The following is a 72,089-nucleotide window of genomic DNA, read 5'->3' on the forward strand; positions in this document are numbered from 1 at the left end:
GCATGGGATTTTTTAGTTACTAGAGTTTGACACATACCATTTATCATTAATACTGTTGGTTTAAAAGATTATAAGGAAAAAGGGAAAGAAAAAAAGAAATAAATTATCCAAGCTTTGATGTTACATTATACTAAAAATGTAACAAAATTATAACCTTTAGACCCCCACTGTCTGTTTTAACAGCCTATAATGCTTATTTGTATCTCATTCTCATTGAATGGTTTTTGTTCATTTCTTGATGTGAGGGGATGCTGCATCTTATTCACACTGGGAATTTGAGAGAAGGGATTCATTGATTTTTATGTTAATTTGTGCTAATTCTAGTAGAGGTGTGTCAACCTTAATAAAACTTGGCATCATCTAAGAGTCCACATTAAAAATTAAACTATGCAGTAAGCATTTAAGTAATAAAAATTAAAGGTCGTTTATTTTATGTAAGGATTTACTCCAAACACTAAAAGAGAGAACTGATACTGATTCACTATATATGCCTTGTCAGAAAAATGCAAAAACATCTATATTCTAATTTTAAGTGATGGCTTTCATAAGTCTTATCCAAACCATATAGACATTAATGAAAAATGAATTGTTTGTAGAGGAAAGTAGAAGATCTATTGGAAAACAACTTTTAAAGATCTTTAATCTTTCCTGGCATTTAAAAATATTAGTTATTTTGTATTGCTGTTTTCTCTGCTGTCTTCCACACATAATGATACCTGTTGACTAGAACTTTTAACCTTTCTATACAAGTAAATTTTTCAACGTTTGTTTCAAAGAGAGCAAATATGTTTTGGATCCATGCTTGATTATGCCTTTGATATAGACACATCTTTTTACATTTAATTTTAATGAAATTTATCTACTCTTCCCTTCTTGCTAAGCAGAGTATAAAAAGACACACATCTTCCCTGGAAGAAAATAATTTGTAGTTTTCAGTAGAGGAAATATAATTTCCTCACCCCCTCCTAAACACTTTAGGGCTTCTTGTTCAGCCTCTTACTTTTTTCTAGCCCCTAAATAAGAATTGTGAAGATCTCTTTCCTTTTATTGAGCGTGTTCTTCATTTTTTTTTTTTTTTACCCATTTCAATTCTATCCAATTATTCTAGGTTGAGATTAAATTTTTGCTTCTCCTTGAGCCTTTATCTGTGCCAGTTCTCTTTTACCTCCCTACGCAGGATCCCAAAGTCATTTGTAGTTTTTGCCATCTACCCTTTTTTTACACATAGTTATGCATTTAAAATATTATTTAACTTTGTAAGCTCATGAAGGCAGTTACCAAGACATCATGCTGACCATTTTCTCTGATAATGCCGTATTTGTTTTATATAAAAGTGTTATTGCTATATGAAATCTTAGAAAATTGCAAGCATTCTTTCAAGAATCCACAGTCCCTAGAAGTTGTGTCCTATATATTCCTCAAAATGCCTTTAGAATGTTTAATGAGAATAAGATATCATGTTTTTTTTAACATGTGATTGTTTATACTCTTCTAAAAGAGATATAGTTGCTGTTTACAAGAGTTCCAGGTAGTAAATAAGGGGAGAAATGTAGTTTTAATCACTGTAAATGGCTAACAATGTTGGGTCTCAGCTTAATTCTTGGGGTAGATTTCAGGTAATACAAATTTTTAAAATTCACATCTAAAACTATTTAATTCTTCATATCATTTACATTTTTTTGTTCATATTATCTGATGCAAGCTTAGTTGTAGACTGTTAGGTTCTACTCCTCCAGGAATCTACGAACACAGTGAACCTGCAAATGTGAAGCTCAAATAACTAAACTCCTTGAAACAGATTTATATGTTGCCTTTCTCAGTGACAACTCCACTAACCATGGTGGTTAACGTCACTAAGCATGGATCTAGCCAGGAACATAATCCCAATACCCATACCAACTAGGATGGAGCTAGTTTTAACATGTTCCTTCAAGGCAAAGAAATTAAATTTTTTTCTGTAAGCTACAGACCTCTGTAGTACATGTTCAAGTGGTCCATGAATGGAATGTTTTTATTTGCTTGAGTCCAGTGCTCTTCTGGGGGCTTATTTTTGACCTAATATAACCTTAACATGACCAATTTTCCCAAATTTGTTTAGATTTTTTTCATTGGAATTCATAGACATATAGTGTTAATATATTACTGAGTAAAATATTCTGAGCTCCATGGAAGATAAAAAGGTTATTAAGGGCATGAGCAGTTGTTTTCCCACAAAATGTAATTGGCTGAATGGCTTTAGAAAACATTAGTAACTAAACAGGCCCTTCATATATTGAGTTTCTAACCAAGTCTCAAAAAATGAATGTTTTTGTTATTCAGTGCAACTTCATGGCTTGAAATGATGTGCTAATCTAATAAATAGAATATAAAATTAAATTATCACCCCATTCCTTATAAGACATAGTAAAAGATTATGGGTTATTAAGCTTCTTATAAGAGCGACTTAGTTTAGTTAATTTCTTATGCCTTAATTATAAAAAATTAATTGTACTTCCTACCAGTTCAAATATTCTCAGCATATATGTGTATGAGACCAATAATTGCAAAGATCTCTTGGAGAGAATGCTTCCATGCTTCTCTCTTTCCCCTTAATAATGTAAGATGTGGTAAACAAGATGGGGGAAATGCCAGCAGAGGAAGGGCACCGATCTAGTGCAACTCACCTTCAGAAGGATAGGAAAGGGGAAGAGATGATTATCATTTCTATTATTTTTACTAATCTCTGTAATCCAATAATTCTTTTCTAACTACTATTTTTCTTGTAACTAGTATCTATCTTTTCCATATATATGCCTTCTATGTATTTTTCCTACAGGATACTTCTAAAAGATGTGTCTACCTTATAGGATGTTCAGGAACTTAAGTAGAATTTAATAGATGTAGACAAGGTGTGGGCTTGCCCCATTTCACTTCTATTAAATATGTAAGCAGGGTTGAAGGACTGTGGGAGTGTGGAAACAGGAGTTCGTAATTGTGTTTCATCAGACATATAACATATCAGACTCCTTAAGATGTTTCAGTAGAACCTGTTGTCCCCTGAAGCAAAAGAACCAGATTCTAGATGGGAAGATGTAATTTTGTGAAGCACTCTGGAGCAAACTGACATATTATGCAATGCATTGAAAGGACACAATGAGTAGATTCAGATCCAAGTTGTAGTGAAAGATTTAATTACTGAGTTAGATTGGAGTTACTTGTGTGAATGAGCAAAACTTCACATAGAAGATAATTAATCAATAATCAACTTATTTTAAATATTTTCTTTTTTTTTTTTTTTTTTTTTTTTTATTATACTTTAAGTTCTAGGGTAATTGCCACCGTGCAGGGTTGTTAAATATGATACTTATGCCATGTTGGTGTGACCGCACCCATCAACTGTCCAGCACCCACCAATTCTCATTATATCTTGTATAACTCCCCAATGGCAAAAACCCTCACTCCTCACCCCTCCCCTCCATGAAGGCCAGTGGTGATGTTCCCTTCCCGAGTCAAGTGATCTCATGTCAGTTCCCACATATGAGTGAGAACATGCGGTGTTTGGTTTTCTGTTCTTGTGATAGTTTGCTAAGAATGATGGTTTCCAGCTGCATCCATGTCCCTACAAAGGACGCAAACTCATCCTTTTTTATGGCTGCATAGTATTCCATGGTGTATATGTGCCACATTTTCTTAATCCAGTCTGTCACAGATGGACATTTGGGTTGATTCCAAGTCTTTGCTATTGTGAATAGTGCCGCAATAAACATACGTGTACATGTGTCTTTGTAGTAGAATAATTTATAATCCTTTGGGTATATACCCAGTAGTGGGATGGCTGGGTCATAAGGTACATCTAGTTCTAGATCCTTGAGGAATTGCCATACTGTTTTCCATAATGGTTGAACTAGTTTACAATCCCACCAACAGTGTAAAAGTGTTCCTATTTCTCCACATCCTCTCCAACACCTGTTGTTTCCTGACTTCTTAATGATTGCCATTCTAACTGGTGTGAGATGGTATCTCATTGTGGTTTTGATTTGCATTTCTCTGATGGCGAGTGATGATGAGCATTTTTTCATGTGTCTGTTGGCTGTATGAATATCTTCTTTTGAGAAATGTCTGTTCATATCCTTTCCCCACTTTTTGATGGGGTTGTTTGTTTTTTTCTCGTATATTTGTTTGAGTTCTTTGTAGATTCTGGATATTAGCCCTTTGTCAGATGAGTAGGTTGCAAAAATTTTCTCCCATTCTGTAGGTTGCCTGTTCACTCTGATGGTAGTTTCTTTTGCTGTGCAAAAGCTCTTTAGTTTAATGAGATCCCATTTGTCAATGTTTGCTTTTGCTGCCGTTGCTTTTGGTGTTTTAGACATGAAGTCCTTGCCCATGCCTATGTCCTGAATGGTACTACCTAGATTTTCTTCTAGGGTTTTTATGGTATTAGGTCTAACATTTAAGTCTCTAATCCATCTTGAATTAATCTTCGTATAAGGGGTAAGGAAAGGATCCAGTTTCAGCTTTCTACTTATGGCTAGCCAATTTTCCCAGCACCATTTATTAAATAGGGAATCCTTTCCCCATTTCTTGTTTCTCTCAGGTTTGTCAAAGATCAGATGGCTGCAGATGTGTGGTATTATTTCTGAGGACTCTGTTCTGTTCCATTGATCTATATCTCTGTTTTGGTACCAGTACCATGCTGTTTTGGTGACTGTAGCCTTGTAGTATAGTTTGAAGTCAGGTAGCGTGACGCCTCCAGCTTTGTCCTTTTGACTTAGGATTGTCTTGGCAATGCGGGCCCTTTTTTGGTTCCATATGAACTTTAAAGCAGTTTTTTCCAATTCTGTGAAGAAACTCATTGGTAGCTTGATGGGGATGGCATTGAATCTATAAATAACCTTGGGGAGTATGGCCATTTTCACGATATTGATTCTTCCTATCCATGAGCATGGTATGTTCTTCCATTTGTTTGTGTCCTCTTTTATTTCACTGAGCAGTGGTTTGTAGTTCTCCTTGAAGAGGTCCTTTACATCCCTTGTAAGCTGGATTCCTAGGTATTTGATTCTCTTTGAAGCAATTGTGAATGGAAGTTCATTCCTGATTGGCTCTCTGCTTGTCTGTTACTGGTGTATAAGAATGCTTGTGATTTTGCACATTAATTTTGTATCCTGAGACTTTGCTGAAGTTGCTTATCAGCTTAAGGAGATTTTGGGCTGAGACGATGGGGTTTTCTAAATATACAATCATGTCATCTGCAAACAGGGACAATTTGACTTCTTCCTTTCCTAACTGAATACCCTTGATTTCTTTCTCTTGCCTGATTGCCCTAGCCAGAACTTCCAACACTATGTTGAATAGGAGTGGTGAGAGAGGGCATCCCTGTCTTGTGCCAGTTTTCAAAGGGAATTTTTCCAGTTTTTGCCCATTCAGTATGATATTAGCTGTGGGTTTGTCATAAATAGCTCTATTTTAAATATTTTCAAAGTAAAATGTAACTATCCTCACTTCCTATTAAAATAGTAGGGTTTTCTTTTGTGTGATAATGTCACCTAGAAAGACAATTTTACTTAATGATAAACTGAAAGATACATTTAGTCTTATTGTTAGCAAACACATTTGGTAGCATGGATAGGAAATCAAAACCTCTCTAGCCAGAAAAAAAAGCTTACCTTGTAATAATGAAAAAGAATTCTATTTCCTTGGTAATCACTTACATAGTATTACTTTAACCACTTGGCATTTAGCCTTTGTGTGATAGCACCTGCTACTTATGGTCACCATGAGTTGGCCTTCACCATCATTTTACATTTCTGATGTTACAATTTTCATCTAATTTACTTTAACTTTTGCTAGGAATGTTGCCACTTCTTAATTTCAACACCTTTGATTTTGGGTGTTTGGTAGTTGTGATCAAAAAGCTGAAATAATAAGAGTTTAATTATAAAAACAAAATCAGATATAAACACCTATAATTTATAAGATGAATTACAGTTTCTAATAAATGAATTCATCTCTTAAACATATTGACTGAGAACATAATACGTACGAGGAAGTATTCTAAATGCTACCAATGAGAAATGGGAGAATCAAAAAACGCCATCAAAAGAGATACCAAAACAGCTATGCAAAGAAGTAGTGGATGCAAGATAGAACATGTGGTAGGTATAAATACCTGGGAACATACACTCAGGTGTGCAAGAATAATCACATCCTTGTTTTAAATCATCTTTATTTTGATTTTGCAATTGCATCCAGCCTGCCTGGCATCAGATTTCATCTCAGTCATTATTAGGGCTCCTTTTTTCTACCAAAGCCTTCAGAACTGGGGGTACCATTTAGTGTCCAGAACTGGCAGACTGTTATCAGACTGCTAATATACCCAGGTCCAACCCTGGGTAGTCTCGTGAAATCCAAAAATTCTCTGCTTTGATGTCACTTGAGCTTTAGGAAGATCTTTGCCAGGTTTAGTCACCCTTTCCACAGCCTGCTAACTCAGCTGTCTGATAGAGTGAGAGTGAGGTTCAGTTCTTTAGTAATCCTGAGACCAGCTGCCTTTCTCACTCTTTCTACACCAGGGATCTACCAATGTACTCTCTCTCTCTCTTTGTCTTCTCCTTTCCCTGCTCCTTTCCTCTCCCCTGTGCTCTCATGTCTTCCTCCATGGCACCTGATTTCATCTTCTCAATGCACTTAGAGTTTACAGAAAACAGGAAGAGCTCCTGGTTCAGAATTATTTTTCCTTTTTCTGTTTTCTAAACTCAGTAGTAAAATTGAAGAGTAAACATACAGAATAATATTTCAATGAATTATTCGGACACTAGAGATATGTAGTAATGTAGAAGAGAAGTCAGTATTTACCTCGTTATATTCTTAAGACAGAGAATTCTAAACTTTGATGAGTGGATTTGGGAAAAATTTAGCATTTCTATTTTTTATTTTGCATAATAAAACCTTCAAAATATCCTTTAGACTTATAATTTTTGTATATTTATATGTGTACATCATATTAATATAATATAGTAAGCATATGTATAAGTAAAATTTATACATAAATAAATGTGTTGAGAATAGAAGCTTGAAATTTTCAGTCACTGAGAGTATATGATTAAAAGTGTAAAGACAACCAGTCTAGGAAATTATAATACAGTTCAATTTAATAATTAAATGAATACCAGCATTTATAAAGCAATGTGCTAAGTATTTCAGGGGACACAAATTTTAAGGCAGGCAGATATGTAGTTAACTATTTAAAGGGCAATTTTAAAATGAAATTCACATTTGTATCATAGACCAGTCCTGTAGAAAAGGATGTTACTTTAGGTATATCTCCTAATGCTATCCCTAATGTAAATGACAAGTTAATGGGTGCAGCACACCAACATGGCACATGTATACATATGTAACAAACCTGAACGTTGTGCACATGTACCCTAGAACTTAAAGTATATATATATATTATATATATATATATATAATATATATATATATATTATAAAGGATGTTACTTAAAGAATCTTATTATAAGTTTTCAAAAGACAGAAAGTCACATCCTGCTGTGAGTGTTTGTGTAGTAGAAAGGTTGGGTGGGACATGGATCAGGAAAACTTCATGGAAGTGCACTTTTGGACTTGGGTCTTGAAAGTGGGGTGGGTATAACCTGTAAAAATAAATTTAGTAAGAAAAGTAATCCAGGTCAGAAGTCTTTGGGTACCCGTGATGGTACATAAAGCACTTATAGGAGGTACTGAATCATGGATACCATTAAAGAAACAAAATTTTCAGATTCTCAACTTCCATATGTATGATTTCGGAATTCATGCTTTTTTTTCCCCTCCTCTTCACAATACTGCCCTCTGTGGGTGGGGGAGGAATCATTGAATATGTATTAGAGACCCTGCGACTCCAGACTGGCAAGTTATAATACTCAAAAGAAAGAAGGTTCAAATGGTGATCAGGAGAATACAAGATACATCACAACACCATGTAAAACACAGAATAATAATTAATGTTGTCCAATAAGTCAGTGGCATAATAGTAATAACTTCAACAACTAAAATATTTATAGTGCTCCTCTAAAGTTTGCATATAGGTAAAATAGCTTGTTTGGCTTTTTTTTTTTTTTTTTTTTTTTTTTTTTTTTTTTTTTTTTTGAGACGGAGTCTTGCTTTGTCTTCCAGGCTGGACTGCAGTGGCCAGACCTCAGCTCACTGCAAGCTCCGCCTCCTGGGTTTACGCCATTCTCCTGCCTCAGCCTCCCGAGTAGCTGGGACTACAGGCGCCTGCCACCTCGCCCGGCTAGTTTTTTTGTATTTTTTAGTAGAGACGGGGTTTCACAGTGTTAGCCAGGATGGTCTCGATCTCCTGACCTCGTGATCTGCCCGTCTCGGCCTCCCAAAGTGCTGGGATTACAGGCTTGAGCCATCGCGCCCGGCCTTGTTTGGCATTTATAATATTACTTCCACCAGTGAATGGTTCATTTCACTTGCTACAATATTATAAATTCTCCTTTTTATCCATAAAAATCCACAGACAAAAAATTAGTTTCCCATTAGCTCTCCTTTATGTAAGGAAAAATAGTTTATTATGTTTAAAGTCAGTAATCCCTAATTTTAAAATGTTTACCTAATTTAACTGCACAATATTCCAACCCAAAGATCACAAATTAGATATAAACTATAGGCAGATCAGCTGACTATTACATATTCGGTTGTTCCAGCATTTGTAAATGATTTATATGGAGGTTGCAAATCATATTTTGAGCTTCATGTTATCTCCTTGCTAGAAGCAGAACATGGGCAAATTCAAAAGGTAACTACAAAGAGGTGGCCTTACAGTTTGTTTCCCTACATCTTGATGTACTTTTTTATTTATTTTTTATTTATTTTTATTTTTTTATTTTTTTGAGACAGAGTCTCGCTCTGTCGCCCAGGCTGGAGTGCAGTGGCTGGATCTCAGCTCACTGCAAGCTCCGCCTCTCGGGTTTACGCCATTCTCCTGCCTCAGCCTCCCAAGTAGCTGGGACTACAGGCGCCCGCCAACTCGCCCTGCTAGTATTTTGTATTTTTTAGTAGAGACGGGGTTTCGCCATGTTAGCTAGGTTGGTCTCGATGTACTTTTTTATGCTTCCAATCCTCATCACTTTTTTGCATCAAGTTTTAATAGAGAAGTAAGTATAAGATTGGTGGTGGTTTGTTTAAACTCATTGCACATTTGTAAATTTCAAGTGACAAGTATGTTCTGCCATTAGCAGAGGTTTGGAGACACTCATACGTGCCAGAACATGCAAAAGCCACACATTCTTTGTTAAACTAAACAGTCCTAAGCATTGTGTGGACTCCTGGCATAGCATGGCTAAATATTCAGACACATGCCTATATAGTACTCTGTGTTCTGCCAAATGGAGGGAAAACAAAAGAAAGAAAATTATATAAATATACTGGTAAACATTGACTTTGTAAGATACAGCATAAGCTGCTTTGGAAAAAGATTGTAGAGCATGATTCAAATAATGCATTTAAATTCTTTTCCTTAGGAAAATGCATCTAATTTGTTTTTCATGAAAACATGTATTTAGCGATGGGGAGTTTTTCATTGGCTAAGATATTTTGGCATATTTATGGTAAAAAGGTGATTGGAATAATGTTTGCATTCATTTTGCACTGAAAATTGAAATAAGTATAAGATATGCACTTTGTAACATAAAATCATTGCCAGTCAGGATATACTCCCTTTAAGAAAGCATAATTCAGTATATGAAAATTCAAAGTGACTAAACTACAAATATGGAAGAATTATTCATGTTACCAAAGGATCCTTCCTTTATCAAACATTTATCACAGGAAATCTCTAAATAAATAGTTCCCTTTTAGGACATTTAAAAGTACTGGATTTAAATGGTTGATGCTGAAGAAATATCTAAGAAGCACATCTATTATATAAGGCATAAATCTTAATAGACGACTTTTGAGTTTCTTAATGATCTTGATTTTTGTTAAAATGATTAATTATTACCAGTCACAGAAGAAACTGAAAATCTAGTGCCCAAGCCAAGGTGATGTTTCCTCAAATAAGTTCTCTACTCATGAAAGAATATATAAGCGTTTCATGTTTTTCACTCATATGATGACTTTCTAAAATGATATTCTATTATGACTACAATTATTTATTCCAGAACACTACCAACATTTCTGGGACTATTTGAAAGTCATCTTACTATCTATGAAAAGTAGCCTTTTGTTGTGCTTTCCCTCCAAATGCTTCCTGCAGGATTGCACGATCAAATCTCTGTCTTCTGACCAGACTAACCAGACTTCCTCTAGGTCCTCTCATACCATATAAGCCATGCCATATACCAGCAGATACAGTGAAAGAAATGGTTCACACTAATACAGTAGCTCTCATTGGCTGTTGCAAGCTCATCTTGCCTTTCTCATTGGAAAACTAGCAGCAATGTCCAGCTATTAGGTTTTCATTTATTATTATACTCTTTGTACAAACCATCATCTAAGCCATGACAGTTTTCATTTACTCATTATACATCATAGAATGTAGTGGTTCTCTAAACTCTAGGCCTTTCTTTATATTGTCACCAGTGTTTATCTTTTAAGAAACAAATCTGGTCATACTACTCCCTTTTTGTCTGTTTAAAAGCCTCCCATGTTTTCCCGTTTATTATGGAATTTCTCATCTGTAGAGAAATGACCCAGGGACTGGACCAAACTAAGTGAATGGATCAGGAAGTCTTAGAATAAAATCTTTGGAGTCTATTAAAAGTTTTATAACATTCCCCCCAAACAATGAAGTAAAACATTGCCAATAGCTTTTTTTTTTTTTTTTTTTTTTTTTTTTTTTTTTTTTAGATGGAGTCTTGCTCTGTAGCCCAGGCTGGAGTGCAGTGGCATAATCTTGGCTTACCACAAGCTCCGCCTCCCAGATTCAAGCGACTCTCCTGCCTCAGCCTCCCGAGTAACTGGAATTACAGGCATGTGCCCCCATGCCCGGCTACTTTTGTATTTTTAGTAGGGACTGGGTTTCTCCATGTTGGTCAGGCTGGTCTTGAACTCCCGACCTCAGGTGATCTGCCTGCCTCGGCCTCCCAGAGTGCTGGGATTACAGGTGTGAGCCACCGCGCCCGGCCGCAATAGCTTTTTTATTTAGGCACAAGTACAGAAGAAAAATGGTTGTTGATGTTCTTAGTTCTTAAATACCTGCTATTGTGTCCATCCTGTTTTGTGCATCGCTTAATGGTCTCAACTTAGTTCATCCAATGTATCCCAGGTTATAATGTTTCTTCCTTTATCTGAATTTTCTCTATAATTTTATCTTTTCGTAGACATAGGATTTGTTTTCTTTTCTCACACCATTTCCAGGATTTGCTTCCCATTCCATTCTAATTAAGGTACCCACAGTCCCTCTGCTCAAGAAAGTATGTTCTATCAATTTTCTTTGTCAAATCAACTGGTAGTTTTCCAGAGCATGTATTTGTTACAATTCCAAGTGAGGTTGTAAGGCAGGATAGAGCCAGCCATATATAGAATCACCTTAAAAATGTGGATTTAGGAATTCATAATGCTGCTGTTTGAGAATAAATTCACATTCACTTGTAATTATGCTGGCTTCAGCTTATTTCCCATCATGTATTCTATTCTATGCCTGGTCGGAAGAGCTTGTCCCTTCTTGATTACATTAGACCGTTTTAGGACCTCCTGCTTTTGCATATGCTATTCCTTAAATTTGAAGTTCTTTTCCTGTTTTTCTTTTTTCCACCAGGAAAATTCCTGTGCATATTTCAGAGCTCAAATGTCATCTTTTTAGTGAAGTTTTCAGTCTCTCTTAGGCAGAATTATGCTGTCTCCTCTGTGCCATGGTATTTAGTTTATATTTTTGTCGCAGCCCTTTTTATGTATCCCTGGAGCCTAACCCCATTCCTGGCATATAGTAAGAGCTCAATAAATGTTTTTGGAATAAAAAATTAAGAACACTGGAGGGACATTATGTCCCTAGTGTTCCCTCTAGGGTTAAGCCATTTGTACTTGATGTGCACAAAAGTCTAATGAAATCACATAAAAAATTGGCAAAATACCTGACCTCCTAAAATATGACAAAATACCTCTTTTCAGAGACCTACAAAATTAGGTCATATCTTCCTAGGTTTAATTTTTAAGTTCACATTGATATCCATAGAAAAGGGTTACAGGAAAACCTAGGGCTCCGGCTGTATTAGAATCAGCATAAAATTAAAGAATGAGGAAAGCATTTTGAACATTTTGTTCACCACTTGCTTTCTGCCTACAGTAAGATTATCCATAGAACAAAGAGTTCTCTCACCTTAGAAGAAAGACCAGGAAGCACGCAATGACATCAGGTCTGTAATTTAGAGAACTTTATCGCTAAAATTATTTTAGTTGTCCAGCTATCAAGAAAAATCCAGAAAAAAAAGATGTAATGTATTGCAGCAAGTGAACTAGCTCATATTCTTACTTGCTCTGACAGGCTACAAACTTCAAACATCACCTCTAACATTTCAACCAATATATTAGATGTTCCTGAGCCAATTCTCTGCCTAGGCAACTCTTTCATTGAGTTACACGCAGGTTGGGAACTTGTCTCATTAATATTTCACACAGGTGTACTATATGAAGTTCAGTTCTCTGGTCTTAAGCTCTCTGGTCTTTAGTATTTGCAGACATATAAAAATGCACCATTTCAAGGAATGAGGCATACACTTTTCCTTAATCTACCTCCAGGCTTCACCTTTTAACTTATTTTGGAGGAGAATTTCATTATCTCTAGAAGAAGCATTAAGAAATTTTCAAAAGGAACCAATGACTTTCAAAATAAAAATGATTTGTCCTTTGAAATTCTATATTGGAATTTATATCTAATAAAATGAATTAGAACCCCCTTGAATTAGAATGTAAGAGAATCTTTTCCTGTTTAGGAGATTTAAAAAAAAATCTTCAGGACTATTTGACTATCTGTACCATAAAGTGTTCATAATGGGCCAAGTCCATTGCACCTGATTTGCCTAGGCTATAGCAAAGAAAGCAGATTCTATATTATGTAGGCACTCAAGTGAGTTTCAATTTGTACTTACAGGTCTAATTGCTATTTCTTAGTTGTTAAATATTAAAATAGATTTCACAAAGTATTATTTTTCAATAGGCAGCCCTCAGTCTATATTTTCAGGAACAGCCTGTAAGAAATATATTATTTAATTAATATTTTTATAACAAATATTTTTTTTTCAGGTGGTCTGTGCAATTCTTTTGCTCTTGTGTCAGGTGCCAAAATATTTCAAAAGGAAGCTTATTTCTGCCATGTGTGATTTCTGATGTGTGATTTCTTTGGATGTCATTTTGCATTGCATGTGAGACAGCTATTTTTTATTTCTTGATGTCTGTTGCACCCAAAGGAAATCTGTATTTTGCTTTCTGGAAGAAAAGAGCAACTGGGTGGCATTGGAAAAACTTCCACCCACTAACATGGAAAATTATTCAATCTGTCCCATTACATTGAAGTGGGAGACTTTAAAGGGCAGCATACCCAGTTAAGGAAGATATATTTCCATCTGTGATCAATAGCATGTGAAGAACAGCTCCTCTCTGAGCTCTATCCAGAGCAAAATTACCTTGGTAGTTCCTCGACCATGGAGACTCTACAAGTTTCTAAGGTTGAGCAGCCATGGGGAGCCACACCTGATTCCAAGGGGGAAACCGTTCTCTCTGTGAGGCCCATGGAATACGACTTTTCACTATTCCCCAGAGCTGTAGGACAGCTTTTAGAGACTGCACCTTTTATATAGACTACATAATAAGCAAGAGATAAATAGGTCCCAGAAAGCATCAGAATGAGGCTAGCAGGACAAATGTTTTCTCATTCCTTTCTGCTCTTCCATTCCTCTTTACAAAGAAATAATTTGGCTTCCTGCGTGGTATGGGGGAGTTGAATATATTTTCCCTAAAAGAACCAGAGGATCTAGTTCTATTTAGTCAGGGGAATCTGTTTTATCCTGGACCAGGTACTCATAACATATCCTGCTATCTGAATATTTTGTATTCTTTCACACATTTAAGGACATACAAAAATCAAAATGTAGTGAAAACCTAATAATGGGGATCATAAAGGCTATATATAACCCCCACTTTTTAATAATAAAATCACCATGAATTCTGAGATCTCTTCAGTATAAACTATCAGCCTTTCTCCCTTCCTTCTGTTGTTTCCTTCGTTCCTTCCTCCTCCCCCACCTTCTCCCCCTCTCTCTTTCTTTACCCCCTCTCCCACCTATGAGAGGAGCAGAGTTAGCCATAGAAGGTGTTTAGCTCATTTGAACATGGTCTTTTCCTATAGTACATAAATTAGTCAGGTCGAATCTTAGTTGGTGCACATCATTTCATCTGAATTTCTTCACTTTGTCTAGGAAAATGAAAAACAAACCCCAAAAAGTATAAGAATGAAGAAAATTCTTTTTGGTATTTTTGATTCTCTCAATTTTTTTGAGTTAACTTTGAGTTTTCAAGGACAAAGTTTTCCTTTCTGGGGTTGCTGACCTTGGGGACCAATGACTGTGTTGTCTCCCCTAAAGAACTGGACTGATTGGTCTTAAAGGGCATTATAATTGTTTCCTCAAGAAAAAAGAAATTAGAGTTGGTTACTGGTATTCTTTTTAGAACAACCTTAAACTGATTCTCTTGAAGGTTACCTTTAGGAGACGGGCATTGTGAAGCTGTATTGTCGACAACAACAAGTTGGGAAAACGTAGAGAACCAGTGTAGAAGGTAGAACAAGAAGCTATGGACAAGTTGAGGACAATATTTGATCCAGGGAGTACTCAGAAAACAGGCTCGAAACAGGGCAGTGTTGAAGACAAACAATGTAGTACAGTTGAAAGAACATTAAACAAAGAACAAAGGGCAAGTTCTCAACCTGGCCCTGCCACTAATTACTTGTGACCTTAGACAAGGAGGAGCACTTAAGTCAAAGAAAACATTCCTTTCAGTAAAGCATAGGATGTACTAGTGCTTGAGGAAGATTGAAATTCTCTGTCCAGGGGGGTAAACTATATTATTAGTAAATACCACAAATTTATCAGTCCATACAATTTCTAATTAGCGTTTCTGTTCTTTAGGGAGGCATGGGTAGAACAAATATATTACATTAACTTATTTTTTAGACTACAGACATGCTTTAATTAAAAAAAATCATAAAGTAATTATTTAATCCTAAAATGACATTTACAAACAAAAACCACTAACTACATGATGTCTTGAGATAGGAATCTCATAGAGTATATTTTTAAAAATATCTGATTTGTGCATATTTCACAGAACATATTTATTGGGAAAAATGTGGGACCCACCTGTATTTACTAAGCAAAATAGCTACTTTTTCTGGTAAAGTTGCCAATTGTGAGGCTGAAAATGCAAGTGTTATTCTGTTAGGAGACAGAAGGATGGGCTACATGACCCCCAATCTACCCTTTCCAAATTTCTTTATTTTTTTGAATATATGAAAACATACATTATTCGTTATTTTCATCAACTTTACAAGGTCCAATTTATTTCTATTTATGTTACCACCAGAAGATGGCCGAGAGAACTTTAGACTATTTCTCCCCTTCATACCTGAAATAGACTCCCTGAACATTTTTACTTGATAATTACAGGAAAGGTGTTTTACCCCCTGCCCCCCACTCCTTTGCCTTGTGAGAATGTCAATAGCCTATCTAGTCAGAGCGATGTTAATATTTGGGGACATTTTCCATGTTCCTTTATGAATCAAGGATTAGTCAGATGAGATTAATTAGTGTGCTGATTATTCAGGCCCCTTAACCGCTCTTCTTTTTTCTTTTTCTCCTCACCTCTTGGTTATTTCACTACTCATTAACAGGCTTATCAAAGGATGGGCAGGGAGAGGAGGTGGAACTTAGCATTTTCTACCTTTTTCCAGAACTGGTTAAAAGTTTTAAGTGTGGGAGTGAGGAGGGTTGGGAAGAGAGGAAAAGGAAATTATTAACTGAAATAAGATTTTTAAAATTGTTATTCAGGGATCTTCATCTCAAGTGCAAAGGAAAGATGAATATACTGTTGCCTTTACTTTTAAAAACAATGCTTTTACAAGAACAGCATACATTAGTTTATTTACCAAAGCTGAATCACTTAATATTGTATAGAAGTCAGGACACAAAGCATAGAAACTTCTAAGTGTGCATAACTGAAAATAACCTTTTGTTCGCTTAGTAACTCTCATATGAGTAATAATGGAAACTTGATTCCAAAACTCCCACTCTCCTTAGATGTCCTTTCCTTCCAGAATATTTGGAAGACTAGCGTTGTTTTAAATTAGATCCTCCATTTTCCCTTAGTTTTATATATTTATTTATTTTAAGTTTTCCTCCATTAGTCTCCAATAATGTTCTGTCTTTGCCTGATTTTATGCCTGATTTTACTCTGGTAACCACACAATCAGATCTCTAGCTTGCTTTGCTGCCCACTCAAAAATTGATCTCCCTTGGAAAGATGTTGTTGTCAATATTTAATCTTAAGTAGAAGAATACAGTGCTGTCCTCCATACTACTCTGTCCTAAGCATGGACATGCTCCTAATTCCTCAAAGCACAGATTAGATTGTAACATTTAATAAATGGTTCTTTAAGACTTGAGGATAACAGAATATTATCCTCATGGGTACCCAATACAGGGAAACTTCAAGCTAGATTTCGTTGCTAGGTAAGGTTCCTTAAATTCTATGTCCATCATAAATGCCAGCATTCTTTCCCACCATTCTGGGAAGACTTCAGGAAATCTGTACATTGAGAATTGTCAGCCTTCTGCACAGATCTAAAGTCAGAGAACTCTTTCTTATCCCCAGTCTAAGATCAGTCTTCAGTTTCCATTCCCAAATCATTTCCATTTTAGGATTATCCATTCACTACCCATGCCCTCTCCATAGTAAGTCATCTTTGTCTTTAGTCTCCAACAGTGCACTCACATTAGGGTGCATAGACTGACATAGTTTATTGCCCAAGATCTGAGTTATCCTGTTTGGCATACAAATTCATTAGACCACAGACACAAACTTAAGGTTAACTTAAGCATTATTAAGTTCAGATCTACTGTTTATAGGTTGTGCTCTTGCTTGAGGAGAATATGAGATCTTGTAATCTTCAGGGTCTCAATTCCAATCTCCAGATGTTAGTTGCTTCTACAAGAACACACACACACACACACACACACACACACACACACACAGACACACAGACACGCACACACACCCTCAATAAACAATAATCTCCAGAGGCATTGCCATGTAAATCATTATTTCAAATATTTCTTGAAAGGATACATGGACCTAGAAATGCACTATTTACCACAAAAGAGTCACTATCTCATATGACCATAGAAAGCATAGTAAACTTCTTAATCTCAGAAGAGGAACTTGCTTTGCATGTTCATCATTAGAAAAACTCACTACAATGGTTTTAAATTTCAAAGAAAGTTAGTACCCCAAAGGTGAATTCAAGCCTTTCACTCTTTTAAAGCTAAAGTAATTGTGAGCCATCAAAAGTGAAGTTATTTCTAGCTTTCCATATCTCTTTAAAATTCAAAGACTTTTGAGTCAAATTTTCTTAAAACTTAAGAAATTCGTATTTTTTCTGCTCAGTCTTCTCCATAACATAATTTCTCCCAAGCACCTATACCATAAATAAGAGCTTAGCCTTGAGAGGGTGGTAGACAACCTACTTTCCCCTTCCCATATGTAATGCCCATGCTCCTCTTGATTTAATCAAAATAGAAACACAAGTTAGAAACACTTTGTTATAGCAACTTTGCTTTTGAGGTGTATATTTGAGGTTATTCCTATTTGTCTTTAAGCTAAATATCTGTGTTAACATTTGATCTCTTTCCTACTTTCTAGACTGTCTTAAGCAATAATATCTTGGTCTGCTTCTTTCTTGGATTACAGTGCACCAATTTCAGTTTGTTTCTGTCCTATTTTCCTCCTCCCCTCCTTCAATACAGTGTCTCCCCTTCCTGTAATTGCTTATAGAAAATCACCCCTTTCTGATTCTACTGTGCCTTTTATAGTGATGGCATATAATACTAGTCTGTCTTATTTGATTCTAATTAATATGCCTCCCAAATGTCTCTGGGTGACCTGACTTTTTAAGGAACCGGACTAATTGGAAGAGCCATCATAAATTATATACATTTATATCATTCAATACCATATATAAGTTTGAAACATAACTAATATCTTCACAAATCACTTAGTACCTAGGCTTGCAAATGAAGGAAATAATTGATTACATTTGAATTTTCTCCCTTTTCTCTTCTAAATGCTCTAGAAAAAAATAGACACTTGCAGATTTTCTGTTTTAGTAAAATAAAGATTATGTTCAAAGAGGCATCCAGATTTTGCAGCAACCTTTAAAAGATTAAATTATCCTAATGAGCACCTTGGCCTGTGTTGTGGATTGAATTGCATCTTCACAAATTATTGCGCTGAAGTCCTAACCACTAGTACCTCAGAAAGTGATCTTATTTAGAAATAGGGTCATTGCAGATACAATTAGATGAGATGAGGTCATACTGGAGTAAGATGGGCCCCAATCCAACATCACTGGTATACTTGTAGAAAGGAAAAGTTTGGACACAGAAACACAGGGAGAATGTCATGTGAAGGTAAAGGCAGAGATTAGGTGATGCTTCTACAGGTCACGAAACACTAAAATCCCCAGTGAATTACCAGAGGCATGGAACTGATGGTTTCACAGCCCTCAGAAGGAACCAACCCTGATGAGATCTTAATCCCAGATTTCTAGCTTTTAGAACTGTGGAACAATAAATATCTGCTGTTTAAGTGACTCAGTATTGGGTACTTCATTATGGCAGCCTGAAAATATGGTTGTCTTTGGCTGCCCATAGAAGAGATGATATGCATGACTAATAGACTCATTTATGTTAAAGAGAGGAATTACCTCATGCTTCTCAGCAATGCCCCTAAGCCTTATAAACTGCTTTAATTCTTTCTACTCTTTGCTAACAATATGAGCTTTGCAAACATAGGCATTTGATTTATAGGAATAAAGCTTGATTAAAAGGCTGTGTCTTATAAATAATCACATGCACCTTGGGTCAATATATAAGAAGTTCATTGTTAATTTGGATAACTCTGACTTGGCTTCTTCAGGAAAACACAGCACATGGCATGTACTGAAATAGAGGGAATTAGTACTGGGAGTTAGTTACAAGAGTTGGGAGAGCTAAAAAGCAAAAAACAAATTGGTGAGGAAGTGAAGACCTTTGTTACAAGAGAAAACACCACCATATATGGGGCTGGAGAACCAAAGGAGTATGTGGTGTTACCAGAGCCCCAGAGTTAGGCCTGCTTGATTGCAAGTAGATAAATGGCAGAGGATCTCCAGGGAAGCTGGGCCCAGGGAGCGAAAACCTGTCCAGTGCGGATGCTGCTGCTAGAAGAGGCTGCCTGAGGAAGAGAGAGAAGATGAGCTATACTCTGGCCTCTCCCTCCCTTCCTTCCGCCTTCCTATCTATTGTCAATGCCTCCTGATGGCTGGACTTATCTGTCAGCCAGCTGACACTGTGGCCTGGGAAATGTAGCTTGCCGTGGAAATGTAAGAAATATGTTTTTTGTTTTTTGTTTTTTGTTTTTTGTCCAAAAAGCAAGTAACTGGCATGACCAGCATTGAGAGATTTTCAGACATGGTGACAGTAATTGTCAATGTTTCGAAAATGATAGTCAAATTTTGTTAAAAAGTGAATTAGCATTTATCGAGTGCTTACTACATGCCAGACACAGTTTGATGTTTTAATATTTGCATATGTTATCTCATTTGTTCTATACAACAAATCTATGATGCAAGTATTGTTAAGCATATTGAATAGAAAAGGATACTAAAGTGCAGAATATCTAAGTAGTTTATATATTATTATATTTCTAGTGGCAAAGTAGAACTAGGATGTGAAACGTGTTTTGTCTGACTCTAAATCAAAGCCCATACAAACTCTCTCCACCACTACATATCGTAGTTCATTAAGCTATGTACCAGGTTCGGAAGAGAAGGGTAGAACATGGTAATAGATGGAAGAGGTAAGCAAGTGCTCATGAAAAGTGATAGCCTGCATAGGGAACACAAAAATGGGTCAGACAGTTGAAAGACAAATCTGCGGAAGTGCAAGAAATGCCAGGTAGCAGACTGAGATGGAGACTTAGTACGAATGGGCAAGCATTCTTTAAAAATTAATAAACTAGGCCAGGCACAGTGGCTCATGCCTATAATCTCAGCACTTTGGGAGGCTGAGGCGGGCAGATCACTTGAGGTCAGAAGTTTGAAACCAGCCTGGCCAACATGGTGAAATCCCGTCTCTACTAAAAAAAAAAAAAAAAAAAAAAAAAAAAAAAAAAAAATTAGGGGATGGTGGTGGACACCTGTAATCTCAGCTACTGGAGAGGCTGAGGCAGGAGAATTTATTGAACCCGGGAGGCAGAGGTTGCAGTGAGCCAAGATTACGCCACTGCACTCCAGGCTGGACAGCAAAGAAAGACTCCATCTCAAAATAATAATAACAATAATATAATAGTAATAAACAACTTTATTTCTAGAGCAGTTTTAGGTTCATAGTAAATTTGAGTAGAAAATACAGAGTTCCCACATACTCCTTGTTGCCATACATGTACAACCTACCCCACTATCAGCATTCCTCAATAGGGTGGCATACACAATTAATTAACATATTGACACATCATTATTACCCGAAGTCTGTAGTTTATATTAGGGTTTATTCTTGGTGTTGTTCATTCAGGGAATTTGGCAAATGTATAATGACATGTATTCATCATTGTAATATCATGTAGAAGAGTTTTGCTGTCATAAAAATCCTCTGTGCTCAGCCTATTTATCTCTTTCTCCCTAATCTTTTTACTGTTACTAATCACTAATATTTGTATACTGTTTTCATACTTTTGTCTTTCCCAGAATGTGATATAGTTGGAACATATGAAATGTAGCCTTTTCAGGATTGCTTTCTTTCACTTAGTAACATGCATTTAAGTTTCCTCTATGTTTTTCATGGCTTGATAATGCATTTATTTTTTAGTACTGAATAATATTCCTGTCTGGATAAATCTCAGTTTATTTATCTACTCAACTACTGAAGGACATCTTGGTGACTTCCAGGTTTTGACAAGTACATTTAAAGTTTCTATAAACATTGTGGGTGGGTTTTCATGTAGGCATAAGTTTTCAACTCCTTTGGGTAATAACAAGGAATGAGATTGCTGGATTGTGTGATAAGGATATGTTTAGATTTGCAGGAAACTGCCAAAACTGTCTTTGTTTAGCATGGCTGTACCATTTTGCATATATACTAGTAAAGAATGGGAATTCCTGTTCTCTGTGTCCTACCCAGCATTTAGCGTTGCCAGTGTTCTGAAGTTTCACCATTCTAGTAGTTGTGTAGTGGTATCTCATTGTTCTAATTTGCAAATCCCTAACGACATACGATGTTGAACATCTTTTCATAAGCTTAATTGGCATCTGTGTATCTTCTTTGGTGAGAAGTCTGTTAAGGTCTTTGGCCCATTTTATAATTGGATTGTTCATTTTCTTATTGTTGAGTTTTAAGAGTTCTTTGTATGTCTTGAATAATATTCTGTTATTAGATGTTTCTTTTGCAAATGTTTTTTCCTACTCTGTGGCTTGTTTTCTCATTCTGTTAACATTGTCTTTCACAGAGTAGGAGTTTTAATTTTAGTGAAATCTAGTTTACCAATTCTTTCTTTCATGGATCATGCCTTTGGTGTTGTATCTAAAAAGTAATTTGCCTATGTTTGTAATGTCAGGTTCATTAAAAATATAAAAAAATTACACAAGGTAATTTAGGACTTATAAATATTGTCTTCTATGGTTTTATATTTTTTGCATTTTATATTTAGGTCTATGAGTCTATGTTCACTTACAATTATTTTTTGTAAAGGGTCCAAGGTCTGTGTGTAGATTCTTTTTCTTTTTCTTTTTTGCATGTGGATGTGGGTTTTTCCACACTATTGCTGAAAAACTGTCTTTGCTCCGTTTTACTGCCTTTGTTCCTTTGTCAAAGATCAGTTGACTTTGTTTATATATAGGTCTATTTCTGGGTTCTGTATTCTGTTCTGTTGATTGATTTCTCTATTCTTTCACCCATACCACACTGTCTTAATTGCTCTATTTTTAAAGTAAGTCTTGAGGTTGGGTAATGTCAGTCCTCTGACTTCGCTATTCTCCCTCAATATTGAATTGGCTATTCTGAGTCTTTTGTTGGACCATATAAACACTATAACCAATTTGTTGATACCCACAAAGTAACTTTGTGGGATTTTAGGAATTGCAATGAATCTATATAGTGAGTTGTGCAGAAATGACATGTTGATAATATTAAGCCTTCCTATTCATGAATATGGAATATCTCTCCATTTACTGAGTTCTTTGATACCTTTGTAAAAGTTTTATAGTTTTCCTCATATAGATATTAGACATGTTTTGTTAATTTATATTTAAGTATTTCATTTTGAGGTGCAGTAATGTAAATGGTAGTAGGTTTTTCATTTCAAATTCCACTTGCTCATTGCTTATATATAGGAAAGTGATTAATTCTTGCTTATTAACCTTTCATCCTGCAACCTTGGTATAGCAGCCCTGCTATAACCGCTTATTAGTTCCAAAAGGTTTTTTGTTTATTCTTTCAGATTTTCTATATAGATGGACATGTTCTCTGCGAACAAAGACACTTTGATTTCTTCCTTCCCAATCTGTATGCCTTTTACTTCCTTTTCTTGTCTTATTGTATTTAACAGGAATTCTAGTATGATATTCAAAAGCCATCATAAGAGGGGACGTTCTTGCTTTGTTCTTGATGTTAGTGGAAAAGCTTCTAGTTTCAAACCATTAAGCATGATGTTAGCTGTAGGTTTTCTTAGAAATTCCCTACTAACTTGAGGAAGTACCCCTCTATCTTAGTTTAATATATATTTTTTAATCACGAAAAGGTGTTGAATTTTGCCAAATGCTTTTTTGTATCTATTTATATGATCACGTGTTTTTTTTTCCTTAGTTTGTTGTGGTGGTAGATTACATTAATTGATTTTTGAATGTTGAACTAGCCTTGCATACCTCGCATGAATCCTATCTGGTCATGGTACATAACTCTTCTATTAGATTGGTGCAAAAGTCATTGCAATTTTTGCCATTTTACAATAATGGCAGGCTGGGCGCAGCTGGTTCATGCTAGTAATCCCAGCACTTTGGGATGTTGAGGTGGGTGAATCGCCTGCGGTCAGGAGTTTGAGATCAGCCTGGCCAATATGGTGAAATCCCTTCTCTACTGAAAATACAAAAATTAGCCAGGCATGGTGGTGGGCACCTGCAATCTCAGCTACTTGGGAGGCTGAGGCAGGAGAAATGCTGGAACCCGGGAGGTGGAGGTTGCAGTGAACCGAGATCACGCCATTGCACTCCAGCTTGGGCGACAACAGCAAGACTCCATCTCAAAAACAAACAAACAAACAAACAAACAATAATGGTGAAAATCGCAATTACCTTTGCACCAACCTAATAGTTCACTATTAAATTTAGTTTCCTAATATTTTGTAAAGGATTATCGCATTTACGTTCATGAGAAACTTTGATCTGTAGTTTTCTTTTCTTGTGATGCTTTTGTCTAGTTTGAGCATTAGAGTAAGTAATATTTGCATCATACAATGAGTTAGGAAGTACTTCCTCTACTTTTATCTTCTAAAAGAAATTACAGATAATTGGTGTAATATAAAAAAATAAATATTAGGTAGAGTTCACCAGTAAACCCATCTGGTATTTTTTTGTTTTAGAAGGTTATTAATCATTGATTAAATTTCCTTAATACATATAGTCCTAGTCAGATTGTCTGGTTCTTCTTATGTGAGTTTTAGAAGATTGTGTCTTTCAAGGAATTGAACCATTTCATCTAGGTTATCAAATCATTGTCATAGAGTCAACTATAAAGTTAAATTCATAACATTTCATTATTATCCTTTTAATGTTCATGGGAAATGTACTGATATTCCATCTTTCATTTATGATATTAGTTTATTTGTTGTGTCTTCTTTCTTACATAGCCTGGCTAGAAACTTATGAATTTTATTGACTTTTTCAAAAAGGATAGCTTTTGGTTTTGTTGATTTTCTCTATTGATTTTCTGTTTTTAAATAATTTCAACGTTTTAGATTCAGAGGGTACATATGCAGGTTTGTTACCTGGCTATATTTGAGATATTGAGATTCAGAGTACAATTGATTCCATCACTCAGATACTGAGCATAGTACCCAATAGTTAGCTTTTCAACACTAGCCCTCCTTTCTCCCTCCCCTTTATGGCAGTCTCCAGTGTCTATTGTGGCCATCTCTATGTCCATGAGTACCCAATGTTTGGCTTTTGCTTATAAATGAGAACATGTGATATTTGGTTTTCTGTTCCTGTATTAATTTGTTTGTGGTAACGGCCTCCACCTACATCAGTGTTACTGCAAAGAACATGATTGTTATTCTCTTTAATGACATCATAGTATTCCATGGTATATAAACAAATGGCCACATTTTCTTTATCCATTTTTTTCTTTTTGTTATGTTATTTTATTTTTACTTTAGGTTCTGGGATACATGTGCAGAATGTGCAGGTTTACTACATAGGTCTATGTGTGCCATGGTGGTTTGCTGCACCTATGAACCCTTCACGTAGGTTTTAAGCCCCACATGCATTAGCTGTTTGTCCTGATGCTCTCCCTGCCCTCCCCTACTGACAGGTTCTGGTGTTTATTGTTCCCCTCCCTGCGTCCATATATTCTCATTGTTCAACTACCACTTATGAGTGAGAACATGTGGTGTTTGCTTCTCTGTTCCTGTGTTAGTTTGTTGAGGATAATGGTTTCCAGCTCCATCCATGTCCCTGCAAAGGACATGATCTCATTTCTTTTTATGGCTGCATAGTATTCTATGGTGCATATGTACCACATTTTCTTTATCCAGTCTTACCATTATTTTTCCTGATCCTCTTCCTCATTCCACCTTCCACCCTCATGTAAGCCTCAGTATCTGTTGTTTCCCTCTATGTGGTCATGTGTTCTCATCATTTAGCTCCCACTTATAAGTAAGAAGATGCAGTATTTCATTTTCTGTTCCTGCATTAGTTTACTAAAGATAATGGCCTCCAGCTCCATCCATGTTCCTGCAAAGGATATGATCTTGTTCTTTTTCATGGCTGCATAGTATTCCATGGTGTATGTGTACCACATTTTCTTTATCCAGTCTACTGTTGTATAACCATTCTGGCTGTTAAAAAGTAAACAAGTAATAGATGCTGGTGAGATTGTGGAGAAAGAGGAGCACTTATACACTGTTGGCGGGAGTGTAAATTAGTTCAATCATTGTGAAAGACAGTATGGAGATTCCTCAAAAACCTAAAGACAGAAATACCATTCGATCCAGCAATCCCATTCCTGGGTATATATCCAAAAGAATATAAATTATTCTGTCATAAAGAAACACACACACATTTGTTCACTACAGCACTATTCACAATAGCAAAGACATAGTATCAACCCAAATACCCAACAATGATAGACTGGATAAAGACAATATGGTACATATACACCATGGAACACTATGCAGCCATAAAAAAGAATGAGATCGTATCCTTTGCAGGAACTTGTATGGGCCTGGAAGCCATTATCTTTAGCAAACTAATGCAAGGACAGAAAACCAAATATCTCATGTTCTTATATACAAAGTGGGAGCTAAATGATGAGAAAATATTGATATACAGAAGGGAACAACACACACTAGGGCCTAACAGAGGATGGAGGTTGGGAGGAGGGAGAGAATAAGGAAAAATAATTAATGGATACTAAGTTTAATACCTGGGTGATGAAATAATCTGTATAACACACCTCATGACACAAGTTTACCTATATAACAAACCTGCAAATCCTGTACATGTACCCCTTAACTTAACGTAAAAGTTTAAAAAAAATAAAAAGCCATTCTGACTGGTGTGAGATGGTATCTCATTGTGGTTTTGATTTGCATTTCTCTAATGATCAGTGATACTGAGTTTGTTTCATAAGCTTGTTGGCTGCAATTATGTCTTCTTTTGAAAAGTGTCTGTTTGATAGACCAATGGAACAGAATGAGATCTCAGAAATAAGACCACTCATCTTCAGCCATCTGATCTTCAACAAACCTGATGAAAACAAGCAGTTGGGTAAAGATTCTCTATTTAATAAATGGTGCAGGGTAAACTGGCTAGCCATATGCAGAAAATTGAAACTGGACCCCTTCCTTACACCTTATATAACAATTAACTCAAGACGGATTAAAGACTTAAATATAAAACCTAAAACTGTAAAAACCCTAGAAGAAAATCAAGGCAATATCATTCAGGAGAAAGGCATGGGCAGAGATTTTATGACAAAAATATCAAAAGCAATTGCAGCAAAAGCAAAAATTGACAAATAGGATATAATTAACCTAAAGAGCTTCTACACAGCAAAAGAAACTATCATCAGAGTGAACAGACAACCAATGGAATGGGAGAAAATTTCTGCAAGCTATCCATCTGATAAAAAACTAATATCTAGAATCTACAAGGAACTTAATTTTACAAGAAAAAAAAACACACCATCAAAAAGTGGGCAAAGGACGTAAACAGACACATCTCAAAAGAAGACATTTATGCAACCTACAAATATCAATATCACTGATCATTAGAGAACGGCAAATCGGAAACACAATGAGATACCATCTCACACCAGTCATAATGGCAATTATTAGAAAGTCAAGAATAACAGATGGTGGCGAGGCTGGGAAGACATAGGAATGCTTTTACATTGTTGGTGGGAGTGTAAATTATTTCAGCCATTGTGGAAGACAGTGTGGAGATTCCTCAAGTATCTAGAACCCGAACTATCATTTGACCTAGCAATTCCATTACTGAGTATACACCTAAAGGAATACAAATCATTCTATTATAAAGATATGTGCATATGTATATTTATTGTAGCACTATTCACAATTGCAAAGACATGGAATCAACTCAGATGCCCATCAATGATAGACTGGATAAAGAAAATGTGGTATATATACACCATGGAATACTATGCAGCTGTAGAAAGGAATGAGTTCATGTCCTTTGCAGGGACATGGATGGAGCTGGAAGCCATTTTCCTTGGCAAACTAATACAGGAACAGAAAACCAAACACCACATGTTCTCACTCATAAGTAGGAGCTGAACAATGAGAACACATGGACACAGGGGGAATGGGGAACAACACACACTGGGGCCTGTCAGGGGGTGGGGGGATGACAAACTTCAGGACAGTTAATGAATGTGGGTCTTAAAAACCTAGGTGATGGGTTGATAGGTGCAGCAAACCACCATGGCACACATTTACCCATGTAACAAACCTGCATGTCCTGCACATATATCCCAGAAAACTTCAAATAAAATAAAATTTTAGAAAAAATCACATGAAAAACAAAAGAAAAGTGTCTGTTCTTGTCTTTTGTCCACTTTTAATGGGTTTGTTTGCTTTTCTTGCAGATTTGTTTAAGTTTCTTGTAGAAGCTGGATATTAGACATTTGTCAGATGCATAGCTTACAGATATTTTCTCCTATATTGTAGGTTGTCTGTTTACTTGATTATTGTTTTTCCTGTGCAGAAAGTCTTTAATTTAATTATATCCCACTTGTCAAATTTTGTTTTAGTTGTGATGACTTTTGGCTTCCTACCATGAAATTTTTGCCAGTTCCTATGTCCAGGATGGTAATGCCTAGGTTGTCTTCCAGGGTTTTTATTGTTTTGGGTTTTACATTTAAGTTTTTAATTCATGTGGAGTTGATTTTTGTATATGGTATGAGGGAAGAGTCCACTTTATTTATTTATTTATTTTTTTATTATACTTTAAGTTTTAGGGTACATGTGCACAACGTGCAGGTTTGTTACATATGTGTACTTGTGCCATGTTGGTGTGCTGCACCCATCAACTTGTCAGCACCCATCAACTTGTCATTTACAACAGGTATAACTCCCAATGTCATCCTCTTCCCTCCCCGCTCCCCATAATAGGCCCTGGTGTGTGATATTCCCCTTCCCATGTCCAAGCGATCTCTTTGTTCATTTCCCACCTATGAGTGAGAACATGTGGTGTTTGGTTTTCTGTTCTTGCGATAGTTTGCTGAGAATGGTGGTTTTCAGCTGCATCCGTGTCCCTACAAAGGACACAAACTCATCCTTTTTTTCTGGCTGCGTAGTATTCCATGGTGTATATGTGCCACATTTTCTTAATCCAGTCTGTCACTGATGGACATTTGGGTTGATTCCAAGTCTTTGCTATTGTGAATAGTGCCGCAATAAACATACGTGTGCATGTGTCTTTATAGCAGCATGATTTATAATCCTTTGGGTATATACCCAGTAATGGGATGGCTGGGTCATATGGTATTTCTAGTTCTAGATCCTTAAGGAATCACCATACTGTTTTCCACAATGGTTGAACTAGTTTACAATCCCACCAACAGTGTAAAAGTGTTCCTATTTCTCCACATCCTCTCCAGCACCTGTTGTTTCCTGACTTTTGAATGATTGCCATTCTAACTGGTGTGAGATGGTATCTCATTGTGGTTTTGATTTGCATTTCTCTGATGGCCAGTGATGATGAGCATTTTTTTCATGTGTCTGTTGGCTGTATGAATGTCTTCTTTTGAGAAATGTCTGTTCATATCCTTTGCCCACTTTTTGATGGGGTTGTTTGGTTTTTTTCTTGTAAATTTGATTGAGTTCTTTGTAGGGTCTGGATATTAGCCCTTTGTCAGATGAGTAGATTGCAAAAATTTTCTCCCATTCTGTAGGTTGCCTGTTCACTCTGATGTTTCTTTTGCTGTGCAGAAGCTCTTTAGTTTAATTAGATCCCATTTGTCAATTTTGGCTTTTGTTGCTGTTGCTTTTGGTGTTTTAGACATGAAGTCCTTGCCCATGCCTATGTCCTGAATGGTATTCCCTAGGTTTTCTTCTAGGGTTTCTATGGTTTTAGGTCTAACATTTAAGTCTCTAATCCACCTTGAATTAATTTTCATAAAAGGAGTAAGGAAAGGATCCAGTTTCAGCTTTCTACTTATGACTAGCCAATTTTCCCAGCACCATTTATTAAATAGGGAATCCTTTCCCCATTTCTTGTTTCTCTCAGGTTTGTCAAAGATCAGGTGGCTGTAGATGTGTGGTATTATTTCTGAGGGCTCTGTTCTGTTCCATTGGTCTATATCTCTGTTTTGGTACCAGTACCATGCTGTTTTGGTTACTGTAGCCTTGTAGTATAGTTTGAAGTCAGGTAGCATGATGCCTCCAGCTTTGTTCTTTTGACTTAGGATTGTCTTGGCAATGTGGGCTCTTTTTTGGTTCCATATGAACTTTAAAGCAGTTTTTTTCCAATTCTGTGAAGAAAGTCATTGGTAGCTTCATGGGGATGGCATTGAATCTATAAATTACCCCAATTTTCTGCATATGGCTAACAAGTTATCCAAGCATTATTTATTGAATAAAGAGTCCTTCCCTATTGCATATTTTTGTCAGGTTTGTCAAAGATCAGATGGTTGTAGGTATGCAGACTTATTTCTGGGCTCTCTATTCTGTTGCATTGGTCTATGTGTCTGTTTTTCTTTTGTACCAGTACCATGCTGTTTTGGTTACTATAGCCCTGTAGTATAGTATGAAGTCAAGTGACATTTTGCCTACAGCTTTGTTTTTTGTTTTTTTTTTTTCAGCACCATTTTTTGAATAAGGAGTTGTCTATTGCTTACTTTTGTTGACTTTGCCAAAGTTCAAATTGCTGTAGATGTGCAGCTTTATTTCTAGGCTCTCTATCCTGTTTCATTGGTCTATGTGTCTGGGCTTTTTTCAAACCAGTATCATGCTGTTTTGGTTACTGTCGCCTTACAGCATAGTTTGAAGTTGAGTAATGTGATGCCTCCAGCTTTGTTCTTTTTGCTTAGGATTGCTTTGGTTCTTTGAGCTCTTTTTTGGTCCCCTATGAATTTTAGAATATGTTTTTCCTAGTTCTGTGAAAAATGACCTTGGTAGTTTGATAGGAATAATGTTGAGTCTGTACATTACTTTGGGCAGGATGGCTATTTTAACAATATTGATTCTTACAATCCATGAGCATGGAATGTTTTTCCATTTGTTTGAGTCATCCACGATTTTTTTCAGGAGTGTTTTGTAGCTCTGCTTGTAGAGATCTTTCAATTCCTTGATTAGATGTATTCCTAGATGTGTGTGTGTGTATGTGTGTGTGTGTGTGTCTGTCTGTCTATTATAAATGGAATTGCATCCTTAATTTGGCTCTGAGCTTGATGATATTGCTACACAGAAGTGCTATTGAGGTTTGTTTTTGTTTTTTTTGAGACAGTCTTGCTCTGTCACCCAGGCTGGAGTGCAGTGGTGCAATCTCAGCTCACTCAAGCTCTGCCTCCAAGGTTCATGCTATTCTCCTGCCTCAGCCTCCCGAGTAGCTGGGACTACAGGCACCTGCCACCAAGTCTGGCTAATTTTTTTGTGTTTTTTAGTGGAGATGGGGTTTCACCATGTTAGCCAGGATGGCCTTGATATCCTGACCTCATGATCCATCTGCCTTGGCCTCCCAAAGTGCTGGGATCACAGGTGTGAGCCACCATGCCCGGCCCAGAAGTGCTATTGATTTTTATACATTGACTTTATTTCCCAAAGCTTTACTGAAGTCGTTCGTTAGCTCAGGAGCCTTTTTGTGGAATCTTCAGGGTTTTCTAGGTATAGAATCCTATTATCAGTGAAGAGAGACAGTTTGATTTCTTTTTTTCCTATTTTTGATGTCTTTTATTTCTTTCTTTTAATTGCTCTGGCTAAGACTTCCTGGCTTCCTGTTATCAATTATACATATTTTTGCTCTAATTTTTATTATTTCTTTTTTATATTTACTTTGGATTTTATTTGCTCTTTTCCTTTCTAGTTTTTTTGAGGTAGAAGCTTAGCTTGTTGACTTTAGATTTTTCTTCCTTTCTACTTTACACTTTTCCTTTCTAGTTTTTTTGAGGTAGAAGCTTAGCTTGTTGACTTTAGATTTTTCTTCCTTTCTACTTTACACATTCAAGGCTATAAATTTCCCTGTAAACACTGCCTTTGCTATATCCCACATATTTTAATAAATTGCATATATATTTAGTGAGTAATGTTTTACAATTTCTTTTCAGATTTCTTCTTTGATCATGTGTTATTAAGAAGTGTGTTGCTTAGCATTCAAGTACTTTGAGATTTTTTGGCTATCATTCATACTGAATTGAGTGGCTTTTTTTTTTTTTTTTTTTTTTTTTTTTTTGACAGATTCTTACTCTGTCGCCCAGGCTGGAGTATGGTGGCATGATCTCGGCTCACTGCAACTTCACCTCCTAGGTTCAAGCAATTCTTCTGCCTCAGCCTCCTGAGTAGCTAGTACTACAGGCGTGTGCCACCATGCTGGATAAATTTTGTATTTTTAGTAGAGACAGGGTTTCACCATATTGGCCAGGCTGGTCTTAAACCCCTGACCTCGTGATCTGCCCACCTCGGCCTCCCAAAGTGCTAGGATTGCAGGCATGAGCCACTGTGCCTGGCCAACTTGTGTTTTATAAACTGGAATGTGGTCTCTCTTGGTGGATGTTCCATGTAAGGTGAGATTAGTGTTTAATCTGTTTTTGGATGAAATAGTCTATAGATGTCAATTGCATCTAGTTGATTGCTGTTGTGTTCAACTATGTCTTACTTTCTTCTTACTGAACCTGCCCATTTCTAATAGATAGGTAGTGAAGTCTCTGAGCAATAGTGGATTAATCTATTTCTTCTTGCAGCTCTATTAATTTTTGCCTCATGTATTTTGACATTCTGTTTTTAGGCATACACTCATTAAGAACTGCTATGTTTCTTTGGATAATTAACTGATACTTCATTATGTTATGCCTGTCTTTATCCCTGATAACTTTCATTGCTCCGATGTCTGCTCTACTTGAAACCAACATAGCCAATACTCCTTTCTTTTTTTGTTAGCATGGCATATCTTTCTCCATCCCTTTACTTTTAATCTATATATGTCTTTATATTTATTGTGAGTTTCTTGTAGACAACATATAGTTGGATTTTTTTTTTTTTTGATACATACTGACAATCTCTGTCTTTTATTTGGGATATTTAGATTTTTGGTGTTTCGTGTGGATTATTTAAAGAGACCGAATCTATGACAGACTGGTACACCTGAAAGAGATCTCATGGATACCATCCATGAGAACTTCCCCAATCTAGCTAGACAGGCCAACATTCAAATTCAGGAAATCCAGAGAACCCCAGAAAGATGCTCTATGAGAAGGTCTTCTCTAAGACACAGAATCATCACATTCTTCAAGGTCAAAGTGAATGAAAAAATGTTAAGGGCAGCCAGAGAGAAAGACCAGGTCACCTAAAAGGAGAAGCCCAACAGACTAACGGCAGACCTCTCAGCAGAAAACCTACAAGTCAGAAGAAATTGGGGGCCAATATTCAACATTCTTAAATAAAATAATTTCCAACCCAAAATTTCATATCCAGCCAAACTAAGCTTTATAAATGAAGGGGAAATAATATCCTTTTCAGACAAGCAAATGCTGAGGGAATTTGTTACCACCATGCCTGCCTTACAAGAGCTCCTGAAGGAAGCACTAAATGTGCAAAGGAAAAATCATTACCAGCCACTATAAAAACACACTGAAATACACAAACCAATGGCACCATGAAGCAACTGCATAAACAAGTATGCAAAATAATCAGTTAGCATCATGATGACAGGATGCAAAATAGTCAGCTAGCATCACAATGGCACATAACAATACTAAACTTAAAAATAAATGGTTAACTGTCCGAAATTAAAAGACACAGAATAGCAAGCTGGATAAGGAACCAAGATCCATTGGTATGCTGTCTTCAAGAGATCCCTCTCACATGCAATGACAGACATAGGCTCAAAATAAAGAGATTGAGGAAAACTTATCAATTAAATGGATAGCAGAAAAAAGCAGAGGTTGCAATCCTAGTTTCTGACAAAATAGACTTTAGACCGACAAAGATAAAAAAAGACAAAGAAGGGCATTACATAATGGTAAAGGGTTCAATTCAACAAGAAGAGCTAACTATCCTAAATATATATATGCACCCAACACAGGAGTACTGAGATTAATAAGGCAAGTTCTTAGAGACCTTCAAATGAGGTTTTGTTCATTTATTTTCCTTCTTTTTTCTCTATTCTTGCCTGCCTGTCTTATTTCAGAAGGACAGTCTTTAAGCTCTGAGATTCTTTTCTCCACTTGGCCTATTCTGCTATTAATCCCTGTGATTGCATTATGAAATTTTTCTCGTGTGTTTCTCAGCTTTATCAGATTGATTACATTATTCCCTGTACTGGATATTTTGTCTGTCAGCTCCTGCAATGTTGTATCATGGTTTTTAGCTTCCATGTATTGGGTTACAATGTGCTACTTTAGCTCAGTGAAATTCATTTCTATCCACATTCTGAATTATAATTCTGTCATTTTAGCCATCTCAGCCTCAGCCCAGCCCAGTTCTGATCCCTTGCTGGAGAGGTGATGCAGTCATTGGAGGAAAGAGGGCACTCTGGCTTTTTGAGTTTTCAGCCTTCATCTGCCATTTCTTTCTCACCTTTGTGGGTTTATATACCTTCAATCTTTGAGGTTGTTTACCTTTAGATTTGTTTTTTCTTTTAACAGTCTGGACACTTTTCTGTAGGGCTGCTGTGGTTTGCTGGGGCTCCACTACAGATCCTAGTCACCTCAGATTTTCCAGTAGTTGGGGGTATCTCCAGCGAAGGCTGTGAAACAGTGAAAATGGCAGCCTGTCCCTTCCTCTGGGAGCTTCATCCCAGGGGGATATGAACGTGTTGCCAGCCTGAATACACTTGTAGGAGGTGGCTGGGGACCCTTGTTGGGAGGTCTCACTCAGTCTGGAGCAACAGGATGGAGATTCACTTAAAGATGCTGTATAGCCATGCTTTTGTAGAGCAACTATGCTGTGATGGAGTACTTCTTCTGCCCTCGGTTGACTTGGGTGCTCCAAAGCTTGGAGGCTGGAATGGCCAAGTCGTGGAAACAGCAAAGATGGCAGCTTGTCCTTCCCTCTGGAAGCTCTGTCCCAGGAAGTTTTCAAAAGAGAACATCAACAGGAGTGGCTGGAGGCCCCAGTTGGGAGATTCTGCCCAGTGAAGAAGAATGGATCTGGGACCCACTTAAAGAAGCAGTCTGGTCACATTTTGGCAGAGCAGCTGTGCTGTGCTGCAGGGTCCTTTCCATCCTGAATCAGTTTGGACTCTCCAAAGTCCACAGGTTGGAACAGCTGAATCACCCCAATAGCAAAGATGGTGGCCTCTCTCTCCTACTGGGAACCCCGTCTGTCCCAATTGTTGCTGGTGGCTGGCTGGAATTCTAAACCAGTGGGTCTAATCCTGTGAGGCACCATGGAAGTGGGACCTGCAGACTGTCACTCCTAGGCCTTCTGGATTCAGACCTCTTTCCAGGGGTATGGATGGAGGTCCAACTCCTGCCTTGCCTGAGTGGCAGTCACTTTGCTGTGGAGAATGGAGCCATAGCACATAAAGCTCCCATGTCTCTGTGCATGCCTAAGCAGCTGCTCTGCTGAGACTCCATGCAGTTCTGTGTGTCAGACCAAAGGTCCTGGTGGAGTGTGTTCACAAGGGAATCATCTGACTTGAAGGTTGCAAAGATCTGTGGGAGAAATGTGGTTTCCCAGAATCACACATTCACTCACTACTTCCCTGGGTGGGGAGAAGTTCCCTTGGCTTTGTGTTACACTCCCACTCCTGGGTGGGCCATTGTCCTGCCCTGCTTTTCTACATTCTCCATGGATTGAGCTGTTTCTGCTGTTTTGTTGATCAGTCCCAGTGTGAGGAGCTAGATGCTTCAGTTGAAGGTGCCGTATTTACTTGCCCATTTTGTTCCTCTCTGTGATGAAAGTCATGCATACTAGCTGCTTCTAGTTGGCCATCTTGACCTGGAATCTCTTTTCTTTTTTGTTTTGATGCTTTTATTTAGCCTCAAAAATGGGATATGGATTTCTTTCTCTGTCTACCAGTTTTCTTCTCTCTCTCTTTTGTTCCTTCAAACCTTCCTTCCCCTCCCTCATGTCTTCCCTTCCTTCTCATTTTTACCTGCCTCAAAAACTGGCATGAAAGGAATTGGGCTCTTCTTTACTTCTTCTTCCTATGTGATAAGTACCAACCAGGTCAGAAGATTGTCATTCTCTCTTCTACCTCCTGTTTTGCTCATGACTCACTTTGGTAGTTAAACCAAGGTGGGCAAGGCAGAATCTGCTTTGTGGACTTAACACTCTCAACAGGCGGGTCACTAAGATTAGACTGGAGCAGGTACTTGAAGGCCATCAACTTGGTCTCATATACCAGCAACATTATTATGTTTAGCTTTGTTACAGAGTTGTGCATTTGAAGGGCATTGCACTATTATTAATAAGCTGATATTTTAGTCCCTATCAGCCTGTGTACATTCTATCAGCCAGAATTCTGGGAGAGGGTGGTTGGCACCCTGACTCTAACATTAACTTCTTTAACAGTAATAACCTTTATTAATTTTTCTGTTCAAGAATTCTCTCCTGTTTAGAAATTCTTACCGAGCTTACTCCATCAAAGCAATCTTAAATTTTAACATACTAAATGTAGCATGTTAATATTTATTTATTTATTTATTTATTTATTTATTTATTTATTTATTTATTTTGAGACAGAGTCTTGCTCTGTCGTCCAGACTGGAGTGCAGTGGCCGGATCTCAGCTCACTGCAAGCTCCGCCTCCCAGGTTTACGCCATTCTCCTGCCTCAGCCTCCTGAGTAGCTGGGACTACAGGCGCCCGCCACCATGCCCGGCTAGTTTTTTGTATTTTTTATTAGAGACGGGGTTTATGAAGACCTGAAAGGTTATTTCAGATCTCTCTGTCACTACACGTGTTTTGACATCATTGTGATTTCCAGTGCTTTTGTGTCTTACCACTACCTATTTATCAGCATCAAATAGTTTCACTTCCCATTTTCTTCAACTTAAGCCCTGATTTTTCTTCTTTTAAACACCCTCATACCTACTCTTCCATGTCTTTTTGCATGTTCCTTATTTGATTAATACAATCATTCACCTTTATGATCCTGTATCTGCTCTGTTGAAGGCTAACTAGCATTAGTCAGTACTTTGTATCAATTTATGTTCCTAGATTTTGTCTTACTAACTTTTTATTTTAACTAGTAAACTTGAATTTTACCATACTATGCTAAGAGTATATAGTTAGATCCTAAACCTAGGAGAGGCACAGTCTGTGTTTTCAATTTCTCAGAGAAGACTTTTTTCTTTCTTTTCTTTTTTCATTTACAGCTGAGACAGAAACAAACTTCTTCATTTTTCCTCAGTAGGACAACATATTCTCCCCCCAACTCTGTCCCCCAAGTTCTTCTTTTACTAGTAATCCAGTCCTTTGAAGTGTCTCAGTAATTAAGATGTGCCACTTCTAATTTTATGCAATTTTTAGTCCTAAGGCTTCAAAATATTTGCATGCCTGGGCAATATAATCTGAACTCTTAGTCTTAACTGACTTTGAGAGTCCCATTTTAGTACTCAAGAGCTATTGCAGAATCAGACTTAGCATTGTTGCTATGGCTTCCATTTCCCTTTTATTCCTATCTTCTGGTATTTTCCTTTTTTTTTTCCTAAGAGGTAAATTTTAAATAAGTTTGTTATATTTTATCTAGCACTAATTTGTTTTGTGTTTATTCAACATTGTTTCCAGTTTTCAACTTATTTTTATTATTTCTTTTTATTTTGATAGATATTTGCTAACCCTAACCTACAGTTGGGGAAACATGACTATCCCAGTACCATGTGTAGAGCTAGGATTTGAACTCAGAAAGCCCACGCACTTTCCCACATACCCCAGGATGATATTTTAGTTTCTCAATTTCACTTTTAGACCTCATTAAATTATCATCCTCTTCTATTAAAATTAAAAAAGAGAGAAAACATAGAAGAAACATCTGCTTCTTATAACAATTCAGCTTTCCAAACTCTCCAAAAATATTGATATGATTCTTGGGAATCATATTTAGATTATTAAACTTTTAAGTGAGTATTTTTGGGGTGAAATATTTTATATCATTTTTCAGAGGCATAAGCTGTCCTCAAAGTATACATTAGTTAGTATTTTCCCAGGTATTTTTAAATAGTATTTTTAAATGAATGTATGTATGTATGTATGTATTTATTTATTTATTAAATTTTATTTTAGGTTTGGGGTACATGTGAAGGTTTGTTACAGAGGTGAGCTCATATCGTGGGGATTGGTTGTACATATTTCATAACCCAGGAATTAAGCTCAGTACCCAATAGTTATCTTTTCTCCCCCCTCCCACACTCCACCCTCAAGTAGACCGCAGTGTCTGTCTTTCCCCCTTTGTGTTCATAAATTCTCAAAGTTTAGCTCCCACTTGCAAGTGAGAACATGCAGTATTTGGATTTCTGTTCTTACGTTATTTCCAGATTTTAGATTTTAATATTTTAAGACTAGGAAGTATGAAATATTTTCTTTAATTTCTTTGTAACTCTTTGTAACTCAGATAGCAAGCCTTCAGTATTGACATTATGGAGAAGGTACTTAGAGTGAAGAAACACAATTAGAAAATAATCTTCCAAATGCCATCCCATACATAGGAGAATGTTTTGCATTTGAGGAAATCTTGCCCCACTGTGAGTCTGCCCTTTGCCTCTGCCAGGCATCCCAGCGGTATCACTGGCCTGGTACCAACTTGTGTGGCTGTGACTGTACCCTGTCCTTTCAAAAATAAGACAGAGGAAGGCATGTAGGAGCAAAAGAGGTTAAAATCATATGTGTACATGAGCATATTTAATGATTAATGATAAAGGACCACACTTTCCCTAGTATCAATCCCATATTTATCTATGACCAGCACTTTTCCCTAGCTAGCTGCTACTGTTGCCTTCAAATCTAGTGAGCATTTAGCAAGTTAACTGGCTCTAAGGGCTGAATATATTGGCCTATATTGCTTGTGACTGTTTCTATAGTTATCCTATATACGTCCATATGAGAAATTAAAAATCAAATGAATTAAATATGAAAGAAAGTGGAAACATATTTGGGTGAGAAGTCCATAACTTAAACAATACTCTATATATGTACTCTTTAATATGTAGAGTGCTAAATAATTTGAAAATACGGATGACATGGATGATCTCCTAAGAATAAAAATCAGCAAAATTGATCAGAGAAATATAATACATAAGTAGGTCAATAACTATAGAAAAAATGAGTAAAATACCAGAGAAAAATGAATCCTACAAAGCGCCTAACCTGATGGAGAGTGTTCATCAGAAGGAAGATTAGAAAAGTGAATAAATTGACTTTAAAATCTCTTCTTATTTGAAAAATTTTCAAACCTATATAAAAGAGGAGTACAATTAACACCAGTGTATCCCACAACTAGATTTACTGCTAAAAATTTCCAAGTTTCCTCTATCTCTCTTTATGGATAGACACCTATTTCTTTTTTGTCAAATCATCTGAAAGTATATTTCAACCATGGTGACACCTCACCTCTAAAAACTTCAGTATGCATCTGGCAAAACCAGGAACATCTTCCAACAAACACGGATCCATCATCCTATCTAAGAAATCAATACTGCTTATGTAATACTACACAGTATGTAGTCCATGCTAAATATCAAATTTCCCCATTTTTCCAAAATGTTTATAAAGATGATTTTTTCCCATTTTCATATAGGATCCAATAAAGGTTCACACACTATAATTGTTATGTCTCTGTAGTATCCTTAGAATGCTCCTCTTTCCCTCAGCAGACTCACTCTGTCCTTTGTGACTTTGAATCCTTTAAATAGGCCAGGTCGGTTGTCCTGAAGGATGTCACATATACTAGATTCTTCTGTTTATTTAGGGTTTAATACAAAAATATCCAGCAAGAACACTTTCAGGCTCATTTGTTTCTGTTTGTATTCTACGTTTTTATTTTGGGCATAATTTCATATTTTGAACATGTAGAACATTTATATGCATCAAAAATCAAAACTGGTGGCACAGCTTGATTAGCCTGGTGGCAGGTGGGCCCAGATGTCAACCCTTCATGGTGGTTCAAGCTACAGACACTGGGTTGGAAGGCCCCAGAGGAGGCAAACCCCCAGCTCTGAAGTCATGGGCTCTGACATTATGAACAGTTAAGTGAGTCAGCACTTCTGTTGAGTCTATGAACAGGGGTTCAGCCATCCAGATAGGCTTTACAAAACTGAACAGCTAATTCAAGGCAAAAGGAGAAAGAGATGAAAATAATGGTGACAGCTCCAGTCACAAGCTACACAGAGGTTGGTTCATGTCCTTTTAGTGAGTCTACCAAGACCATTTCCCTGTATCTCCTCTGAACAGCAATTCCATCTGCCCAGGCCTTCAGAGTCAGATGATTTTATTGAAGACACAGCCAGTATGACTATGTTTCATTCAATGGATACTGTAGGGCCCCAAAGAATCAAGAACAACTTCACTTTGGGAGGCTGAGGTGGGTGAATCACGAGGTCAGGAGTTCAAGACCAGCCTGACCAACATCCTGAAACTCCGTCTCCACTAAAAATACAGAAAAAATTATCCGGACGTGGTGGCACATGCCTGTAATCCCAGCTACTCAGGAGGCTGAGGCAGGAGAATTGCTTGCACCCGGGAGGCAGAGGTTGCAGTGAGCAGAGATGGAGCCACTGGACTCCAGCCTGGGCCACAGAGGGACACTCTGTCTCAAAAAAAAAAAAAAAAAAAAAAAAAAAAACTATTGACATTAGCAAGCATTTAAGCATTTTGAAGGACGAAGGAAAAGTTTTAAAAGTTTTCAATGAAAACGTTTATTACACTGCAGGCGACACCAGTCCTTTCAGATTGCTTAATAGGAATAATAAAGTGTAATTGATTCAGAAAAAGGAGTCCCCCAAAGAAAATGAATGAGAAAAGGAAAGGATGTTCCACTGCCAGGGGAAAGCTTCTGTTTAACCTAGACGTTAACGCTACCTATCATAAAGTGTGTGTCTAGCATCTTGTTTTTGAGAGTACTACAATGACTCAAGCTTATTTCCAATGTGCCTTTTCAGTGTGTGAAACTTTGTCACAGGGGACAATAATCTATACACATGTAAATTGGTCATAACTATGGTGGTCTTTGTTATCTGTGGGGATTCAGGGAAATGTCATGTTACTTCCCCCTTCTTCGTTGCATCACAATCATGTTGCCTTGTGTCAGTTAGATGCTATCCTCTACAGATATTATCAATAAAAATATTAAAGATTTTATTTAACAAATCAAAACTATAGGATGTGATATAATCAGGGAAGTCTTGTTCTCACACATACCCCATCTACTCCATTCCTACTTATTTCTTATAAGCAACTTCTGTCATCAGTTTCTAGTTTATCTTTCCTGTATTTTCTTTTGTAAAAATAGGAAAAACATATTTAATTTCTTATTTTTTATTTCTCACAACAGATTTGACAATACATACACTCTTTTCCATATTGTTTTTCTTAAAATAAATTTTCTTTTAAAATAACGTTAGGCTTTCAGAAGAGTTGCAAAGATATTAGAGTTCTCATATGCCCCTCACATGGTTTCTCCTGAAGTTGAAATTATGTTTTCCTATCTAATATTTGTCAAACCAAAAAGAAAAAATCAATATTTACGAACGACTATTCACTGGATTTTACAAGTTTTTCCACTAATATTCTTTTTCTGTTCCAGAATCCCATGAAGATCTCACATGGATGGAATGGATTTTGTCACATGTCTCTTTAGTCTTCCCTGGTTTATTAAAGTTTGTCAGTTTGTAATTTATTCATGACCTTGCCATGAGATGTATTGGTTGGGTATTTTGTAGAATACCCACCAAGTTGGGTGATGTTTTTCTCATGAAGAGGTTGGGATTATGGGTTTTTGGGAAGAATATAACAGAGATAAAGTACCTTTCTCATCAGGCCATATGGGGGACATGCCATCAACATGACTTACGACTAGTGATGTTAACTCTGCTCAGTTGGTTAAGGTAGTACTTGCTAGAGTTTCCAACTAAAAAATTATTGTTTTTCTTTTTCCATATTCTATTCCTTAGGAATGAGTGAGTCACTACATCTGGTTCATGCTAAAAGGGGGGTGGAGGGTTAAGCTCCACTCCTGAAGGGGGTGTAACACCTTGCTTTTCCACTTTTCAGTATATCTTGCAAACCACTCTATATCATATTCTTTGTCCTCTTTACTTTTTATGTCTGTTAGAGTAGTTGCTTGTTTGGATATACCATATCCATGCCCCGGGGATGAACATTTAGGCTTTTCCCAATAGTATTAAATTATAATATTAGTTATAAATATTAAATTGTAATAGATGCCTTTTATCAAATTAAATAAGTTCTCTTCTCTTCTTGGCATGCTGAGAATTCTTAACGGAGTGGTGTTGAACTTTATCCAATGCTTTTCTGTATCTACTGAGATATTATTTACTTTTTTTTATAATATAAAATTTATTTGGTAAACATCTTTAGGTTTTCATTTTTGTCCATACATACAATACATATGTAGAAGTATTTTAAAACAAATCCCAGTCCTTTCATAATATGAATTTTTTCATGCATGAGTTTTTAACTCTTGGCTGGCTAAATATTATTTAATTAGTTGGATGTATGGCTGACACATAATTAAATCTTTGCCTTTCTTTTTTTTTTAGTCATATATTATTTATTTATTTATTTATTTTTTATTTTATTTTATTTTATTATTTTTTTAATTTTTTTAATTATACTTTAAGTTCTAGGGTACATGTGCATAACGTGCAGGTTTGTTACATATGTATACTTGTGCCATGTTGGTGTGCTGCACCCATCAACTCGTCAGCACCCATCAATTCATCATTTATATTAGGTATAACTCCCAATGCAATCCCTCCCCCCTCCCCCCTCCCCATGATAGGCCCCAGTGTGTGATGTTCCCCTTCCCGAGTCCACTGGGAATATACCCAAAGGATTATAAATCATGCTGCTATAAAGACACATGCACACGTATGTTTATTGCGGCACTATTCACAATAGCAAAGACTTGGAATCAACCCAAATGTCCATCTGTGACAGACTGGATTAAGAAAATGTGGCACATATACACCATGGAATACTATGCAGCCATAAAAAAGGATGAATTTGCGTCCTTTGTAGGGACATGGATGGAGCTGGAAACCATCATTCTTAGCAAACTATCACAAGAACAGAAAACCAAACACTGCATGTTCTCACTCATAGGTGGGAACTGAACAATGAGATATTATTTACTTAATCCCTTTTTTGTTAATATAATGAATGACATTGATTCATTCAACTTTGCATTCCTGATACAAACTGTATTTATAATGTATTAAACTGTATTCATAATGTATTAATCTTTTTATGGATTATTGAATTGAATTTGTTAAAAATTTGTCAAGAATTTTTACATCTTCATGAGGGATATTAGTCTTTAATTTTTGGTTTTTATAAATCAACAATTCTTCATTAAGTTCTTACACTTACCAGGTCTCATCAGAGAATGTTGTATGTTCTCTCTTAATTATAAGGAGTGATGACCTGGCAGAAGTACAATCAATTCTGTCTCTTGGCTGGTGGATAATTTCAGTTCTCGTGTCTCTTAACTCTTGATAATAGCAATGATTCCTTCCACCAAAAGGAATCATTCAAAGCTTTTCCTTCGGTGAATCAGTTTGGGCATATGTGTTAAGGAGAAATCGCAATACAACCCAAGCAGCTTAATTATAAATTCTTTCATTGTGATGCTTCACTTACCCTTTATTGAGAGAATCAGGAAAATATCCTTATTCTTTGTAATCAAAATTCTGAGCATTTATTGAAGCACCCTCCCTTTTACTTCCTTCTGTCAGACAGTAGAAAGGGCTTTGCAAGAAGCTTGATTAATATCTGGGTGTCTTGTTTAGTGAACACATTAATTAGAATTTCCCTACATAGGTCTTGAATGAGAATAAAGCTAAGAATTCAGAAGTTTCCCAGCTGATGTCCTGGGTGTTTTAAATTGCCTTCTAGTCCATAGGAACAGAACACTGATTTTTAATTCTGCTCAGTTAACAAGAGCCAGTGTGAGTTCGCACTTTCCTTGTGGGTTTACTTTAGGGTCAGGATGGAAAATCTAAACTTAGGCAATAGAAAATAATATGTGCAGAAGGGATTTAACCACCTTGTTTTGGACATAGAAACATTCCCTACCATTATCCTTCTCCTTAACCCTGGTTCACTCATGGTTAACTTTGAGTTGAATGATAAAAATATACATAAAATACAAAGGGATATGAGATAAATAATATTAAAATAATCTTCTGTAAGAAAAAGAGGTAAGAACAGTCATAATCTACAATGGCATTTAAGAATAAAAAATAATGTTTTATCCAGATTACAGTGCATTATTATTTAATTGAGGTCCAAACTGTCCTAATACAGACAGCAGATATATTTATTTTGACTTGCATTGTGTTTTAAAAAAATGTTTAGTTGATGTTAGCATTTACATATCATAAGATTTTTTAAATAAAATTCCAGAATTCTAGTTCTCTTGGAAAATTTGTCTGATCTAGGCCTATGCTATTCTGAAAATGGTAAGCTGAGTGGTGCCACAACCCTCAGATGGGTAAGTCTTGTTTGTCCATTTTATAACAGTCCACACTTGGGCAATCTTACTCATGTGAATCAACTTTCTGGCCTGAGTAGACACTTCAATTTAAAATCCCTTACAAAATTAGTGATAGCTTTCTTTATTGAATTTTTATGAGCATACTAAAAAAAACTAATTTCAGATCAACACAAATATTGGATGATTCTCTGAAAAGATAAAGCATTTCCCTGTAGCGACATCTACAACTTATTAAAGGCCTTTCTAGAAAGGACAAGATGAAAACTTGAGGGCTCAAAGATGGAGTTAGTTTGTCTTCTAATTTATAAATTTCCCTTCCTTCCTTCCTTCCTCCCTCCCTCCCTCCCTCCCTCCCTCCCTCCCTCCCTCCCTCCCTCCCTTCCTTCCTTCCTTCCTCCCTCCCTCCCTCCCTCCCTCCCTCCCTCCCTCCCTCCCTCCCTCCTTCCCTCCCTTTCTCCCTCTCTTTCTTTTTTCTTGCTCTGTCGCCCAGGCTGCAGTGCAGTGGTGCGATCTCAGCTCACTGCAACCTCCACCTCCCGGGTTCAAGCCATTCTCCTGCTTCAGCCTCACGAGTAGCTGGGATTACAGGTCCCACCACCGTGCTCGGCTAATTTTTTGTGTTTTTAGTGGAGATGAGGTATCATCATATTGGCCAGGCTGGTCTCAAACTCCTGGCCTCAGGTGATTCACCCACCTCGGTCTCCCAAAGTGCTGGGATTACAGGCGTGAGCCATTGCACCCGGCCCTAATTTATAAATTGATAATTGCTTATTTCTAAAATAGTATTAATTTCTGTTAAAGATCAGATTTGGTAATTAGATGGTAAATAGAACCAGGAGGTATTAGGGGAAGATGGAAACCCATTGTAGATCAACGCATACATTTATTAACTTGATTTGTATACTTAAACTAGATTGCTGAATTCTGGCTAGAAATGTTTACTCCCTGAGCATGATTATAACACAAAACGAAGTTAAGAATACATGGGCTAGGCCAGGCATGGTGGCTCACACCTGTAATCACAGCAATTTGGGAGGCCAAGGTGGGAGGATCACCTGAGGTCAGGAGTTCAAGACCAGCCTGGTCAACATGGTGAAACCCTGTCTCTACTAAAAATACAAAAAAAAAAAAAAAAAAAAAAAAAAAAAATTGCCTGGCATGGTGGCAGGTGCCTGTAATCCCAGCTACTCAGGAGGCTGAGGCAGGAGAATCGCTTGAGCCTGGGAGGCGGAGGTTGCAGTGAGCCAAGATCATGCCACTGCACTCCAGCCTGGCTGGTGGAGCAAGACTCTGTCTCAAAGAAAGAAAAACAAAAAAGAATTTATGAGCTAACCTTCATATATTATCCTTTCATAATATTTAGTTGACTTACATAATTAACTCCCTCACAATAATTAAGTAGCTAATTGTGGAGCAAGAATATAAGCAATCATTCTGGTGGTCCATTTTTGAGGTCTAACAATGCCAACTAAATCTTATATTTGTTATATTACATGCCAAATGGATATTTTATTGGTGAAATTAGCACCACAGGGAAGCCACCAGAATGTATCTACTAACAATCTTGTCCAAATATCTTTAACATATACATAGAAATACTGAAAAATCACGTGCACCAGTTATCAAAATTACATGAATGCTTTATCTGATTTAACTGCAATGAAATGGTAGAGTTTTATTCACTTAGATAAACAATGAAATTAATTGGAGCTTCACAAAAGTTTCATGTGCAATGAGAGTATAGGGAGCTCAGCGAGTTTATATAGATCAAAAGAAAACTGTCTGATAAAAACAGGTAATTTTTGCAATAGATTTGAATCCTAGGAAGCAAGCTTTCTCTGTTGGACATTTGTGGCCTTTAAGGCCATTTTGTTTAATCTCTTTACTACACTTGTAAACTCAACCAAAAAAAAAAAAAAAAAAAAATCCCTGTGTGATGAAATTTACTTTTTATTATTTGCTTTTGAGAACCAGGACTAAATTCCCAGGGCAGGCAGTTAATGTTGGTTAATAAGATCTATGTTGAATGGCTTTTGTAGGTTTTCACCTCCTTGTGTGCCACTTAAGTAAGAAAAAAACAAAGAGTTTTCCCACGATTTTAGACCTTTTTGTAAGACATGCTGAATAATGATTAGAGCTCCATGTCTAACTATGGTAGTCAACTAGACTTCCTGCTGAGGAGTAGATTTTTATCATTTTACCAAACCCTCAGAATTTACCTAGGAGACTTGTGATGGTCTGAGTATCAAGTCTGTTCAATTGCTCCTTTCCACAGCTGAAACTTGGAGTTTGGGAGAATCTCTGGTGTTGGGGTAAATTTGGATGTGTTTTATTATGTGTAGTAATTCCAACGTGTAAGTGAATGATAGGATGTATTTGGAGTAAAATGGAGGAGAAATTTTGGATGCTGAGAGTTGATTATTTTGTCTCCCCATGGGCGCTGGTAAATTTAGACTTTCATGTTTACTGTGCTAATGTAAATTTGGTGATAAAACATATATGTGATATAAATTTTCAAATATTGATACACAGACCCCATCAATTGTTCTTATTTCAGTTATTTTTATTTTTACTTTAATTTCGAATATAGTGGCAGTACTCGTCCATTGTTAAAGTAAATCTGACAGAAAATATGTGTTTAGAAGGATCTTTCTATGGCCTGAATTTCTTCTCGATTCTTTCCCTATCCTTTGGGGAGAATTCCCTGTCATGCCAGTCTTCTCTTTCTCTGGATGTTTATAACATTCTGCCAAATATGCTAACATTTGGATAAATACATTGTTTTTAAATTATTCACTCATGGATTTGGCTTTTCTAGACACTTTGTGAGATCCCCAAGGACAAGACTGTATCTCCCTCTTTTTAAAAAATTTATTATATTTTAAGTTCTGGGATACATGTGTAGAATGTGCAGGTTTGTTACATAGGTATACGTGTGCCATGGTGGTTTGCTGCACCCATCAACCCGTCATCTACATTAGGTATTTCTCCTAATGCTATCTCTCCCCAGCCCCTCAGCCCCTGACAGGCCCTGGTGTGTGATGTTCCCCTTCCTGTGTCCATATGTTCTCATTGTTTAGCTCCCACTTATGAGTGAGAACATGTGATGTTTGGTTTTCTGTTCTTGTGTTAGTTTGCCGAGAATGATGGTTTCTAGCTTCATCCATGTCCCTGCGAAGGACATGAACTCATCCTTTTTTATGGCTGCATAGTATTCCACCGTGTATATGTGTCACATTTTCTTTGTCTAGTCTATCGTTCATGGGCATTTGGGTTGGTTCCAAGTCTTTGCTATTATGAACAGTCTCCGTCTTTTTTTATTCCTGCTATTCTGACCCAATAGATATTTGATCATATAGGATCAATGAATACTTTGTTTTCATAGTTATGTATAAAAATATCTATGTTTCATTTTAGAGGTAACCTCTCTCTTTTTCTAACTTAATATTGTATTACATACAGAATATTTCTCACTGTATGTGATCACAATGATCATAAGCAGCTTTGTTGAAAAGAATCATGTAATGCAATAGACTTTTTGTATTTCACACATGTAAAACTGTAGGTAGATCTGTGTATAAAATTGAGGTGTGCAACATTCATTCTCAAATCAATACTTTTTTTTATTAACTCTATCTCAAGAAAAGTTATTTGTTTCATCAATTTCTGGCCATTTGGTTTTCTCTTACCCAAGGACATTGTTTGTCATTCTATTCCTATGGCTTGCTTTGTTTTCCCCTGCCATCTCTGCTTAAACTTCCAAGAGCCACAGGACACTGTTTTCCTTCAGAACTCCCACAGTAAGGGTCACTTTAATGCTTAACAGGTTTTAGCTTACAAACTCAGTGTGTGGGAGCCAATGCTTTCCTCTATTTTCTTAAAAATCAAACTAGTTCTAACATGGAGATTCTCTTCCTACAAGACTGTTTGGAAATTTAATCTGAATAATAAGACCCTCCCTAAAAGGGTTATGACAGTCACTCATAGAACTGAGATATAGGGAAGAGCAATCATTGTCTCGCACTGGTAACTTTAGGGATTCTCCTTTAAATATGCAAGCTCTTCAACTACTTTGCTACTCTTGAAGCACAGGGATTCTATGAGCCTTGAAACTTCAATGGCAAGGACCTTATCTTCAGATATGTTTTACACATATCTGAATGATTACTGTTATTATAGAAGTTAAAAACACCTCCTCCTACCTGTCTTAGGGATTGTCCTTGACTTCAGAAGCTTTCTCCCTCTAAGCTCACACTCCTGGACACTTGCCATTATCTTTCATGTCTTTTACTCCATTACAAAAGTCAAAATTCCTGAGGCAAGAACACACAAAACTGGTTGCCTATCTGAAAGGTAAGAAAGAGGAGGCTCTACAAGGAGAAAGAGGTACATTAACTTTCCCAGAGCCTCACTGCTTTTTGCCCCTTGAGATTTAACAGAATTTTGATCATAGAGACACAACTGATATGCCTCATAAAGCAGACACCATTTTCTCTTTCTTTCATTTCTTTCTTTTTTCAAATCTAACTTTAAGTTCTGGGATACATGTGTGGAACGTGCAGGTTTGTTACATAGGTATAGATGGCAAGCACCATTTTCCAAGAGCTTGAAATTCAGGGAGGTGTGGAAGAAGACTACTCAAAGTGGCAGCAGGTTTGAATGCCCACAGAAGCAGCTGTTTTTCTTCCAAACCCAGGGACAACAGAACTGTGGTGTAGTCTTGCTCTCTTGTCGTGGGACCCAGATGTGGCATGTACCTCCAGACCTCAAACAGAAGTTCCTCTTCTAAGGTTAAATTTATACACTTTCTTAAACATGAACAAAATTTAAAAAAATTGTTTCAGCTCTGTCCACCTCCAACAGGTAGGCAAAATAATTACTGTGCTAGATCACAAAGTAAAAATGAATGCAACTTGGTTTTTTTTCTTCCCTTTCCCTTTCTTTTCTTAACCTTCTTTCCCCTATTCCAAATATTCTGTGATATTTATGAAAAATTAGAGTATATTAAAAAGCTGGATGATTTACTAAACACTTGCAGTGGTCCTATAGTTAGATTTTGAATGAAGGAGAAAGCCTTAATGCAAAATTTACATCATCACCAAATATCAGAGTCTTTGAGATCCTGTTAGCTCATATGACTGACTTTAGTTAAAACTGTAAACATGGCTCAATATTTTTGAGAAAATGATTATAGTATTGCCTATATATTATCATAAGGTAAGAGATGATGGGTGGAAATTGTGGGGGATATCTGGTACAGAAAAAAATAGAATTTACTAAAAAATTTGCAACTACATTACAATTTATTTAATACCCACATTTAATCATCACTTCAAATTATTTAAATCTTATTTTCATGTGAAAAAGGTTGAGCTCTTCCACATTTTCTTTTTCATGAATGTTTAATAAAAAAATTAACTTGGACTCCATTACACTTGTTCAAAACGCTTTTAAAAGATTTTTTTAAAGGCCTCTTTTAACATTAACACTTCAGTATACTGTAGTTGACACTTTCAAAAGAATTAAACTGCTAGAAAAATGGTACTCCCTTTGGGATATTTATCAAGCCATGCAATATTTTAAAATGCGGTAAAATACTTCTTGTTTCAGTGAATGAGAATGGTCTTCTTATATAATGCAGGGATGAAAGAAGATACTTAGAAAAATCAGGGAAGCGTGAAGAAGACACTTGGAAAAATTGGGGAAGATTTTCATCATAAGGTGCAAGCAAGGGCAAGAGTATAATATGTGTGTATGTGATACATAAGATTTACTTCTAAACAATTTAAGAGGATAAGGGATAAAATCACCATTCAGTTTCTAAGTGAACACAATATAAATAATATTGATGATGACCAAAGGAAAATACAAAATAAGAAATTAAAAGTCATGAGAAGATAAAGAAACTGGATCAAAATGAGAGGTCAACAAAGGGAGCAATGAGAAAACTAAATAGAAAAAATAATAATAAATATAATCTCAAACTACAGATGCAGAGAGACAAAGTATAGGAGGAGAGGATGTTTTTTGTAGAAGGGGGTCCATGGACCTGTGAAGTGACCATCTGGCCCTAGAGTGCCCCACCTTCCTTCTGGAGGCCCTTCTTAGTGCCGCCTTAGCTGGTATCTTGTTTTGTAGAGCACAGCAGAGAAGTCAGCATCTTCAACAGAGCCCCGATTCATTTCTGTATTCTCTCACTATCTCCTGAACTCCTTTTTGGAGTTCCCACTCTTATTTTCATCCTTTTTGTAATGTAATATGATTTGCTCACTTCAAAAATTAAATCTGTGCATTAGACCTGTAACACTGTTGAGTTAAAATCAGAGAATTCAAAAACTTTGATGGCAACGATACCTTGAATAATAAAAGTAAACACATATATAGATCTTATGGTATTTTAAGCACTTAATATATATTAATTCATCTAATCCTTTCAAAAACTCTGAGATATGTCTTATCATCATCACCATTTTATAGATGAAACAAACACACAAATAGGAAACACAAGCTATGAAATGGAGGAGGATGTGAAACTAGGCAGTTTAGCCTTCAGTATCCATGTGCTTAATCTTTCTGCTATACTTCCCATTGTTTTGGAAATGGAACTGAAGAGTAGATCATATAATGGCACCTGACAAAGTCTTATTTTATCATAAAAAATGCAGCCAGTGCTAAAGCTACCTACGTACCTTTAGTACTTCTTATATCTCTAGGGTGAGTAATGGCATAGTCTACCATCTCATCTCATTTGCATAATACTTTGTTTCTCTCCCTATTTTGTCCTCTCTCAGCAATTTTACTCTCAACTCCTGTGTTTGTTTCCTGGTGTTTTTGTAACCTATTACCACAAACTTGGTGTCTTACCACAACAGAAATTAATTCCTTTTTCACAGTTTTGGAGGCGAGATTTTTGAAATCCAAGTGTTAGGGATTTTTTTTTTTTTCTCTAAAGGCACCGCAGAAGAGTCTGTTCCATGCCTCTTTCCTGACTTCTGGTGGCAACAGGCAATCCTTGGCATTCTTTGACGTGTAGCTGCACCATTCCAACCTCTTTCTACCTCTTTCTTCACGTGGACTTCTTCTTTGTGTGTCTGTCTCTTACATCTCTCTCTTCTTTTTAAGGAAACCAGGCATTGGGTTGAGAGCCCACCCTAATTCCAGGATGATCTCATTTGGGAATCTTTAATCTAATTACATCTGCAAAGACATCTATTTACAAGTAAGGTCACATTTAGTGCCAGTGTTAGGACTTGGCATATTTTTTTGGAGACCACTATTCAACCAGCTATACCTTCTCCACATTTCCTCTATCATCTAATTCTACTTTTAGTCCTTTACTGTTAAATGGATTGACTGTACTTTAATTAGAAATTGAATATGTTAATAAATCCTACATATTTATTCATTGTGCAGATTCCTGAGTCTGAGTCTACTGACAAATATACCACATCCTCAGAGTAACTTGGAGTCTCTTAAAATTGTCTTGCTGGCCTGTAGTGGAGATTGTCCCCGTAAGCATGTTCCTTAAGACGGATGCCTGGGTCAGAATACATAATACAGTAGGTATTGTACAAGTCTAGTAATATTGGTATTGGTGACATTTTAAGAGAAAAAGGAATTTTGGTTTATCCTAAGATTTTTCATCAAAGGGGTTTAAGCTGACCTCTATTCAACTTCTTAACATAAGAATTTTATGGAAAATTATATTGTAATATTTACATTTTATCTAAAATATTTATAAAACATAACTTTCATACATTTATTATTTTCTGATATGATATCATAATCATAAACATAATTTTTATGCTTCAGTGTGTGGAATGAATGCTTCCAGTCAGACTAGAAACTTTAAATCATTAATTACCTCCCCAGGGCTTTGCTTCCTGTTCTAATGCCTTCAGTTTACTTATTACAATTTTAGCATAAAAATTATTTTTCCTAAACCAGATTCTGTTTTTATTTTTCTGAGTCAATGTCTGACAGGTAAGATATTGGAAATTTTCTTTATGTGCTGACAGTAACCTCAAAATAATTTGGTAAGATATTGGATAACTATTATTTTTCTTATTTATAAGAGCATAACAACATAAATTATTTCATTGTAAGATGCAGCTTATTTTTTGTACCACGATGATTCTGATTTTAGAGATGTTAAATTGAAAAAAGTGCCTCTTAGAATCAATTATCCTTAATTTCTAAATCTATGCATTAAAAATCCTTGAACCCATGCATTAAAAAAAAAAAAAACAACTTGTTTGTTATCTTTTATTACAGTGTGTTTGCCCTTGTTGCCTTGTTTGTTTTTGTTTTGTTTAATTAGTTTCTTTCCTTTATCCAGTTCCTTTTTATAAGCAGGAGGATTCTGAGAAGCACTGCCCCTCCCACGTGTCACACTCTGGGGAGAGACCACTGGAATACCTTCTGGATCAGGTATCTTTGGTGATCATTCCACCTAGTTAAGATGAAGCTGGTGATACCTTTCGGCTTGTTTCAGGTAATGTAACCAGGTTTTCCAGTGACTTGTGAATTAACAGGCTAAAAGCAAGTTTTCAGTTTCTGGAGAAGGGGTTCCCAATCTCATTTGAGAGTGTTGGAGGAAAAATCCCTTCAGAAAATAAAGCATGACAGTAAGATTTTAGTGTGCAGGAAGTAAATTCAGTTCCTTTGGAGATCAGCATGCCTCTATTCAATCCTCTCCTTAATCCCTTATGAACCAGATCTAGCAGGGGGTTGGACCAGGAAATTGAGTGTAGGGTTATAGGTGATAAGATGAGGAGAGGCACTCCCCCTCAGGAGTTAAGATTCAGGAAATTTGGTTTGCACTTTAGCCAGTACAAGGTATTTCACCAGGATGGAGAATATGTGCTGTCTTGCACAGAAATCCATGCCAGCAGTAAGTGATGTGGAAGGATTTAGTGAAATTTTGCCAATAACCCCAGGCTTACTGCTTAATGAACAGAACATTCTCCTGGGACTTTAAGAGGTCCTATGAAATAAGGGACATGAATGATGTACTTTCTTTTCTGTTAGGCTTAAGAAATTCTGTTCTGAGTGCAAATAGAGAGAATGATTTCCATCTTTCCTATTAGATAGCAGATATCTTTACATCTTGGATACATTTAGAAAGAATAAAAATGTGAATGATTGAAACCTAGTCAGTCAATTGATTTATTAGAATTCCTGGAAGAAGACTGAGTAAACACAATCTCATTCTCTTTCTTTTTCTCTCTGTCAATTCTCCTTCTTGGGTTCCTTTACTATGGGATATAAATGAAACAGTGCGATGTAAAACTAGTATAATGATGGTCAAGAGTAGGTCCCCAATAAATCTTGGTTATTACTGTTATTGGAGAGAATGATGAAATTTGAAGCTGGGGGGAAAAAGAATAGTACAAACTGGAAATGAATTGGAATGAGTGGTGCTTCAGGTTGCCCTCAATTTGGTATCGGTACCTCAGTAAATCAGAGTTGCTATGACCTGGGCTTTAATGTAAGGGTAGCAGAATGATTTAGAAAAAACAGCATTAGATTAAAAGCCAGAGACATATTATAGTCCTAGTTCTTTCGTTTACTAGAGATTTGACCTTGAAAAGCTTAATTTGTTTAAATCCCGTTTCCTCATCTGAAAAATGAAGACTGATGATATCTTTCTTAACTCCATTTTGTGATGATCCAATGGAATAAAGTGCTGTCAAAATGTGAGGTTTTTTTTATCCAAAAATTCAGTGAATTTACATTTTATAAGTTAGTATATGCCATCTCTATGTCTTAAATCCCCACAGCCTCGGGCCAAGAAGGTGTCCTCTTTTCATTGACAGAATCCCAGTAACTATTAGTTGTAACTACAACTATTAGTTACAAGGAATGGTTATTACAATACTACAAAGATTGTTGTTGTTATATTTAATTTAAACCACTTATAACAAAAGTAATAAGTAGTTTACAATCACAGTCACAAAACAACCACACCACCACAACAATCAAACCTAGAACAACTAAGGGGACAAGATGTACAGGGACTAGGGGTGTGGAAGAGCAATTTTGAAGAGGGGGTCAGGGAAATTCGCATGGCAAGTTGACAAGTTGAAACCTGAATGAGATTTGAAAGAGTTAATGGAGAAAGATGTGCATCTGTATGGGGAAAGAACATTCCACAGGGAGAGAGCAGCTAAATCCAGTGGCTCAAGGTGGCAACATACCTGATGTGTTGTAGGAGCAGCATAGCAATCAGAGACGTTACTCAGTGGGGGATGCTCACCCTTGACTTCTGCATGTTTGATGATCCCTTGGATTTGCCTAATCCATCCTGTTACATATCAATATATATACTTATATTTTACATGGAAAATACATTATTTTAAAATATACTATTTAAGCATATATACTACATAACTATACATAAAATATAAGTACATGCACACAATGTATATGTGTGTTGTGTGTATATATTACATATGTATATTATATACATGCACCTGTAGTATATATGCATATATATAATATATAATATTTTGATTGTACTATGTATAGCCCCTATCAATCTTTTCCAATTAATTGTTTTAAAAATATATAAATACGTTGTTGAGGATACCCCACATGCATTGTTATCTGGGCTGAATAGTTTCCAAATAATAATTTGAGTCAGAGTAAATTGACAGAGTAAATTGACAAGATAATTGTTCCCACATATTGTTGTCTTAGCAAAAGTTTGGGGAGTATGCTACATAATATACTTACAATGAGGCATTTTGTAATAAATGTAAAATAATAACAAAGTATTACACTTGTATAAGTAGGATTTTTTTCTTGCTATCTGGAGGAAATATTCTATCAAATATTAGACTTTTGCTCCTGGAAAAAATATATGCATAGATTTGTGAATATAGATAGATATCCTTATATAAGTATTAATCTACCTATCTTTCTAGCTATATAATTATATACAAATACATATAAATGTGTTTATAAATGAAGTAAATAAAAGTTAGTTTCTTATTCCATGTCTTTTTGTTCAGCTGATTTATCCTTCTATTTTCATACAATTATATCCTATTATATTTTAATTTATTGGTTCTTGTCTAGATATGACTTTATCCTCTAATGAAGTGTCTCTAGAATTCTTCTACTCCCCAAACCCTGGGCTGTCTTTCCAGAAGACACTGAACTTTAGAATGAGAAAATTCTTTTTCCTCATTTGATACCATTCTAAACACACTTTATGAAACTTACTTACCTTTTTATTATAGTGAAAATGATGCTCAGTAAACTACCAGTTTTCAGGGTATTCTTTCCTCTCTCATCGTCAAATGGTAAACTTCTATTTTTTTTTCAGCTACAGCAATGATATGAATTTTTAACAGCATATGTTTGAGTACTTTCTCCTATAATAGAAAGGATAAAAAACATTGAAAAACCTCTAATTTTTTTTTTCATATGAAGGTAGCCTTTTTATCGGAATATAGAGGCAATTAAATCTTCTAAAAGATATGATAGAAAAAAAAAAAACCTAGGTCTAAGAACCTAAGAGAATAATATTGTCCTCCACGAATATTGACATCTAAGTATGCATTCCTAAGAAAGCTTTTAAAGCTCACTTTCCAGATATGTTTGAAATAACATTGAGAAGATAAAAACAAACTCTGAACTGGGAATGTTTATTCCAAATTGCTGAATGACAAATTTGAATAAAAAAATAAAACTTTATCACATTTTGTCTAGGATTACATGGAGACCTTAATTAATGAACTATGAGTTCCCAGGGGGATAAGAACTGTTTTCTTAATGTATAGTGTTCCTGCAGAATCAAACCAAAGTTTTCAAATAACCTATCCTGTATGCATTGGCTATGTTTATTTTAGGCTTAAATTATTTGAATATGATAGCTGTTGATTTCTAATCTGAGAAAAGGACATGTATTTACAGTTAATCCCTTTCTAGAAGGAATATGTCTATTGTATAACTATAGTTTGAATTTCTATCTATTACAATGAAAATTTGCCATTAGGGATAAGACATTCTTTAATATTTCTCTGTTCATCAAAATATGTTTAAATCTACCCTGAAAGCAAGAAGTTGTTTGGCTACTCTGGAAGCATGATAATCAAAGCAACTGGTATAGAAGCCCTTTCAACTCCCAACTGTGTTAAAATGAAAGCAAATAATGTCAACTACTCTATTAAATTCTGTACAGTCAGAAAAATCTGCCTCTCTGATAGAAGCTTTAAAAGTAACCAACCAGTTCTCACTAATCTTATGGTGAATTCAATGGTGTCCTAACAAAGTGGGAAGGGTTAGAATATAAGAGCATTTTTTTGACATGATGCTCTCTAGCGAAGTTAAATTTATTCCTAACATGAGTACTAAATCATAAGAGAGACAGTGCTTTAGCTTTTTCAGGATGTGGTACAATTTTTATAACTGTACTACCTCATCTCTGTTTGAACTCTAAGATTTTATACTATGCAATCTGACAGCTAGTTATAAAATGGAAAATGGTGTTGTTTTAAGTCAAATTTGTTGAGGGCAGTATTGAAAAATTTGCATGACCTGTCTTTCAAGTGGTAATGCTATATCAGGCAACAAATATTTCTGTTTCCATTTCCATGTTTATGTTTTGTGATGTCACCTGTAGGCATCTGTCTGAAAGAAATCTAAAACTATTTATTATTCTGTTTTCTAGCTCTGTCCAGATGTTTAGCTACAGGGTGGTGTTACAGTCCAGACTAGTGCAGCTGGTTAGAAGACCCTGCTAAATATGTACAGCATCTGTGGTTTGTCTTGGGAGGTTGGATTTCTATTAATTAAATGTGCAGCGAACTTACAAAGATCTTGCTTCTCAGTTAAACTGACTATGGAACAGAACTAGTTTTAAAAGCCGAGAATAAATAACAGCAAACTTTTTTAAACAAATGTACCCAACTACGTAAATAGAGTAAAAATATATTTAAATGAAAAAAACAGTCATTTTATCAAGAAAGTGTGAGTCTATTTTCAATACTGCTGCTAGAAAATAGCCCATTTTTATAAGATTATCTGAGAATTAAACTCACTGCTTTTATTGATAATTTAGTTTAAAAGGCCACCATTTCTTCCTATATCCTCTTCACTTTGGTGTTTACTTTTATTTAAAGAGAAAAAATAATCATTCCAGCAACATTACACTGAGCCAAAATTAATCAGACAGCAACTACAGCTTATACCACTTATGATTACAGTTGTGATGTTTAGATGAATTTCCTGGCTTAATATTCTGTTAGGGGGTCTTTTGTCATTATTGAGACATTTGGAAAATGGATTTTATGAAAAAGTATTTTAACAGTGAATGCTTACAAAACTGTCCACTGAACATCTGCAACAAATTAAATAAGCTTGTAAACATAATAAATAAGCTAACTTGAAAAGTATGAGGGAATAAACAAAATTTGATTCAGTTTTCTTTGGCTAGCTCAAATAATTTTATTTGTAATGGTTTTTGCAATCTCTGTAGTACACATGCCAGATACCCTGCCTGATACAGGGGACCACCAAACTGATTAGTTTAAAAAAGAAAGAAAAAGAAAGAAAGAAAGAAAGAAAGAAAAGAATCAGAGCCCAAGCCCAGATTTCACACATAACGTGAATTGGGAATTGTATAGATTTTGTGCATATAAATGTGTGAATTCTCATTGGCTGTTTCTTTTTCTTCAAGCCATGTTATGGACTGCATTTCGTCCCTCCAAAATTCGTATATTGAAGCTCTAACACCCTGTATAACTGTATTGAAGATTGGACCCTTAAGGAAATGAGTAAGATTAAATGAGGTTATAAAGACAGGGATCTCTGATTTGCTAGAAGTAGTGTCTTTATAAAAGAGGAAGACACACCAGAGATAGCTTTCTCTCCCTCTACCTTGTGAATACAAAGTGAGAAGGCAGCCATTTGCAACCCAGGAAGAGAGCCCTCACCAGAACTTCACTGTGCTGGCACCCTGATCTGAGATATCTAGCCTTCAGAACTGTGAGAAATAAATTTCTGTTCTTTATTCCACCAGTCTATGCTATTTTGCCACGATAGCCTACCCCATTCGATGACACCTGTTTAAAAGAAGTAATTCTTCATTATTGAAGCAGATTACAAGGCTTCTTCATGATTCAAATACTGCAAAGAAGTTTGCACAGTTGATTTCAGCTTGTTCTGAAGTTATCAGCACAGGTATTCAGAAATTATCATTAACAGATGAATAAATTAATTGTCATATGCTTTATTTTCAAAATAGTGAACTCTGAACCTTGGTCATCTCCTGGGATGACACATTCCATGAGGGCAGGAAGCAATGCTGCAGGGGAATATAAAAGATCATCACCTATATAAAAGACCTATGAGACCTTTCCAGTTTCCCTTGAATTGGTAACAATATCCAGCTTTTAAAAACCAGATAAATTAAACTTTGTAGCGCGTTGCTATTTGAATGACCTACTCCGTGGAATTACAGCAGCAGTCTAATCCTTTAGGAGAGATGGCTCTATCAATCTTTGGATTTTTCTAATGTGGAAGCTACTCAATTGCATCTCAGAAATCAGGGAGGTAATTACTCATGCAGACAGCACAAAATGAAAGAAAAAAATGCAAGTTCTGCTGAGTATCCCTTTTAGAACAAGCCGTGGAACAAGGAAAACAGCCTCTATAATCAGTCAAATTCTTCCACTAATTTTTCAGGTGTTGAAGGCTGTAGTGAGAATACATGCTATGAAAGTTAACAAAGCAAAGTGGCTTTAAGAGTGGGTTTTAGAAGACAGCAAAAAGGAGGAGAGGTATTTCTTATTTTTAAGCAATAATTCTACTAGGAGTGAAGTTCAGTTCAACTTTATTACTTTAAGTAAATGTTCTAGGACTTAAGTCTGATGTTACCTTATGGATCATGGACTTTTGCTTATGTAGCAAAAGTCTGATCAATTATAAATATTTTCAAAAATATTCATCTGTGGGATGAGTTAAATATTCAAATTTTTGACAGGGTTATTTGGGATTTCCAAAAGTTTAAGAGATCTTATTAACAAACAAGCTATAGAAAAGAATTTGAGAAATGCTGCTTTGGTTTATTCTAGATTACTTCAGACTTTTGTGTGTTCTAAAAATCTAAAGAATTTATACCTCCAGCTGAAAGCTTCTCTTTGCCATAAAATTTTTGCCTCCAATCATTTAAGTAACTGAGGAAGTTTCTTTTCACTAAAGTGAAGAGAGGTAGCACTGTTTTTATGAAGCATGCAGTCACTGGGTTTGACATTACTTGATTTTGTTTTTGATACTGTGTATGCAAAAATTTAGTTATAAGTAATCTCTTCCTTGTACTCAATCTCCTCTTTCTTCCAGTCATACCTAAGTATTTTTCACTTAAGATATTTAATTTGAATATTTAACTAAGTTAACATACTTCTTTCTTCTTAGGAATAACAAAAGGTGGGGAATAAGGTCAAGAGAGCTGTTCAACATCATGACCATGGTCACATGAACTCCAAATGTGCTAATTTCTGGTTGAAGTTCTTTTTAAATATAAACCATCTTTCAGATTGCCAGCCATATGAGAACAATTTTGTACCATGAACATACTAAAAAATGATGTAATTTTCTTGGGCTGCTAGCTTTTGGGTGATGCTGCATTTATAGGGCAAGATGAAAAATAGTGGTAAAGAATATTGATATTTTTAATCTGTATAAATGAGCTAGCTACACCCTTGATTTTAGCAGTATCTTTTTTTTCTCTGAGAGTTGGGTAACTGTGACTTTTGCAGCCATTTAAAAAACCGTCGGTGACAGTAAGAAACAGGAAGAATGGAGGTGATTGTTCATCATTAGAGCTGGGCTTTTGTGTGGCCTTGAGGAATCACAGGTCGTTGAGATTTCATTCTGGACAGGTTCCAGATAATGCAAAAGTGAGTTGCTTTATTTCAGAAATTCAATTCAAAGTTCACAAAACTATAATAGTACATACAGATTGCATTCCATGTCTTCTCTCATTCTTTCTAGTAACATTTTTTTGTACCAAATTACCATTTTCTAGAAGGGTGTCAATCTTCCTTTATATCATACTCTTTGAGTAATTAAGAGAGTTCAGTCTTAATGTCTAACTCAAGTGAATGAAGAATTCACAGAATGCTGAAAAACAGTTATCAAATTAATACTCTGAAAGTTTACATAAATAAAGGATGCAAATTATAATATTGAGAGGCCTAGATTCACTTTTGTGATACTGGTTTTTTGAAAAGTTCTGAATTTCCCTTTTTCTGTGTGCTTTGTCACAAAAATAGCTCTAGGGTAAAGCAATTGACATAAAACACACTCGATATTATGGGATGTAAAAGAAGGAAGATATTATAAAGATATTACAGTGTGTATACAGAGGAAAAATGCCATGGAGGAAGTAGAATTTCAAATGGATCTTAAAGTGGAAATTGTGATTTCTTTAGGAGGAGTGGATCTCAGTAATGCTTTCAGTAAACTAATCTGACCACAGCGTGTAGGATAGATAAATACTAGTGGGAAAGGGTAAGACATGAGCAGTCATTCTGGCAGCCAAAGTAGGGAGTAAAAAAGGTTCAAACTGGGTGGTGGGGATAAGAATGGAAAGAGGAATGTACAATGCAAAAAGCATTGAGATTTGGGAATTAGTTATAAAATTGCGGGTAAAAAAAGGATAAAAAATATGAATCCGACTTTTTGAGTTAAGAAACTGGAAAACAGTATAGATATAAAACAACACATAAATGTTGAGTTTGTTATTGCAACTAGGGAATTGGAATCAGGAATGAAGAAACAGATTTAGGAGTAAATTTCCTTAAGTGTGATAATTGAGCCAACAGGGATGATTGTGTTTTTTGAATAGAAGAGTGCAGAAAGGGAAGAGAAGAGTTTTAAGGGCAAAACTTTAGGAAATAGCTATATTTACAAGAAGGCAGGATAAAAAGAGGTCATCCCCAGGTAACTTTACTTAGGTCAGAGAATGAAAGAGAAGGAATTTTCAAGGAAGTTTAGTTAAAGTAGTCCAATGTTAGGAGATGATAAAGACGACAAAAACAGAGGTAGAAAACTAATTAAGGTTGAGTTTTCTTCTTTAACTCTATTTATTCATATATTGGTTGATTTTCTTTGTAACATAATAAGCTTTTAGAAAGATTGGCATTGTTTGCCAATTTTAAATTATTTCCTTTATGATTTCTGTACGGCAGAAAAGATGGCTGTTAAGAACTGATGACCCAAGACACTTTCCTTCCTGTAATTTCCCATCTTCTTCCTTAATTAATTCTCTCTCTCTCTTTGTCTCTCTCTCTCTCTCTCTCTCTCTCTCTCTCTCTCTCTCTCTCAAACTTAGACCACAAGTTGAGTGAAGATGCAGCAAACAATAAATACATTTTTGGTTAGAAGGTAAATAACCTGGTCAGCATTAGAATTCTCTGAGGCCATGTCTTTCTCCTCTCAGAAAACATTCACTTCGTGTTTATTAAAAAATAAAATGGCATCCTTGGAAGGAAAAAAAAAATATGTGTGCCCTCAAGAGTGAACCCTCTGTCTAGTAGAAGAAAACAGTAAAAATGTGGTCCTATCAGTTTTCATTTTTGCTATGGAAAACACAAACGCTTTTTGAAGCCAAAATAAAAGAGGGCTGGAATCTGAATAGAATACCTTTCTCCAGCCTAGAGATATTCCACCATAGAAGGACGCCAATACTAAGATACGTTGTCTTTTGTAAAACTTCAGGATTTTAATATTCCTTATTAAGAGGGTGAGAGAGGAAAAAGAAAACACTCTTAGGGAAGAAGTTAGGTAGACAAATTGTGCCAGGAACTCTGACAGAATCCTATCTTGTTTCTCTTCATTGTCTTAAACAACATACTTAGGAATTCTGGGTTCACTGACAAAAGGAAAGTAAGGTTATTAGTTATGAGCATCTTTATTTCCTAAATATGTATCACAGAAAAACTAATACCTCCTAATGGTCAACAAGCCATTCTCAAGAAGAAGACAATATTTTTAAAAGTTTTTATGTATATTAACCTTTAAACTTTGAGATGAAATTTAGAATAATTTTCTGAAGTTTAAAAAAGAGAGACTAGGGTGTGGGTGAAACTGCCATTGCAAAATTATAACTGAGACAGTGAAACTGACCTAACCAACTCCGTCTTACTTCCAACCTCCAAGCTGTCCTTGTTCATTCCTGAGCGTAGGCTGAACTAACTTTGGGAGAAACTTAAGTTTAAAACAAAGATGATAACAGCCCTTTCCCAAAACAAATCTCCTTCTCGCCTGGGGACTAACATGCTTTTGTAGGACTAACAAATTAGTCACAAGATTAGAAATTATGATTTAGGAATCATGCAGCTGGAGGCTACAAGATTCTGACCCTCCCTAAATTGCTCCTCAGATCAGTGCTTGACATATTTTGCAGATCCTGAACTTGATGGATCAGCTGGCACCACCCAGATGGATTAACTGGCTCATCTGATCTTGTGGCCCTGCAATCCAGGAACTGACTCAGCGCAAGAGGACCGTTTCAACTCCCTATGATTTTATCTCCGACCCAACCGATCAGCACTCTTGACTCACTGGCCTTCCCCCAACTGCTGTGGGACTTTTCCTTAGTTCACCTAAAAATGTGGTCCTTTTCACACAGCTATGAATATTTAGGCTCACAGACGATCTGAAGAGTGAGAAAAAATGGAATTTATTGGACAAAAAGGAAAATAAAAGGGGGGAAACAGAGACTCAGCTAATTGAGAGAGTATGCTTCCTGCCCATGGGCTTAAGATTGAATCCTAGTTTCCACACAGGAAGAAGAGGGGCCAGGCTCCTCCCCACTGCAAATCTGGCATACTTCTGTGGCTCCACCCAAGTGTTCATTTCTCCCAGTGCACAGGCCAGCTGGAGCCCTTCTCACCTGTCTGTCTTACCTCCTCAAATTTCCCTTAAAATCTCTGATCCCTGAATGGTTGGGGAGACTGATTTGAGTAATAGTAAAAGTCTGGTCTCCTGCACAGCTGGCTCTGTGTGAATTAGCCTTTCTCTAATGCAGTTCCTCTGTCTTGATAAATTGGCTTTGTCTAGGCTGGACAAGGTGAACTCATTGAGTAATTATATGTGGAGGGGGAAGAAAAAAGAAACCTATTGGTATTTTATGAGAATTACTTTAGAGCTATGAATCTATTGTGGGTGATTGGCTATCTGGGCAATGTTGTTTCCTTACTGAGAAACAGCCCAAGTTGGCTCTTTCCCTGAATCTTCCTCCATGTACCCTACACTTTCGTTGCTAGGATTATCTTAGTCAATATTTTTGTTATTGCAAGTGTGCAAGCGTGGTATTTTATTCTAATTTTATGATTACTTTTTGATCTCATAAAATAAAAATATTGATTTTTAAAGTGCACTTATGTATTCCTATATGTATGCTTGTCACTATTCAGCATTATAATTATTTATAAAAATGTAATGCTTCTATTAAGTAAAAAGTAAGCTTAAACATCAAACTAGCAAAAATACTGTTAATAAAAATAATTAATTTGAGGTCTAATATGGGCCAAGCATTTTGGTAAATATTTTTAGATAATCACCTCATATAAGCTTCACAATAACCTATGAAATTGATTCTTTTATGGTTTATCTTCCATAGATGAGGAACTTGAAGCTTGAAGAAGAGACTGGCTCTTTAGTGGCCAACACAGCTGATGAGGGAGTAGTTCTAGACAGGCCCAAAGCCATTTAATGGATTTTTAACTTCTATGCAAAACTGTTTTATAAGCTGGTGGTATTGATAATATGCAGATTTAACCACACACTGTAATGGGTAAACTGACTGCAGGAGACACAGGAATTCTTCTTAGGGAAGGGACTTGTTTGCTTGTTTGTTTAGAGAAGCAGAGTTAAGCTTTTTGGCTGTAAAAATTTAAAGGGGAAAGAAAGAGACTGTGGGAGAGCTACCAAATGCTTTAACATCAGAAATGAACAGAGAATTGGGCTTGGGGAAAGCCAAATAAGGGGGAAAATAGGATAGTGGTAAGAGGAAAGAGAGAAGACCAAGGAACACAGAGTGGGCAGACGTGACTAAATTACATCATTACCTTGGCGTCTGCAGACATCCTGGAGAAAACACTGGATTTCCCCCAAATGAGGATGGAGTTTGTGTCAATTCTAGGCAATTTAAGATGAAAGAGTTGACATTTAGATTAAATTAATAAAATATATATAATTCCTAAAGAATCAAGTACATATTGGTATCTGTCATTTTATTGGTAATCTGAAAGCCATTTTTACACTAATGAAGTATAAATATTATGAAAGAGAAAAACTCTATTTTGATACGAGTACATGATATAGTTTTGCTGTGTCCCCACCCAAATCTCATCTTAAGTTGTAACTCCCCAAATTCCCACACATTGTGGGAGGGACCAGTGGGAGGTAATTGAAATGTGGGACAGGTCTTTTCCTTACTGTTTTCATGATAGTGAATAAGTCTCATGAGATCTAATGGATTTATAAATGGGAGCTTCCCTGCACAAGCTCTCTTCTCTTGTCTGCTGCCATGTGAGATGTGCCTTTCACCTTCCACCATGATTGTGAGGCCTCCCCAGCCACATGGAACTCTTAAACCTTTCTTTTGTAAATTGTCCAGTCTCAGGTATGTCTTTATTGGCAGTGTGAAAATGGACTAATACAGTACAGTAGATGAGAGCAGACCTCAAATTGATGTAAAGCATGATAGGAATAGTTAACTTGATCTTGTACAAGTAGTGTTTTACTTGAATAGTGAAACTGAGCATTAAGTCCATAATTTACATAACCAAAAACTTGCAAAGATATAACACAGAGGGTGATTGCATTTACTGGTGCAACTGACCACTTGCCTGTGTTGTTATTCATGTTAATTATTGTCAAAAAAGTATCTCGGGTTTTAAAAGAAGATAATCATACTATCTGCAAATAATGTTATCTCCTTTTTACTAATAAAAGCTTTGTCATATAGTGGAGATCTCAGTTTACTTAGATTTTATTTATATTTTAAATCAGGAATAGTTATTGTATTTTTATTAGGCTCCTTATTAATATTTATTGAAACAATCATCTGCTTTGTTGTTAAAAATGATGTCATATATTAATCAATTTAATATTGAATAATAATTACACAAAATGCTATTTGGTTGTGAATTCTTTTAATGCTGTTGAAATTTTATTGTTGTTATTTTATTATTTTATTCAGCAGTATTTGTCTGTGTTTATAAGTAAAAGCAGCTTAGTTTTCCTTTTTTAAACAAATTTTTGATGCTTTGGGATGAAAGATTTGCTAAAGTAATAAAAGCAAGTGCATCTTATGTATGGGAGAGCAATGTAAAAATCAGTTTCTTAAAAATTTGAAAGAAAACAGTAAAATGAGGTTATTTTGCTGAAAGTAAAAGTGCAAAGAAAAAACAAGGAAAAAAATTACAAAAACAATGACAAAGAATTTCCTCATAACTCTTCAAACTAATATTTATATGATTTATATTTTAATGGGTTTAATAAAAATAAAAGCATTAGCAATTTAAAAATAACTTTTAAAATTATTTTCCAATTGGTGCATGTTCATTTTTTTCCAGAAAATTTAACATATCAAGCATTTAAAAAGATATTTTTCAGTAACATCTATTTTACTAGAATCAGGAATCAAATATATTTGATAATTATATTATGTTTCTACTAATTCACTGATTTTTCTCTTTAATATTTATTTTCCTTTACTTTCTTTGGCTAAGTTGCCCCTTTTTCTAACTTCTAGAGCTGCATATTTATTTTTTATTTCTATCTTTAGAAATAATAAAAAAAAAAAACAATAAATTTACTGCTGAGCATCATTTTGGTTGAATTCCCTAGGCCTGGTTTGGTGGATTTTCATTTTTGTTTTCTACACCAGTATATTAACTGTAATTTGAGTTTCTTCTTTGACTCTATAATGATTTAGGAGAATTATAATTTTATTGCCAATGTTTTGAGAATGTTATTGTTATAATTACTTTAAGTTGTATTATTTGTTTCTAGTTTATGGTACTGTGGTATCAGGGTTCAGAACACAACACCCCAAAATATGTTGTGTTTGTTTGCTGAATATTTTGAACTGAAGAAGATTAGAAGGGTCTCAGAAGTAAGGGTTTTCTTACCTTCTACTGTCCTCTTGTCTCCCCCCAATCAAGTCATAGACACCAGAATTATTTTTCCTCAATTCAAGTCATAAAACCTAGAAAGGTCATCCTATGACTTTCTTCCTTTTTTGAAGACTTTCATATGGTAGGTGCCCTGCCTTATGCCTGGGGGAAAAAAAATGCCACACAGAGAGGCCATGATATATCTGAAAAGACAGGGTCTACAGGGTTTTCCCCCTCAGTCGGCTAGCGTTAGCTCATACTCTTTTACTCAATCACATTTCTACATGACTGTCTATTCTTTATTGAACCTAAGAATAAACATAGACGGCTTTATCTGGGTCTTTGGGTCTTCATTCCTGAAGGCTCTTGTGTCATATCAAATGTTGATTAAGTAAATTTTTGGCTGTTTTTCTTTTGTTAACCTGCCCTTTGTCATAAGAGTGTCTGTCATGACACTTATATGGGTGAAGAAAGTTACTGATGGCAGCGGCGGGCCATCCTGCTTGGCCACTGGCATCACATTGCCACGGTGCGGAGGGAATGGAGAGGAGGTGGACAACCCCCTGCAACCTGGCAGCCATGATGGAGCTGCTCCGGGTCACCCACCGTTGGGGCAGCAGTACGGTCAGGCAGAGAGGGGCCCTAAGACAGAGCCAGACCTGGAGCAGTGCTGCACTTGCATATGGAGTGTGGGGATTGGGCTTGTGTGGGGAGCTGGGGCTACATTTTGGGGGGCCTGGAGCAGGAAGTGAGAGTGGTACCTACTTGGGGGACCCAGCCAGCAGTACAGCCATGGTGCCCACCCCACCGAGGGCTCTGGGTTTCTGTGCCTCTAGAGGTGGCTCTGTACGGGGCCACTCGTGGTTGCATCACCAGGTCCATCCTGCGTCAGGGTGACCGCTGAACCTGACACTCCCAATGGCTGGGCCCGGGACCGCGATCCACTCCTAGAGGTGCCCCCTGGGTAGGACCTTGAGCCAGGTGAGGGGGAGCCCCAGGATGGAGATCACAGTGAAGTCACCCCTGCCCTGGATGCCAGCCTAGACCCAGCGAGGACTTGGAGCCCTCGGCCCAGGCTGCGAGCGGTTGCGGCAGGGGTTGCATGCTCCGTGGAGCAGGCAGGAGCTGGTCGCAGGCAGCAGTCCAAATTGGGGCTGTGGACCCAGGCCTACCTCTGCTCTTGGGAGGTGGGAGCAGACAGGAGCTTTGCCCACCCCCAGGCACAGCTGCAGCTGCTCAAGTCAGGGCTGTGGACCCAGGCATCTCTGTCCTCTTTGGGACCTGGGAAGGGGCCCCACCCCGGCCCTCGCAGGCTCAGAAGTGCCTGCTTCCACTGCCTGGTTTCTCCTCACTGTTAGTGCCTGCTCCTACCTTGGAGCAACGTGGGGCTGAGCCCAGGTGTTGTTGCAGCTCAGCCAGGGGTGCACATGCTTCAGACAGCACTGACATGCCAGCCCCCTACCGCCTTGATCCCCTCTGGACTTTGGGCACTAAGAAGCACAAGAGGGAGCCAAAGAGGGTGCTGAGGACAGTCTGTCACTGACCTGCAGGTGCCCCCTGGTGCAAGCAGCCTGGGTACCATGGACAGCTGCAGTAGACAGGCAGGCAGGCTTCTGGGTCGAAGCGGGCAGGTCCCTGGTGAGGGCGCGCCTTCAGGTCAGGGAGGGACTGAAGGCTGAGGGCTGGGCTTCCAGTCCCACAGACTGGAGTGGGAGCTTATGGTGCCTTTTCCAGGCCTACCCATGGCTGCCCATGGACCAGTTGGCACACATTTCCTCCCTTTGAGGCCCATAAAAGCCCCAGATCAGCCAGAACAGAACAGACCATGGGACAACCAACTGCAGAGAGGAGGTACTCTCTCTGCTAGGAGCTGAACACATGATGGGACACCCTGGCTGCAGAAAGGAGCTGCCCCCTGCAGGAGACTGAACTGTTCTATGGCTCAGTAAAGCTTCTCTTCATCTTGCTTACCCTTCACTTGTCTGCATATCACATTCTTCCTTGTTGCAGTACAAGAACTTGGGGCCTGCCAAATGGCAAGGCTAAAAGAACAGTAACACAAAATACTCCTTGCTTGCCACATTGTGGGTGAAGAGAAAGGGAGAAGAGCTGTGGCCCTTTGAGGAGCCCAGACCTGGGAACTCCCCGAGCCAGAGCTGTGACTCCCTCTTTGGGGCCCTGCAGTTCCTGGTGTCTCCAAGCTCCTGGACACCAATGCATTCCCTGGTGCTAGCCGGGGAAGCTGCTTGTGATGCACCCGGTCCAGCCACACCCTTGCAGAGAGCTGGTGCCCATGCTGCACCTGAAGCTGCCTACCCCTCAGCAGCAGCCTCTGTGTCTGACTGCTCAGTGACCAGGCCCCACACTTGCTCACACATTCTTCGCTGCTCCACGTCTGACTCACAGTCTCCCTTGGAGCCATGGGATCCAGGTCGCTAGCATAAGCTGAGCACAGCCTGCCAGGCTGAGTAGGTGGAACAAGCCCAGTGGGCCCTAGCAAAACTTGGGGCGAAGGCATCACTGGCCACAAATTTCCAGCCAGAAAAGCGACTCCCCAAAGATCCTATAACATTATTACACCTTTTTGCCACTACAATGGATAAAAGACTATGTTCAAAATTTTCATCATGTTTTGAAATATATTGGTTCTCATTTGTGCAGCTCATATACGTTTATTTTTTATCTTTATAAGTGAAATAAACTCTATAGGAAACAATTTACTTAAAATAAGGATTTAAAAATTATTTACATTATTTATATGCTACATTTTAATTTAGCTATTGTACACTAACTTTATCAAAAATTAAGCATGATCTGGTAAAAACTTCTATTTTGTTCTTGTCCATTTCTATTTTTATTTTTAAAACTTTTGCTTCATATATTTTGATAGTATGGCCATATAATTTGACATTCAAACTAAGAAACTCATGAGAGTGAAAGGGGGTGCTATTAATTAAGACAGGACTACAGGCTTAATTTTAAGACTATCCTATGAAAACATATTCTTATGGTTAACCTATATGACTGTTTCCATTTTTCTGTTTGGCTAATGAAGAGAAAAATTGCTATCCTTGCTAGTTGTTTAGGCTGTACTTTTTTTTTTTTTTTTTTTTTTTTTTTTTTTGGTGGTTATTGCCTTATCTGAAAAGAAAAAAAATATTATTGATCTCTGTTTATCAAAGTGTTCTGATTCTTGTTAATTGTTCTGCTTAAGGGCTAGGGTGAATAAAGGAGCCTGGATTATGCAGATAGCTATGCCCTGTCTTCCCTCAGCTGCATGTTTTTCATTTGCCTCTGGAGACACACTCTCCTCTATTCTCCTCTCCACTCTCTGCTCTGTCCTAAGAGATTGACCTGGGATACATCAAAGCTCCTTCCCTTTTGGTTTCCAGTGGGATTTCACCAATGGAAACTCAGCAGGAGACTGAAGACAGAAAGGAGTCAGGGCTGGTTTGCTGTTAACTAGTGTTGCAGGACTGCATGGAGGTTGCCCTATGCTCAACCACACCATGGTAAGGATCTCTTTATTGCACTCTCTCCTCCGTGATGTGCCATCTGTTTTTGGCTCACTCCATGACTAATACACTATGCACATATGTGTGGCTGTGTTTTCTCCTGTATGAAAATATATGTTTTACAACAATTAACATTTTCTTCATCTAAAGCTTCAATGCAATGTATCTGTAAAGAGAGAAAAAGAATTCTTTTTCTTTTTTTAAAGACAAAATCAACAAAATATTTAGTTTGGCATTCTCTAATTTTTAAAATTGTGTTTAAACAAAACAAAACATCTGTTAAGTGGAAACAACTGCTTGCAGTCATCATTTATGTATTCATTAAACACTGAATTCTCGCCATGTACTAGGAAAGCAGTGCATGCTCTTTTAAAGTTTACAGTAATACCTGGGAAAGCAAGTAATTAGAGATGTGATGAGGGCTACAAAAAGAATTACCAGGACGGGTGCAGTGGATCATGCCTGTAATCCTAGCACTTTGGGAGGCCGAGGTGAATGTATCTCTTGAGCTCCTGAGTTTGAGACTAGCTTGAGCAACATGGGGAAACCCCATCTCTACAAAAAAATAGAAAAATTAGCTGGCCTGGTGGTGTATGCTTACAGTCATGGCTACTCAGGAAGCTGAGAGGGGAAGATCACTTGAGTCTGGGAGGGTGATGCTGCACTGAGCCATGATCATGCCACTACCCTCCAACCTGGGTGACAGAAAAAAAATATTAGCAAAGATTCTGATAATAGATAACAAGAAGGCCTAACTTAGGATCATGTGTGCCTATGATCGGGGGTGGGTGAGTGTTAAGGAAGCATTTTAAGGAAATTATTTAAATCAAAACCTGAATTATAAATTAGGTAAACAAAGAAAAAGGGTGAGAATCTGAGTTAAAATGGGTTAGGTGGGCATGTCCTATAGAGATTCTGAAGGAATTGGTCCTTAATGTATGGACATTTCTATCATGGGGTTAGTAAAATGTTGATGCAGAAAAGTAACAATAGATAATCACTTAAAAAATATCCCTCTGATTTGTGAGGTCTGGATTAAAGGCAATTAGGACTAGAGGCAATTAGGTAATTATTGCAATAGTCTAAATATGTTGTATTGGGCCTTGTTATGAAGGCAATGAACATGAAAAGGGGCAGAGTCTTCAGACATAATAAGGGAAAAAATTATATCCCAGCATACAATTTTACCAACAAGACCTTGTAATTGCTTAGATGGGCATAAGTTTAAGATAATACAAGTAAAGAGTTGAATATAACCGCCAGGTAGATGTGCAGAAAGGACACAACTGTCATGGTGAAATTACTTTCTGTTTCAGGTCAGTGGCTTTTAGTTCTATTAAAATCACATATATATGTTTTTTAAATTATGGCTTTATCTTGTCTAAACTCTGGAGATTCTGATTAAGCAGATTCCTTGGATGGAGTTTGGGCATACATGTTAAAACAAAGTGAAACCAACCAACCAACCAACCAACCAACAACTACAAAATTCCTTTGGTGCTTCTAGCTTACCTTCTTAGTTAAGAATCTGTGAATCGGCCGGGCGCGGTGGCTCAAGCCTGTAATCCCAGCACTTTGGGAGGCCGAGACGGGCGGATCACGAGGTCAGGAGATCGAGACCATCCTGGCTAACACGGTGAAACCCCGTCTCTACTAAAAAATACAAAAAACTAGCCGGGCGAGGTGGCAGGCGCCTATAGTCCCAGCTACTCGGGAGGCTGAGGCAGGAGAATGGCGTAAACCCGGGAGGCGGAGCTTGCAGTGAGCTGAGATCCGGCCACTGCACTCCAGCCCGGGGGACAGAGGGAGACTCCGTCTCAAAAAAAAAAAAAAAAAAAAAAAAAGATTCTGTGAATCAAGTTTATTAGAATGAGGAAAAACTTTCCAGGTGAAGAAAACAAAGAAGCATGGAGACAAAAAATATATTTCATGCCTAGATAAGGTTAGTGCATATATAAATTTGCATAAATTGCCTATAGATTAAATTCCCAAACTTTTAACATGACATTCAAGATTACTGGCAATCTAGACCCTGTTGACTTTTACAAGAGATACGGATGGAAAGTCAGGAGGGTCTAGATTTCCAACAACCTTGAATGCCAGCTAAGTTTGGGAATTTAATCCATAGGCAATTTCCTGGAAACTAATCCATTAAGCCAGACTTTATGGAAACTCACAAGACTCAAGTTGAATTATGAAAACGGTAAACAGAATAAATACAAATAGGTGAAAAATCTGCACTGGGTTTGTAAATTGTCATGGTAATTTTATAGGCATTTTAAGCTACAGAACTGGGATCTTGGTTTTAGAAACAATAGTTTGCTGAATCTTAATGTGTAATATATTTTACTTTGAAAAAACTTCATATATATGCATATACATAAATTTTATGATATGAAAAATCAGACTTAATTTATTTCATCTTATTAAGAACATCAAAAATTTGAAAGAGAAAAAGAGATGTTATATTTTTAGAAATGACTTGAATTCATTCAGTGTTTGTGTATTCTGAGAGACTTATAGGAAGCTTAAAATATTGCAAATTGATTTGCAAATAACCCGTTATTGTCTGTAATACTTCTGTA

The 72,089-nt window shown here is 36.7% G+C and overlaps 1 long non-coding RNA gene and 1 pseudogene across 1 annotated transcript; both read left to right on the forward strand.

Annotated features, from left to right (window-relative positions):
- Positions 1-38,355: 38,355 nt before the first annotated feature.
- LOC104654114 lies at positions 38,356-40,129 on the forward strand (annotated as a pseudogene).
- A 9,328-nt stretch (positions 40,130-49,457) lies between these two features.
- LOC104654110 lies at positions 49,458-53,552 on the forward strand. Its single transcript, XR_004053079.1, has 3 exons — positions 49,458-49,602; positions 51,264-51,409; positions 52,189-53,552. It is a non-coding gene; the product is annotated as an uncharacterized LOC104654110 (long non-coding RNA).
- The last annotated feature ends 18,537 nt before the right edge of the window (positions 53,553-72,089 follow it).

Source organism: Rhinopithecus roxellana, chromosome 14 (assembly GCF_007565055.1).
Source record: "Rhinopithecus roxellana isolate Shanxi Qingling chromosome 14, ASM756505v1, whole genome shotgun sequence".
Classification (NCBI taxonomy): Eukaryota; Metazoa; Chordata; class Mammalia; order Primates; family Cercopithecidae; genus Rhinopithecus; species Rhinopithecus roxellana.